Source organism: Musa acuminata, chromosome BXJ1-10 (genome assembly GCF_036884655.1).
Source record: "Musa acuminata AAA Group cultivar baxijiao chromosome BXJ1-10, Cavendish_Baxijiao_AAA, whole genome shotgun sequence".
NCBI classification, from domain to species: domain Eukaryota; kingdom Viridiplantae; phylum Streptophyta; class Magnoliopsida; order Zingiberales; family Musaceae; genus Musa; species Musa acuminata.
This window is the reverse complement of record NC_088336.1, coordinates 17,678,836-17,750,924: the sequence shown is the minus strand read 5'-3', so window position 1 is coordinate 17,750,924 and position 72,089 is coordinate 17,678,836. Positions and strand designations below refer to the sequence as shown.

General features: G+C 38.4%; 4 protein-coding genes, 1 long non-coding RNA gene and 2 pseudogenes across 5 annotated transcripts in view; 4 read left to right on the top strand and 3 right to left on the bottom strand.

The window, feature by feature from the left end:
• LOC135594911 (polygalacturonase-like) overlaps positions 1-1,005 on the top strand; it is a 1,992-nt gene extending 987 nt beyond the window's left edge. The window contains exons 2-4 of the mRNA XM_065085417.1: positions 1-58; positions 132-360; positions 498-1,005. The exon at positions 1-58 is cut by the window's left edge and continues 232 nt beyond it. Of these exons, the coding sequence (XP_064941489.1) occupies positions 1-58; positions 132-360; positions 498-716 (506 nt within the window). The 3' untranslated portion in view covers positions 717-1,005. The remainder of the gene's footprint in view (positions 59-131; positions 361-497) is intronic.
• Positions 1,006-14,849: 13,844 nt separating this feature from the next.
• LOC135595126 (glutamyl-tRNA(Gln) amidotransferase subunit B, chloroplastic/mitochondrial-like) lies at positions 14,850-31,576 on the bottom strand (annotated as a pseudogene).
• Positions 24,474-26,465, top strand: LOC135595275 (polygalacturonase-like). Its single transcript, XM_065085996.1, has 4 exons — positions 24,474-25,148; positions 25,229-25,518; positions 25,592-25,820; positions 25,958-26,465. Exons 1-4 carry the CDS (start codon positions 24,543-24,545, stop codon positions 26,174-26,176), a joined length of 1,344 nt encoding a protein of 447 aa, XP_064942068.1. The 5' UTR covers positions 24,474-24,542; the 3' UTR covers positions 26,177-26,465.
• LOC135595276 (uncharacterized) lies at positions 28,466-29,743 on the bottom strand. The gene is made up of 3 exons (XR_010480320.1): positions 29,543-29,743; positions 29,247-29,444; positions 28,466-28,534 (listed from the first exon to the last, which is right to left on the bottom strand). It is a non-coding gene; the product is annotated as an uncharacterized LOC135595276 (long non-coding RNA).
• A 6,913-nt stretch (positions 31,577-38,489) lies between the features above and the next one.
• On the top strand, positions 38,490-40,293 carry LOC135594910 (polygalacturonase-like). Its single transcript, XM_065085416.1, has 4 exons — positions 38,490-39,041; positions 39,122-39,411; positions 39,485-39,713; positions 39,851-40,293. Exons 1-4 carry the CDS (start codon positions 38,613-38,615, stop codon positions 40,067-40,069), a joined length of 1,167 nt encoding a protein of 388 aa, XP_064941488.1. The 5' UTR covers positions 38,490-38,612; the 3' UTR covers positions 40,070-40,293.
• Positions 40,294-49,243: 8,950 nt separating this feature from the next.
• LOC135595125 (glutamyl-tRNA(Gln) amidotransferase subunit B, chloroplastic/mitochondrial-like) lies at positions 49,244-65,832 on the bottom strand (annotated as a pseudogene).
• A 3,109-nt stretch (positions 65,833-68,941) lies between these two features.
• On the top strand, positions 68,942-70,483 carry LOC135595124 (polygalacturonase-like). The gene is made up of 4 exons (XM_065085648.1): positions 68,942-69,166; positions 69,247-69,536; positions 69,610-69,838; positions 69,976-70,483. Exons 1-4 carry the CDS (start codon positions 68,942-68,944, stop codon positions 70,192-70,194), a joined length of 963 nt encoding a protein of 320 aa, XP_064941720.1. The 3' UTR covers positions 70,195-70,483.
• Positions 70,484-72,089: the final 1,606 nt, after the last annotated feature.

Below are 72,089 nucleotides of genomic sequence, written 5' to 3'. Positions count from 1 at the left end.
CCGGCACCACTAACCTGTGGATCGAACAGGTGGCGTGCGGCCCAGGCCACGGCATAAGGTAAATAAGCACTGCAAGCAGAAACCAGTGTACCATTAGCTGAGACGAAGCTGACCTGATGCGGTGGCCACAGCATCGGGAGCCTGGGGAAGGAGTACGACGAGGAGGGGGTGGAGAACGTGACGGTGAACACGGCGGTGTTCACGGGGACGGAGAATGGGCTGCGGATAAAGACATGGGGGAGGCCGAGCCAGGGGTTCGTGAAGGGGGTGGTGTTCGAGCACGCCGTGATGCAGAACGTCCAAAACCCCATCATCATCGACCAGAACTACTGCCCCGGCGACAGAGGATGCCCCGACCAGGTGAGTTGACCATCGCTATCGCCATCGCCATCGCCATCACCTACCTCTGCATATGTTTCATCAGTTGAAGAAAAAAGGAAATAAGAGAGGAACAACGACGACATGAGTCGTGTTAAGCTAACCGTCTTTCCCCACAGAGTTCCGGCGTCAGGATCAGTGGCGTGACGTACAATGACATTCATGGATCGTCTGCATCGGAAGTGGCGGTCAACTTCGACTGCAGCGCCAGCAACCCCTGCACCGGAATCGGGTTACAGGACATCAAGCTCACCTACGGGAACACGGCGGCGGAATCATCCTGTAAGCACGCCGATGGCACCGCCTCCGGCTTCATCGTGCCGCCAAGTTGTCTATGATGGCGAACTCCGGTTGCAGCATTACCACGCAGCTCATACATAACAGTTGTAGCACTACATGTAGACGACTCAGACACAGATGGCTACTTGGATGACATAATTTAATGCATACATCAATATATATGCTCACTTGTTCACCAAAATTACAATATCTGATGTTAAAGGAAGGCTTCAGATTAAGCAGCACAGAAAATATTCTCCTATAAAAGCAAAAAAAAAAAGGAGGGTACATTAAGCTCGGATTCGGCATCTAATTGTTTCTGAAGCATACTCCTGGATCCACAGTAGAAGAAATCTGAAATTAAGGTTAAACAGTTTTCATTAAACCAATATGAGCTTGCCAAATCATCTTAAGACCTCACCAATTAGCAAGACATTAACATGTAAATTCTAAGAAAATGCATGTTGTAAGACTTCAAAAGGAAAACGTGTTGAGGCAATGCCCGGGGTAAACATCATACTATTGTAAACATAGACCATGAAAATGCATCTGTCGATGCGTTGGTCGTCTAAACATTTACAGCACCAAGGCTTCAAAAGGAAAAAGAAGATTTTGGGCCACCATTTATACTAACAAAATAGATATAAATAGTTGATGGATGTACTCTCACCTATTTGTGGACAAAAAATGAATCAACCTCATTGTTTTTTGTATTCTAATATGTATAAATAGGAGAGGAAACATTTAATGTATTGAAGCATTTTTCTTATCTTCAATAAAGCTTCTTCAGTAATTGTTCTTATCTTCTATTCTTTTCGTCACGAAATTAATGCGAGAAGATGGGCACGACAGATAAATACTAATTCATCAAGCTTTTCATCTTTTGTCAGTTCCCTTCATTTAATTTATCAGCGAGGATTTTGTTCAAAACCGAGGTTAAAACTTTAAAACCGTATTCAAGACAGAGGTTTTCAACCGAGAATTACAGCAATTTGAACAAGAAATCACAAATGATATACAAAGTTTCGCAATGTACACATCTATCTTGTTTTTTAATGTTTCAGCAATGCTAGTATTTTAGCAGTTATTTTTCAAATCAAAAAGTTGTTTCGTGTATAATCACAAATCGTAAGTTATCACTTGTTATTTAACAAAAAAAAAAAAAAAACTCTTAAACAGAGTTGAAGACGTACATGTCAGAAGTTGATGTAAAAGGAGACGGTTGCATGCATTAATCGAGCTAATACATGGATTTCAAAAGTATCCCTTTAAACCAATATTTATAAGGCCTATCACATGTCCAGACACACGTCTCATTGCATGTGGAACACAGTTTTTTACTTGAAATAATTGTTAGAACATGCCTAGCACTCATCCTCGTCTACTACTACATAAGAAGCAAAAAAATCTAAAATGGAAACAATTAAAGGTCTACTACAGACAATTGAAAATAAAAACAAATTGTGTAACTGCTTACAATAAAAAAAAAAAGCATTAACAAGCGCTATCTGTTCAGAATTACTAGAACTCAAATGTGTAAAGCAACTTTACCACATCTAATAGTTTCGGTGCTTAAAATCCTGAAGAGACTAAGAAATAATAGACTTAGTTATCATTTGGTTGATAACCAGATGCATATGCACGGACTACATCATCTCTCTTTAATATTGAGAAGAACAAAGATTTCCAAAATCATATAAGCTCCTTAGTTGGATTGTGTGGCATACACAAAAACTACACGTGCTAAGTGCATCACTTGTTTCAGTGACTCACTATTTAAGGCATGAAAATATGTCAAAATATACAGAAAAGATCACTTGTTTCAGTGACTCACTATTTAAGGCATGAAAATATGTAAAAATATGCAGAAAAGAAGCTTAGAAGTTAACTGGAATTGTTCGCATCAGTAAATTATCTAATGTTATCATGCATCTGAACAGAAGTGTAAAAGGCATGAAAATATGTCAAAATATGCAAAAAAGAAGCTTAGAAGTTAACTGGAATTGTTCGCATCAGTAAATTATCTAATGTTATCATGCATCTGAACAGAAATGTAAAAGGCATGAAAATATGTCAAAATATGCAGAAAAGAAGCTTAGAAGTTAACTAGAATTGTTCGCATCAGTAAATTATCTAATGTTATCATGCATCTGAACAGAAGTGTAAAAGGCATGAAAATATGTCAAAATATGCAAAAAAGAAGCTTAGAAGTTAACTGGAATTGTTCCCATCAGTAAATTATCTAATGTTATCATGCATCTGAACAGAAATGTAAAAGGCATGAAAATATGTCAAAATATGCAGAAAAGAAGCTTAGAAGTTAACTAGAATTATTCGCATCAGTAAATTATCTAATGTTATCATGCATCTGAACAGAAGTGTAAAAGGCATGAAAATATGTCAAAAAAGAAGCTTAGAAGTTAACTGGAATTGTTCGCATCAGTAAATTATCTAATGTTATCATGCATCTGAACAGAAATATAAAAGGCATGAAAATATGTCAAAATATGCAGAAAAGAAGCTTAGAAGTTAACTGGAATTGTTCGCATCAGTAAATTATCTAATGTTATCATGCATCTGAACAGAAGTGTAAAAGGCATGAAAATATGTCAAAATATGCAGAAAAGAAGCTTAGAAGTTAACTAGAATTGTTCGCATTAGTAAATTATCTAATGTTATCATGCATCTGAACAGAAGTGTAAAAGGCATGAAAATATGTCAAAATATGCAGAAAAGAAGCTTAGAAGTTAACTGGAATTGTTCGCATCAGTAAACCAATATGAGCTTGCCAAATCATCGTAAGACCTCACCAATTAGTAAGACATTAACATGTAAATTCTAAGAAAATGCATGTCGTAAGACTTCAAAAGGAAAACGTGTTGAGGCAATGCCCGGAGTAAACATCAGACTATTGTAAACATAGACCATGAAAATGCATCCGTCGATGCGTTGGTCGTCTAAACATTTACAGCGCTGAGGCTTCAAAAGGAAAAAGAAGATTTTGGGCCACCATTTATACTAACAAAATAGATATAAATAGTTGATGGATGTACTCTCACCTATTTGTGGACAAAAAATGAATCAACCTCATTGCTTTTTATATTCTAATCTGTATAAATAGGAGACGGAAAATGTTAATGTATTGAAGAATTTTTCATTTCTTCAATAAAGCTTCTTCACTTCTTCAATAAAGCTTCTTCAGTAATTATTTTTATTTTCTATTCTTTTCATCACTTGTGTCACGAAACTAATGCGAGAAGACGGGCACGACAGACAAATACTAATTCATCAAGCTTTTCAACTTTTGTCAGTTCCCTCCATTTAATTTATCAGCGAGGATTTTGTTCAAAACCAATATATTTGCCTTGCCCTTGGACTCCTTCATTACCTGGAGAACCAGAGTTTAAAACTTTAAAACCATATTCAAGACAGAGGTTTTCAACCGAGAATTACAGCAATTTGAACAAGAAAACACAAATGATATACAAAGTTTCGCAAGGTACACATCTATCTTGTTTTTTTAATGTTTCAGCAGTGCTAGTACTTTAGCAGTTATTTTTCAAATCAAAAAGTTGTTTCGAGTATAATCACAAATCGTAAGTTATCACTTGTTATTTAACAAAAAAAAAAACTCTTAAACAGAGTTGAAGACGTACATGTCAGAAGTTGATGTAAAAGGAGACGGCTGCATGCATTAATCGAGCTAATACATGGATTTCAAAAGTATCCCTTTAAACCAATATTTATAAGGCCTATCACATGTCCAGACACAGTCTCATTGCATGTGGAACACATTTTTTGACTTGAAATAATTGTTAGAACATGCCTAGCACTCATCCTCGTCTACTACTACATATGAAGCAAAAAAATCTAAAATGGAAACAATTAAAGGTCTACTACAGACAATTGAAAATAAAAACAAATTGTGTAACTGCTTACAATAAAAAAACAAAAGCATTAACAAGCGCTATTTGTTCAGAATTACTAGAACTCAAATGTGTAAAGCAACTTTACCACATCTAATAGTTTCGTTGTTTAAAATCCTGAAGAGACTAAGAAATACTAGACTTAGTTATCATTTGGTTGATAACCAGATGCATATGCACGGACTACATCATCTCTCTTTAATATTGAGAAGAACAATGATTTCCAAAATCATATAAGCTCCTTAGTTGGATTGTGGGGCATACACAAAAACTACATGTGCTAAGTGCATCACTTGTTTCAGTGACTCACTATTTAAGGCATGAAAATATGTCAAAATATGCAGAAAAGAAGTTTAGATTTTATGTAAGTTAACTGGAATTGTTCGCATCAGTAAATTATCTAATGTTATCATGCATCTAAACAGAAATGTAAAATATACTTGTCTGAACTAAATCATTCTCTTCTATCAATGACTTTACCGTTCCACCTTTTGATAAAAGTTCAAAAAGTATCTCACTAAAACTAATGAAAAAAAGGGGTAAAATGAGACATCACTAAACTTTTGTGATGCACACAATGTGTTATTTGAACTCCATGTATGGATGTTTTAGAATGTGACACATGAATGCATACATAGAAACAACACTAGCATCCTTTCCTATAAAAGCCACCACAGTAAGACCATAAATAAATAAATTGCAGTCATGTTGGTTTGGTTGTAGTTTGTGAGTTATTTGGTAGGAGGATATATGAGAGAGCTACTCAGTGTGATCAACAGATATAAAGCCAAACGACTTTATCATATATAAGTTATTTATCAATATAATGACTTTTATGATATTATCATGTTCTTAGAAAATTTATCAGAAAGAGCATTTAACCCAATTAAAAATGTGATATCACATAAGATTTAAGGTCAAAGCACAAGGCAAAAGAGAAATAACCAACGATTGATTGTTTCTCCGAAAAGAAACATAGTATGCTTAATTAAAGTCAGATTCCCAGCGAGAATGCCAACAAGTAAAAATTAGCTTAACACACCAGGTAGTGAAAATGTGACAATAAAGAAAATATAATAATTAAAAAATAAAAGGGTGTTCACAAAGATTAAGAGAAGCAGACAAAGATAGGAAAGAGAAGCCCAATCCTAATATAAGTCAGGATGGGAAAGACCTTCAAATTGCACTCCTAATAAAATTAGGAAAGAAGAGGACAGATTTACATTGTAACGACTCTTAGTGATACTTATAGCATTTTTCCTGTAATTTTTGGAATAATTTTATCATTTTAGTAATTATTTTATGAAGTATTTGTGATCTTATTATAAGCCCAACTAGCGTCCAGTGGTCTTCCTATTGCATGATATAGGTTAGACAAAACATTTTGCTAACAGTACATATATTTTATAGGGTTTCAATATCACAAGCCATTTTAGTAACCTATACATATGTTAGCATGTAAGCAGCACATATAAATTGTTATGTTTCTCTGTTTATCTTTCTTTATTACAGTATATTAATTTTGTTTAGAAAAATTTTCTAGTGTAACCCTGTAACTTCATGAAATATCTTATATACCCATGTAAAATTGCATATATTATATATATCCCTACAAAGTCAAAAACCGTGTTACTGTACCACTACCCTTGAATTACTCAGTTAGTGTGAGACTTAAAAGAGTGTTAAGGCTAGATTAATGCTGGTGAAAGAGTAGGTAACCAGTATTAAACTAACAGGAGTTAAATTGGCAAAAAAATTGCATCTGCATGGTCAAATGTTGACATGTTGCAAGGTTACAACTACTTTTATCTACCGATGAAAGAGAAGAAAAACCCCGATCAACACTAGATGACAAGGACTCGGTGTTTTATTTATATGAAAGACTAACAGTAGACCATGTGGATTATGAAATAAGCAAATAGTACCTTTGTTCCAAAATTTGATTGTCCTACTGGACGAACAGAAATATTTACATCACAACGAAGTGAACCTTCCTGCATATTTCCATTGCTTATTCCAAGATACCTAACCAGCCTCTGTATCTCTGCAGCATATTCTGCAGCCTCAAGTCAACTCCTCATATCGGGCTCAGAGATAATCTCTAGTAAAGGCACCCCTGCCCTATTCAGATCCACCTGCCAAAAAAGCACCACAAAGCATTTGATATCACCATGCATATATCATGTTAGCAAACTACAAATAGTTCCAATTATAACAAGAGAAATTGACCTGGGAATTGTTAGGCTGGCAGCCCACAAATTCAGTCCATAGTGGGCTTGGGCAGCCCACAACTCACCCCCTCTTAACCTAACCCTAATTAACATTAGGGGGGGTATGGAGGCTGTGTTTTGGAGGCAGAAAAAGACATAAATAGGGCAGCAACGTGGGAGAAGAGAACAACCATGAGATTTCAAAGAAAATGAGGAAAACAAGGTAGAAAAGGAAGAGAAAGAAAGGGAAGAAGATAAGGACAACGCAGAGAGGCTGTTCTCAATCATCTAGCATTGTTCTATCTCAGGTTAGATCAAATCTATAGTAGACTCTTGCTGTGATTACTTGGGGAGGTTTTAGATATTATGGGCAGTGACATGATCCTTGTATCCCAGTTATTCTCCTGAGATTGTTGCTAGGGTTTAGGGCAAGAGATTGAGATTTGTATATTCATTATTCTCATAGTGGATTATCTCTTGTTTGCCCCGTGGTTTTTACCCTTTACATTGGAGGGGTTTTCCACGTATATCTTGGTGTTCTGTTTGATTATGCTTCCATTTAATTCTGCTGCGTATTATAGTCTTCTAGTATTTGTTCATATACAAAGGTTATTCCTGTTTATATCCCCATAAATTGGTATTAGAGCAGGGAGTTTTGGTGATTTAATTTTTGTATTTGAACATGGAGGCCAGTAATGTTTCTCACATGATTAGTTTGAATAGAAACAATTGGATGATATGGAAACCAAGAATGGAAGATCTCTTATATTTCAAAGATTTGTATGGACCTTTACAGGGGGATAGTGCAAAACCGACAATTATGACAGATGATAAGTGGAAGAGTTTAGATCGAAAAACAATTGGGTTTATTAGACAGTGGCTTGATGATAGTGTCTTTCACTATGTTTCTACTTAATTTCTACATATTCTCTTTGGAAAAACATGGAAAGTCTCTATGAAAGAAAAACAGCTGGCAACAAAGGTTTTTTGATCTGAAAACTTGTGAACCTAAAATATAGAGAGGGTGCTTCTATTGCTGAGCATTTGAATGAAATGCAGAGTATTACTAACCAGTTATCCTCTATGAAAATATCTCTTGATGATGAGTTGCAGGCATTGTTACTTCTCAGTTCATTACCAAAAAGTTAGGAGACACTGGTGGTTTCCCTCAGTAATTCTGCGCCAGATGGTGTTGTCACTATGAGTCAAGTAACAAGCAGTTTGTTGAATGAGGAGTTGAGAAGAAAGACTTCTGCAACATCTCAGAATGATTCACAGACACTTATCTCAGAGAACAGAGGAAGGTCAACGTCTAGAAGTAGTTCACGCATGGGTAGAAGCAAGTCAAGATCAAGAAAATATATTGTTTGCTATAATTGTGGTGAGAAAGGACATTACAAGAACCAATGTAAACAACCTAAGAAGAGCAAGAAAAAGGGAAAAGAAGTGGAGTCTATAGAGTCTAAAGATAATATCATAGCTATAATGCAGGGTGGTGATTATTTGATTTTGTCTCCTTCTGATGATATTTTTTCTTGTGTGTGTCAGGATCTTGAGTGGGTGATTGACACAGGTGCTTCTTATCATGCTACACCACGGAGAGAGTTTTTTGCTACATACAGGTCTGGAAATTTCGGTGTTGTCAAGATGGGCAACTATGACACAACAGACATCATAGGCATGGGTGATATCCATTTAAAGACCAACCTTGACTGCAAGTTGGTCCTTAAGGATGTGAGGCATGTGATTGACTTGAGGCTAAATTTTATTTCAGTTGGAAGACTAGATGACGAAGACTATAAAAGCATATTTCACAAAGGGCAATGGAAGCTCAGTAAGGGTACTCTTGTTATAGCTAGTGGAAAGAAATGTCATACTTTGTACAGGTTGCAGGCTAAAGCTTATGGTGAGCAGTTAAATGCTAAAGAGAAAGACTTTAGTATGGAGTTGTGGCATAGGCGATTGAGACACATGAGCGAGAAGGGGCTGCAAGCACTTTCCAAGAGAGAGGTATTACCAGACCTCAGAGGTATACATCTGAACCCTTGTATTGATTGTTTGGCTGGTAAACAACATAGAGTTTCATTTGCTAGTGCTGCTTTATCTAGAAAAATGCATGTCTTAGACTGTGTTTATACAGATGTATGTGGTCTTTTGAGGACAAAAACTCCTAGTGGATCTGTTGATGTTCTTGGTATAAGTGGTACACTTTATTTTGTCACTTTTAAAGATGATTTTTCCAGAAAAGTTTGGGCCTATGCTTTGAAGACTAAAGATCATTTGATTAATGTCTTCAAAGAGTTTTATGCTAGGGGTGAAAGGGAGACATAAAGGAAATTAAAATGCATAAGATCAGATAATGGTGGTGAGTATACAGGATTGTTTAATGACTATTGCAGGTCACATGGGATCCAACATGAGATGACAGTTCCTGGTATACCTCAGCATAATGCAATTGCAGAGAGGATGAACCGCACCATCATCGAAAAGATCAGATCTATGCTTTCACAGGCCAAGCTACCCAAAAGGTTTTGGGATGAGACTTTGAGGACTGCAGTTGATGTGATCAACTTATCACCATGTACAACCTTAGATGGTGATATTGCAGAGCATGTATGGTCAGGGAAAGATTTTTCCTATAAGCATTTAAGAGTGTTTGGTTATCGTGCATTTGCCCATATTCCAGACAATGAGAGCTCCAAGCTGGATGGTAAGACTAAAGAATGTATTTTTTTTGGCTACTCACATGATCATTTTGGTTACAGGCCTTGGGATCCAGAAAAGCAGAAGGTGTTCAGAAGCAGAGATGTAGTCTTCTTTGAGGATCAAACCTTTGAAGATTTGAAGAAGAAGACACCGGCCAAGACTTCTGTAGAAGGATTAGCAGATTGTGACCCAGTTATTCCTCCAATATATCACGGTGCTGGGGGAGATGTGCAGGAAGATAGTATAGAGCCTGATATTGATCTATCTACAGGACATGTTGAGGAAGAAGAAGTAGGAGAGCAAGTTCCAACAGAACCTCAGTTGAGAAGATCTTCTAGACAACGTCAACCTTCCAGAAGATACTTTACAGATAAGTATGTGATGCTTACTGATATAGGTGAACCATAGAGTTACCAGGAAGTAGTTGAAAGTGAGTAGAAAGAGAAGTGGTTACTTTCTATGCAGGAAGATATGGATGCTCTTTAGAAGAACCACACTTATGATTTGGTGCTGCTACCAAATGGAATGAAGGCCTTGAAGAATAAGTAGGTTTTTAGGTTGAAGACTCAAGAATATTGTTCTCAACCTAAGTACAAAGCTAGATTGATTGTGAAAGGCTTTGGTCAAAAGAAAGGTATTGACTTTAAAGAGATTTTCTCTCTTGTTGTTAAAATTTTTTCTATTCGTGTTGCTCTTGGTATTGCTGCTAGACAGGACTTGGAGGTTGAGCAGTTAGATGTGAAGACAGCTTTCCTTCATGGTGATTTGGAGGAGGAAATTTATATGGAGCAACCAGAAGGCTTCAAAGTCAAAGGTAAAGATAATTTTGTCTGCAAGTTGAAGAAGAGCTTGTATGGGCTAAAGCAAGCTCCAAGACAGTGGTACATAAAGTTTGATTCATTTATGATAGAAAATGGATACAAAAGAACGACTTTAGATCATTATGTATACATCAAATGGTTTGGTGAGGATTTTATTATTCTCTTACTTTATGTTGATGATATGCTTATTCTTGGAAAAAATATGCCTAAAATTGACAGGTTGAAGAAGGAACTGAGTGAGTCTTTTGCAATGAAGGACATGGGGCCAGCAAAGCAAATACTAGGTATGCAGATTTCCCATAACAGGAAAAATAAGAAGATTTGGTTGTCACAGGAGAAATATATCGAGAAGATATTGGAAAGATTCAGTATGAGCAATGCAAAACCAGTTGGTTCTCCTTTTGCAGGTCACTTCAAGTTGTGCTCAGAATAGAGTCCATCGAGTGATGAGGAGAAGGAGAAAATGCAAAAGGTTCCTTATGCTTCAGCAGTTGGAAGTTTAATGTATGCAATGGTATGTACGAGGCCAGACATCGCATATGCAGTGGGTGTTACTAGCAGATTTCTTGCAAATCCAGGCAAAAAGCACTGGGCAGCAGTGAAGTTGATTTTTAGATATCTCAAAGGGAGCTCTAAGGTTTGTTTAAGCTTTGGAGATGGACCACATGTGTTGACAGGTTACACAGATGCAGATATGGCAAGAGATATAGATATGAGAAAGTCTACTTCAGGTTATGTACTTACTTTTGTAGGGGGAGCTGTGTCATGGCAATTCAGGTAGCAAAGGTGTATTGCTCTCTCCACCACATAAGCAGAATATATTGCTGCTACAGAGGTATGCAAAGAAATGTTATGGATGAAATAATTCTTACAAGAATTGGGGCTGAAACAGAAAAATTATATGGTGTATTGTAACAGCCAAAGTGTCATCCATTTGTGTAAGAACCTAATGTTTCATTCCAAGTCAAAGCATATAGATGTCAGATACCACTGGATTCGAAATGTATTTTAAGAGAAGTAGTTGCAACTTCAGAAAATTCACACAGATGATAACAGAGCAGACATGTTAACAAAAACTTTACCAAAAGAAAGACAAGAGATATACCGACAACTGGTCGGCATGGTGTCGCATTGAGGAGTCATGGGACAGCCTCCCTTATGGGCTGAAGGGGGAGGTTGTTAGGCTGGCAGCCCACAAATTCAGCCCATAGCGGGCTTAGGCAGCCCACAGCTCACTCCCTCTTAACCTAACCCTAATTAACATTAGGGGGAGTGTGGAGGCTGCATTTTGGAGGCAGTAAAAGACATAAATAGGGCAGCAACATGGGAGAAGAGAACAACCACGGGATTCCAAAGAAAAGGAGGAAAACAAGGCAGAAAAGAAAGAGAAAGAAAGGGAAGAAGACAAGGACAACACAGAGAGGCTGTTCTCAATCATCTAGCAGTGTTCTATCTCAGATTAGATCAAATCTACAGTAGACTCTTGCTGTGATTACTTAGGGAGGTTTTAGATATTGTGGGCAGTGACGTGATATTTGTATTCCAGTTATTCTCTTGAGATTGTTGCTAGGGTTTAGGGCAAGAGATTGAGATTTGTATATTCATTATTCTCATAGTGGATTATCTCTAGTTTGCCCTGTGGTTTTTACCCTTCACATTGAAGGGGTTTTCCACGTATATCTTGGTGTTCTGTTTGATTGTGCTTCCATTTAATTCCGCTGCGTATCATGGTCTTCTAATATTTGTTCATATACAAAGGTTATTCCTATTTATATCCCCATCAATTGGTATCAGAGCAAGGGGTTTTGGTGATTTAATTTTTGTATTTAAACATGAAGGCCAGTAATGTTTCTCGCATGATTAGTTTGAATGGAAACAATTAGATAATATGGAAACCAAGAATAGAATATCTCTTATATTGCAAAGATTTGTATTGACCTTTGTAGGGGGATAGTGCAAAACCCACAACTATGACAGATGATGAGTGAAAGAGATTAGATCGAAAAATAATTGGGTTTATTAGACAGAGAATAGCTTCAGAAAAATGCCAAGCATCCCTCTATGTTATATATGTGTTTAATATAGAATCGAAGAATAGATTGTGAAAGAGATGAATTTTATTCATTGAGGTAATAAGTGTTTATACAAGTTTTGATAGAGAGATTTTCGTCGATTAATCACTCAAATCACACATCAGTTATTCAAATATACGATTGATCCTTAATTATAGATTGATTGATCCTTAATCACACATCAGTTATTCATTGTGGTAACAAGTATTTATACAAGTTGAGGAGGTTAATTTTGTCTCAGTATATCGACAAGTTCATCAGGGATCAAAGGAGAGAGAGAGAGAGAGAGAGAGAGAGTTCAAATAAGAGAGCAAGAGGATGCGGGTAAAGAAGAATGAGATAGGCTTAATTTAGATTGGCATAGATGAATCGAATTGAACAACCAATTAATGACTCCTACCTACCTTAATGTCATATTTTCGTGTGTGTATTAATAAACACAAATGATTTATCGTGTATATTGAGTCTAGTAGTTGGCTTGGGGTGAGATCAATAAAGTTTTATTGTATATCCAATTTTTTTATTGAGCTGTCAAATAATTTTTTTATTAATTATTATTACTAGGACATCGGAACTACATATATAGTTATAGTGATTATCGTGGTTGAAGTAATTTTCTAAGTTGTTTGGGTTAAGATTATCATCATAATTGGAGAGTTGATAATGTAACGGAGGATGATAGCCCTTTATGTTATATATGTGTTGAATATAGAATTAAAGAATAGATTGTGAAAGAGATGAATTTTATTCATTGAGGTAATAAGTATTTATACAAGTTTTGATAGAGAGATTTTCCTCGATTAATCACCCAAATCACACATAAGTTATTCAAATATACGATTGATCCTTAATTATAGATTGATCGAGGATATAAGGAAGCATGAATGCTATTCAATGTGTGCCTTTATCATGATCTTCTATCATGCCCTCGTAAGATTGAGCTTCTATGAAGGATGTTAATATTTGACCAATGAAATTGAATATCTTATGGGCGAGAGACTTTGTTGAGGGAGTCTACTAATTGAATATCTTGTGGGTGAGAGACTTTTTGGTAGCGCACATGTATCATGATTTATAAAAGAATGAGATGGTAAATGATGATATCATGCAAAATTGTGAATGACAATTAAGCCGAGAAAGGAACATTTCCTATGGTTTACGGAAATGTTACTTCTTTGACTTTTAACTTTTGGTGGCTTGTGACTTTGGGGTATACCGATTAACCAAGGAACAAAAAACCACACTTAGAGTCCAATATTTCCTATGGTTGACGGAAATGTTACTTCTTTGACTTTAACATCTCAAATTAATGCCGCCTTCATCTCCACTCATCTAAATTTGTCACAGTGCATGACGAGGTTTGATGCCTTTCTTATCAACCAGTTCGTGCCACTCAAACTCGATTAGCTCTTCCAACAAGAATGCAGAACCCAATCAGATGACTTGCAAGCTAAACCCGAGTTCAAGAATGGCAGCAGCAGTTGCCATCGAGATCTTGACTGCAGCAACCGAAATGGTCTCACCGTGTTCCTACCTCGGTTGACTTTCAACACCAAGTGCACATGGTATTCTTGGATTTCTTCTCCTTTAACGGATCGAAGAACCCGTTTTCTAGTGCCTACTTGTCTTCTAAAAATGCCAAACCCAAGAATCCAAAAGCAGAAATGCTAATAAAATACAGCATTCTCTCACATGCATGCACCTGAGGGAGTGTTCCCTCGTAAATCTCGGGCTGTGTTTGCTTCGTCCTTCATCCTTCAGCCACCAACACAAACACCTTCACACGAACCCTATAAATATCAGCAGTCCATTCATCAAGCTCTCCAACACCTCCACCGAGTGTATTGGTTTCAGTAGAGGCTGCGGTGCTTTCATGGCTCAGCTCAGGAGCTTCATCGTTCTCCTCCTCGTGGTCGTCTTCGACGACCTTGTGTCGTATGGGGAATCAGCATACAACATTGCCGATTACGGCGCCAAGTCAGATGGCCGGACCGACTCGACCAAGTCGCTGCTCGCTGCATGGGAAGCGGCCTGCGGTGGAATTGTTTTCAAGACATATTTTGAAAACATGTCAAAATATGCAAAAAAGAAGCTTAGAAGTTAACTGGAATTGTTCGCATCAGTAAATTATCTAATGTTATCATGCATCTGAACAGAAAGTGTAAAAGGCATGAAAATATGTCAAAATATGCAAAAAAAGAAGCTTAGAAGTTAACTAGAATTGTTCGCTTCAGTAAATTATCTAATGTTATCATGCATCTGAACAGAAATGTAAAAGGCATGAAAATATGTCAAAATATGCAGAAAAGAAGCTTAGAAGTTAACTGGAATTGTTCGCATCAGTAAATTATCTAATGTTATCATGCATCTGAACAGAAGTGTAAAAGGCATGAAAATATGTCAAATATATGCAGAAAAGAAGTTTAGAAGTTAACTGGAATTGTTCGCATCAGTAAATTATCTAATGTTATCATGCATCTGAACAGAAGTGTAAACTATACTTGCGTGAACTAAATCCTTCTCTTCTATCAATGACTTTACCGTTCCACCTTTTGATAAAAGATCAAAAAGTATCTGCGGACATTGAATCAATAAAACTAATGAAAAAAAGGTGTAAAATGAGACAGCACTAAACTTTTGTGATGCACACAGTGTGTTATTTGAACTCCATGTATGGATGTTTTAGCATGTGACACATGAATGCATACATAGGAACAACACTAGCATCCTTTCCTATAAAAGCCACCACAGTAAGAGCATAAATAAATAAATTGCAGTCTTGTTGGTTTGGTTGTAGTTTGTGAGTTATTTGGTAGGAGGATACATGAGAGAGCTACTCAGTGTGATCAACAGATATAAAGCCAAACGACTTTATGATATATAAGTTATTTATCAATATAATGACTTTTATGATATTATCATGTTCTTAGAAAACTTATCAGAAAGAGCATTTAACCCAATTAAAAATGTGATATCACATAAGATTTAAGGTCAAAGCACAAGGCAAAAGAGAAATAACCAACGATTGATTGTTTCTCCGAAAAGAAACATAGTATGCTTAATTAAAGTCAGATTCCCAGTGAGAATGCCAACAAGTAACAATTAGCTTAACACACCAGGTAGTGAAAATGTGACAATAAAGAAAAAAATTAGGAGACCACAACCATTTTTCTTGATGAGACAAGTAGCTAGTTAGTTATCTTTACATGTCGACAGTTTCCTTTACATCAGATGTGCCATAATAAAAGTATTGAATAAAATGTTCATACCAAGGAAGTGCAAAAGATCACACTTTTACCTCCTTCCCAATCTTCCCACCAATGGTTCCATTTTTTATTGAAGTTATTAACTCAGAAAGCTCTACTGGTGTTAATTTGATTTCATTCATTGAAAGTCATTCATTCTTCAGAAAAGCTGCAATGTCGCCCATAATCCAGTTGGCAGCCAACTTTGCATCAGCACCATTCTCAACAGAAGCATCAAAAAATTCAGCAACCTGAGAAATTTATATGCTCAGTGTGGCCATCTTTTACCAGCTTAACAAAAAATAGCTACTATTTCTAAAGTTACTTACCATTCATAATTGATACTTACATGATTGTCATTGGCAAGAAAGAGAACATCTTGCATGTTGACACCCAATTTTTCATATCGTCTGCGTTTTGCTTCTGGGAGCTCAGGCAAAACTTGTTGAATTTTGTCAACATAGTCTTTTGTCAGAATAACTTCAGGTAGGTCAGGCTCAGGAAAATATATGTACTCTGCTAGTCCTTCCTTTTTCCTCATTGTAAAAGTTTTCTGCAAACAGAAAAAGTCACGATTAAATATAAAAAATTACATGTACAACTGATGGAGATGGAGTTACGTACTAGAAGGAAGATGACAACCTGAGCACCTTCTTCCCATAAACGAGTTTCTTGTACAATTTGATCACTTTGACCTCGGCTATGAAGAAGAACCTGTCTTGAGATCTCATAATCTATGGCCCTATTCATTGCAGAAAATGAATTCATGTTCTTTATTTCAACCTGTGAATGCAACAAGCAAAAGTGTGCTAACCATCAATCTCTGTGATAAAAATTTAAGATCATTTGTGCTATATCAAGCAACAGTTATAACCAAATAGAAGCACTAACAATGGTCAAATAATAAATCTTTAATAAATAAAATAATAAACTGATACACTGTTAATTGACCCTGGAACCCTATGGAGGACTAGTTTAATTCAAGTTTATGCATAACCTGGGCCTAATTGGTCATGGATCAGCCTTCTTGATCATTGAAGGGGCCAACATTTTTGGTTGGTTCAGCATGTTATAGCCCAATAGAGCCTAATAATAATAAAAAAAAAGGACGTTTACAGAGATTAGAAGAAGCAGACAAAGATAGGAAAGAGAAGCCCAATCCTAGTATAAGTAAGGATGGGAAAGACCTTCAAATTGCACTCCTAAAAAAATTTGGAAAGAAGAAGGCAGATTTACATTGTAACGAATCTTGGTGATACTTATAGTATTTTTCCTGTAATTTTTGGAATAATTTTATCATTTTAGTAGTTATTTTAGGAAGTATTTGCGATCTTATTATAAGCCCAACTAGCGTCCAGTGGTCTTCCTATGGCATGATATAGGTTAGACAAAACATTTTACTAACAGTACATATATTTTAGAGGGTTTCAAAATCACTTTTCATGGGATTTCATGGAATAATGAGGGTTCAAAAATAAATATCACAAGCCATTTTAGCAACCTATACATATGTTAGATTATAAGCATATATAAATTGTTGTGTTTCTCTGTTTATCTTTCTTTATTACAGTATATTAATTTTGTTTAGAAAAATTTTCTAGTGTAACCCTGTAACTTCATGAAATATCCAATATACCAATGTAAAATTGCATATATTATATATATCCCTACAAAGTCAAAAACCATGTTACTGTACCACTGCCCTTGAATTACTCGGTCAGTGTGAGACTTAAAAGAGTGTTAAGGCTGGATTAATGCTGCTGAAAGAGTAGGTAACCAGTATTAAACTAACAGGAGTTAAATTGGGGAAAAAAAATGCTCCTGCATGGTGAAATGTTGACCTGTTGCAAGGTTACAACTACTTTTATCTACCGATGAAAGAGAAGAAAAACCCCGGTCAACACTAGATGACAAGGACTCTGTGTTTTATTTATATGAAAGACTAACAGTAGACCATGTGGATTATGAAATAAGCAAATAGTACCTTTGTTCCAAAATTTGATTGTCCTACTAGACGGACAAAAATATTTACATCACAACGAAGTGAACCTTCTTGCATATTTCCAATGCTTATTCCAAGATACCTAACCAGCCTCTCTATCTCTGCAGCATATTCTGCAACCGCAAGTCCACTCCTTATATCGGGCTCAGAGACAATCTCCAGTAAAGGCACCCCTGCCCTATTCAGATCCACCTGCCAAAACAGCCCCACAAAGCATTTGATATCACCATGCATATATCATGTTAGCAAACTACAAATACATCCAAGTATAACAAGAGAAACTGACCTGGGAATTGTTAGGCTGGCAGCCCACAAATTAAGTCCATAGTGGGCTTGGGCAGCCCACAGCTCACCCCCTCTTAACCTAACCCTAACTAACATTAGGGGGGTTATGGAGGCTGTGTTTTGGAGGCAGAAAAAGACATAAATAGGGCAGCAACGTGGGAGAAGAGAACAACCATGAGATTTCAAAGAAAATGAGGAAAACAAGGTAGAAAAGGAAGAGAAAGAAAGGGAAAAAGACAAGGACAACGCAGAGAGGTTGTTCTCAATCATCTAGCAGTGTTCTATCTCAGGTTAGGTCAAATCTATAGTAGACTCTTGCTGTGATTACTTGGGGAGGTTTTAGATATTGTGGGCAGTGACTTGATCCTTGTATCCCAGTTATTCTCTTGAGATTGTTGCTAGGGTTTAGGGCAAGAGATTGAGATATGTATATTCATTATTCTCATAGTGGATTATCTCTTGTTTGCCCCGTGGTTTTTACCCTTCACATTGGAGGGGCTTTCCACGTATATCTTGGTGTTCTGTTTGATTATGCTTCCATTTAATTCCGCTGCGTATTATAGTCTTCTAGTATTTGTTCATATACAAAGATTATTCCTGTTTATATCCCCATCAATTGGTATCAGAGCAGGGGGTTTTGGTGATTTAATTTTTATATTTGAACATGGAGGCCAGTAATGTTTCTCGTATGATTAGTTTGAATGGAAACAATTTGATGATATGGAAACCAAGAATGGAAGATCTCTTGTATTTCAAAGATTTGTATGGACCTTTACAAGGGGATCGTCCAAAACCGGCAACTATGACAGATGATGAGTGGGAGAGGTTAGATCGAAAAACAATCGGGTTTATTAGACAGTGGCTTGATGATAGTGTCTTTCATTATGTTTCTACTGAAATTTCTACATATTTTATGGAAAAAGTTGGAAAGTCTCTATGAAAGAAAAACAACTGGCAACAAAGCTTTCTTGATCTGAAAACTTGTGAACCTAAAATATAGAGAGGGTGCTTCTATTGCTGAGCATTTGAATGAAATGCAGAGTATTACTAACCAGTTATCCTCTATGAAAATATCTCTTGATGATGAGTTGCAGGCATTGTTACTTCTCAGTTCATTACCAGAAAGTTGGGAGACACTGGTGGTTTCTCTCAGTAATTCTGCGCCAGATGGTGTTGTCACTATGAGTCAAGTAACAAGCAGTTTGTTGAATGAGGAGTTGAGAAGAAAGACTTCGGCAACATCTCAGAATGATTCACAGACACTTATCTCAGAGAACAGAGGAAGGTCAAAGTCTAGAAGTAGTTCACGCATGGGTAGAAGCAAGTCAAGATCAAGAAAAGATATTGTTTGCTATAATTGTGGTGAGAAAGGACATTACAAGAACCAATGTAAACAACCTAAGAAGAGCAAGAAAAAGGGAAAAGAAGTGGAGTCTATAGAGTCTAAAGATAATATCATAGCTATAATGCAGGGTGGTGATTATTTGATTTTGTCTCCTTCTGATGATATTTTTTCTTGTGTGTGTCAGGATCTTGAGTGGGTGATTGACACAGGTGCTTCTTATCATGCTACACCACGGAGAGAGTTTTTTGCTACATACAGGTCTGAAAAATTTCGGTGTTGTCAAGATGGGCAACTATGGCACAACAGACATCATAGGCATGGGTGATATCCATTTAATGACCAACCTTGACTGCAAGTTGGTGCTTAAGGATGTGAGGCATGTGATTGACTTGAGGCTGAATTTTATTTCAGATGGAAGACTAGATGATGAAGACTATGAAAGCTGATTTCACAAAGGGTAATGGAAGCTCAGTAAGGGTTCTCTTGTTATAGCTAGTGGAAAGAAATGTCACAAAGGGCTTTGAGGACTGCAGTTGATGTGATCAACTTATCAACATGTACATCCCAAGATGGTGATATTGCAGAGTATGTATGGTCAGGGAAAGATGTTTCCTACAAGCATTTAAAAGTGTTTGGTTATCGCGCATTTGCACATATTCCAAACAATGAGAGGTCCAAGCTGGATGGTAAGACTAAAGAATGTATTTTTCTTGGCTACTCACATGATCATTTTGGTTACAGGCTTTGGGATCCAGAAAAGCAGAAGGTGTTCAAAAGAAGAGATGTAGTCTTCTTTGAGGATCAAACCTTTGAAGATTTGAAGAGGAAGACATCGGCCAAGACTTTTGCAAAGGATTAGCAGATTGTGACCCAGTTATTCCTCCAATATATCACGGTGATGGGGGAGATGTGCAAGAAGATAGTGTAGAGCTTGATATTGATATACCTACAGGACATGTTGAGCAAGAAGAAGTAGGAGAGCAAGTTCCAACAGAACTTTAGTTTAGAAGATCTTCTAGACAATGTCAACCTTCCAGAAGATACTCTACAGATAAGTATGTGATGCTTACTGATGCAGGTGAACCAGAGAATTACCAGGAAGCAGTTGAAAGTTAGAAGAAAGAGAAGTGGTTACTTGCTATGCAGGAAGAGATGGATGCTCTTCAGAAGAACCACACTTATGATTTGGTGCTGCTACCAAATGGAATGAAGGCCTTAAAGAACAAGTGGGTTTTTAGATTGAAGACTCAAGAATATTGTTCTCAACCGAAGTACAAAGCTAGATTGATTGTGAAAGACTTTGGTCAAAAGAAAGGTATTGACTTTAAAGAGATTTTCTCTCCTGTTGTTAAAATGTCTTCTATTCGTGTTGCTCTTGGTATTGCTACTAGACAGGACTTGGAGGTTGAGCAGTTAGATGTGAAGACAGCTTTCCTTCATGGTGATTTGGAGGAGGAAATTTATATGGAGCAACCAGAAGGCTTCAAAGTCAAAGGTAAAGATAATTTTGTCTGCAAGTTGAAGAAGAGCTTGTATGGGCTAAAGCAAGCTCCAAGACAGTGGTACAGAAAGTTTGATTCATTTATGATAGAAAATGGATACAAAAGAACGACTTTAGATCATTGTGTATACACCAAATGGTTTGGTGAGGATTTTATTATTCTCTTACTTTATGTTGATGATATGCTTATTCTTGGGAAAAATATGTCTAAAATTGACAGGTTGAAGAAGGAACTGAGTGAGTCTTTTGCAATGAAGGACATGGGGCCAGCAAAGCAAATACTAGGTATGCAGATTTCCCGTAATAGGAAAAATAAAAAGATTTGGTTGTCACAGGAGAAATACATCGAGAAGATATTGGAAAGATTCAATATGAGCAATGCAAAACCAGTTGGTTCTCCTCTTGCAGGTCACTTCAAGTTGTGCTCAGAATAGAGTCCATCGAGTAATGTGGAGGAGGAGAAAATGCAAAAGGTTCCTTATGCTTCAGCAGTTGAAAATTTAATGTATGCAATGATATGTACGAGGTCAGACATCGCATATGCAGTGGGTGTTACTAGCAGATTTCTTGCAAATCCAGGCAAAGAGCACTGGGCAGCAGTGAAATTGATTTTTAGATATCTCAAAGGGAGCTCTAAGGTTTGTTTAAGCTTTGGAGATGTACCACATGTGTTGACAGGTTACACAGATGCAGTTATGGCAAGAGATATAGATACGAGAAAGTCTACTTCAGGTTATGTACTTACTTTTGTAGGGGGAGCTGTGTCATGGCAATCCAGGTTGCAAAGGTGTGTTGCTCTCTCCACCACAAAAGCAGAATATATTGCTGCTATAGAGGTATGCAAAGAAATGTTATGGATGACAGAATTCTTACAAGAATTGGGGCTGAAACAGAAAAATTATGTGGTGCATTGTGACAGCCAGAGTGTCATCCATTTGTGTAAGAACCCAATGTTTCATTCCAAGTCAAAGCATATAGATGTCAGATACCATTGGATTCGAAATATATTTGAAGAGAAGCAGTTGCAGCTTCAAAAAATTCACACAGATGATAACGGAGCAGACATGTTGACAAAAACTTTACCAAAAGAAGGACAGGAGATATGCCAACAACTGGTCAGCATGACGTCACATTGAGGAGTCATGGGACATCCTCCCTTATGGGCTGAAGGGGGAGGTTGTTAGGCTGGCAGCCCACAAATTCAGCCCATAGTGGGCTTGGGTAGCCCACAGCTCACTCCCTCTTAACCTAACCCTAATTAACATTAGGGGGAGTGTGGAGGCTGCATTTTGGAGGCAGAAAAAGAAATAAATAGGGCAGCAACGTGGGAGAAGAGAACAACCACGGGATTCCAAAAAAAAGGAGGAAAACAAGGCAGAAAAGGAAGAGAAAGAAAGGGAAGAAGACAAGGACAACACAGAGAGGCTGTTCTCAATCATCTAGCAGTGTTCTATCTCAGATTAGATCAAATCTACAGTAGACTCTTGCTGTGATTACTTAGGGAGGTTTTAGATATTGTGGGCAGTGACGTGATATTTGTATTCCAGTTATTTTCTTGAGATTGTTGCTAGGGTTTAGGGCAAGAGATTGAGATTTGTATATTCATTATTCTCATAGTGGATTATCTCTAGTTTGCCCTGTGGTTTTTACCCTTCACATTGAAGGGGTTTTCCACGTATATCTTGGTGTTCTGTTTGATTGTGCTTCCATTTAATTCCGCTGCGTATTATGGTCTTCTAATATTTGTTCATATACAAAGGTTATTCCTATTTATATCCCCATCAATTGGTATCAGAGCAAGGGGTTTTGGTGATTTAATTTTTGTATTTGAACATGGAGGCCAGTAATGTTTCTCGCATGATTAGTTTGAATGGAAACAATTAGATAATATGGAAATCAAGAATATAATATCTTTTATATTACAAAGATTTGTATTGACCTTTGTAGGGGGATAGTGCAAAACCCACAACTATGACAGATGATGAGTGAAAGAGGTTAGATCGAAAAATAATTGGGTTTATTAGACAGAGAATAGCTTCAGAAAAATGCCAAGCATCCCTCTATGTTATATATGTGTTTAATATAGAATCGAAGAATAGATTGTGAAAGAGATGAATTTTATTCATTGAGGTAATAAGTGTTTATACAAGTTTTGATAGAGAGATTTTCGTCGATTAATCACTCAAATCACACATCAGTTATTCAAATATACGATTGATCCTTAATTATAGATTGATTGATCCTTAATCACACATCAGTTATTCATTGTGGTAACAAGTATTTATACAAGTTGAGGAGGTTAATTTTATCTCAGTATATCGATAAGTTCATCAGGGATCAAAGGAGAGAGAGAGAGAGAGAGAGAGAGAGAGAGTTCAAATAAGAGAGCAAGAGGATGCGGGTAAAGAAGAATGAGATAGGCTTGATTTAGATTGGCATAGATGAATCGAATTGAACAACCAATTAATGACTCCTACCTACCTTAATGTCATATTTTCGTGTGTGTATTAATAAACACAAATGATTTATCGTGTATATTGAGTCTGGTAGTTGGCTTGGGGTGAGATCAATAAAGGTTTATTGTATATCCAATTTTTTTATTGAGTTGTCAAATAATTTTTTTATTAATTATTATTACTAGGACATCGGAACTACATATATAGTTATAGTGATTATCGTGGTTGAAGTAATTTTCTAAGTTGTTTTGGTTAAGATTATCATCATAATTGGAGAGTTGATAATGTAACGGAGGATGATAGCCCTTTATGTTATATATGTGTTGAATATAGAATTAAAGAATAGATTGTGAAAGAGATGAATTTTATTCATTGAGGTAATAAGTATTTATACAAGTTTTTATAGAGAGATTTTCCTCGATTAATCACCCAAATCACACATAAGTTATTCAAATATACGATTGATCCTTAATTATAGATTGATCGAGGATATAAGGAAGCATGAATGCTATTCAATGTGTGCCTTTATCATGATCTTCTATCATGCCCTCGTAAGATTGAGCTTCTATGAAGGATGTTAATATTTGACCAATGAAATTGAATATCTTATGGGCGAGAGACTTTGTTGAGGGAGTCTACTAATTGAATATCTTGTGGGTGAGAGACTTTTTGGTAGCGCACATGTATCATGATTTATAAAAGAATGAGATGGTAAATGATGATATCATGCAAAATTGTGAATGACAATTAAGCCGAGAAAGGAACATTTCCTATGGTTTACGGAAATGTTACTTCTTTGACTTTAACATTTGGTGGCTTGTGACTTTGGGGTATACCGATTAACCAAGGAACAAAAAACCACACTTAGAGTCCAATATTTCCTATGGTTGACGGAAATGTTACTTCTTTGACTTTAACATCTCAAATTAATGCCGCCTTCATCTCCACTCATCTAAATTTGTCACAGTGCATGACGAGGTTTGATGCCTTTCTTATCAACCAGTTCGTGCCACTCAAACTCGATTAGCTCTTCCAACAAGAATGCAGAACCCAATCAGATGACTTGCAAGCTAAACCCGAGTTCAAGAATGGCAGCAGCAGTTGCCATCGAGATCTTGATTGCAGCAACCGAAATGGTCTCACCGTGTTCCTACCTCGGTTGACTTTCAACACCAAGTGCACATGGTATTCTTGGATTTCTTCTCCTTTGACGGATCGAAGAACCCGTTTTCTAGTGCCTACTTGTCTTCTAAAAATGCCAAACCCAAGAATCCAAAAGCAGAAATGCTAATAAAATACAGCATTCTCTCACATGCATGCACCTGAGGGAGTGTTCCCTCGTAAATCTCGGGCTGTGTTTGCTTCGTCCTTCATCCTTCAGCCACCAACACAAACACCTTCACACGAACCCTATAAATATCAGCAGTCCATTCATCAAGCTCTCCAACACCTCCACCGAGTGTATTGGTTTCAGTAGAGGCTGCGGTGCTTTCATGGCTCAGCTCAGGAGCTTCATCGTTCTCCTCCTCGTGGTCGTCTTCGACGACCTTGTGTCGTATGGGGAAGCAGCATACAACATTGCCGATTACGGCGCCAAGTCAGATGGCCGGACCGACTCGACCAAGTCGCTGCTCGCTGCATGGGAAGCGGCCTGCGGCTCGGCGGGGTCGGCCACCATGTACGTGCCGGCCGGGGACTTCTTGGTCGGCCAAGCCACCTTCGCTGGCCCATGCAGCAGCAGCAAGATCACCGTCCAGATCGACGGGACGCTCGTCTCGCCGTCCGATCTCGGCGGGGCTGGCGACTGGCTCGTGTTCCACCACGTCGAGGGCGTGTCGGTGTACGGCGGGACCGTCGACGGCCGCGGATCCTCCCTCTGGGCCTGCAAGGCCGTCGGACGTAGCTGCGCCGCCGGAGCCTCGGTGAGCTAATCATGTTACACTCGCAATCTACTTCGAATGATAAATGATAAAGATGAATCGATCGTCTTCTGCCTATGCAGTCGCTAACGTTCAGGAACTCGAAGGACATCACGATCAGCGGGCTGACATCGACGGACAGCGAGCTATACCACATCGTGATCGACGGCTGCGATGGCGTGACAGTGCAGAACGTCAAGATCACGGCACCGGGGAACAGCCCCAACACCGACGGCATCCACGTCCAAGGGTCGAGCCACGTGACGATTACCGGGGCCAGCATCAAGACCGGCGACGACTGCATCTCCGTCGGGCCCGGCACCACTAACCTGTGGATCGAACAGGTGGCGTGCGGCCCAGGCCACGGCATAAGGTAAATAAGCACTGCAAGCAGAAACCAGTGTACCATTAGCTGAGACGAAGCTGACCTGATGCGGTGGCCACAGCATCGGGAGCCTGGGGAAGGAGTACGACGAGGAGGGGGTGGAGAACGTGACGGTGAACACGGCGGTGTTCACGGGGACGGAGAATGGGCTGCGGATAAAGACATGGGGGAGGCCGAGCCAGGGGTTCGTGAAGGGGGTGGTGTTCGAGCACGCCGTGATGCAGAACGTCCAAAACCCCATCATCATCGACCAGAACTACTGCCCCGGCGACAGAGGATGCCCCGACCAGGTGAGTTGACCATCGCTATCGCCATCGCCATCGCCATCACCTACCTCTGCATATGTTTCATCAGTTGAAGAAAAAAGGAAATAAGAGAGGAACAACGACGACATGAGTCGTGTTAAGCTAACCGTCTTTCCCCACAGAGTTCCGGCGTCAGGATCAGTGGCGTGACGTACAATGACATTCATGGATCGTCTGCATCGGAAGTGGCGGTCAACTTCGACTGCAGCGCCAGCAACCCCTGCACCGGAATCGGGTTACAGGACATCAAGCTCACCTACGGGAACACGGCGGCGGAATCATCCTGTAAGCACGCCGATGGCACCGCCTCCGGCTTCGTCGTGCCGCCAAGTTGTCTATGATGGCGAACTCCGGTTGCAGCATTACCACGCAGCTCATACATAACAGTTGTAGCACTACATGTAGACGACTCAGACACAGATGGCTACTTGGATGACATAATTTAATGCATACATCAATATATATGCTCACTTGTTCACCAAAATTACAATATCTGATGTTAAAGGAAGGCTTCAGATTAAGCAGCACAGAAAATATTCTCCTATAAAAGCAAAAAAAAAAAGGAGGGTACATTAAGCTCGGATTCGGCATCTAATTGTTTCTGAAGCATACTCCTGGATCCACAGTAGAAGAAATCTGAAATTAAGGTTAAACAGTTTGCATTAAACCAATATGAGCTTGCCAAATCATCGTAAGACCTCACCAATTAGCAAGACATTAACATGTAAATTCTAAGAAAATGCATGTCGTAAGACTTCAAAAGGAAAACGTGTTGAGGCAATGCCCGGAGTAAACATCAGACTATTGTAAACATAGACCATGAAAATGCATCCGTCGATTAGTTGGTCGTCTAAACATTTACACTATAATAACGCGTTGAGGCTTCAAAAGGAAAAAGAAAATTTTGGGCCACCATTTATAATAACAAAATAGATATAAATAGTTGATGGATAAAGAAAATTTTGGGCCACCATTTATACTAACAAAATAGATATAAATAGTTGATGGATGTACTCTCACCTATTTGTGGACAAAAAATGAATCAACCTCATTACTTTTTGTATTCTAATCTGTATAAATAGGAGACGGAAAATGTTAATGCATTGAAGCATTTTTCATTTCTTCAATAAAGCTTCTTCAGTAATTGTTCTTATCTTCTATTCTTTTCATCACTTGTGTCACGAAACGAAACTAATGCGAGAAGATGGGCACGACAGATAAATACTAATTCATCAAGCTTTTCAATTTTTGTCAGTTCCCTTAATTTAATTTATCAGCGAGGATTTTGTTCAAAACCGAGGTTAAAACTTTAAAACCATATTCAAGACAGTGGTTTTCAACCGAGAATTACAGTAATTTGAACCAGAAATCACAAATGATATACAAAGTTTCGCAAGGTACACATCTATCTTGTTTTTTTAATGTTTCAGCAGTGCTAGTACTTTAGCAGTTATTTTTCAAATCAAAAAGTTGTTTCGAGTATAATCACAAATCGTAAGTTATCACTTGTTATTTAACAAAAAAAAAAACTCTTAAACAGAGTTGAAGACGTACATGTCAGAAGTTGATGTAAAAGGAGACGGCTGCATGCATTAATCGAGCTAATACATGGATTTCAAAAGTATCCCTTTAAACCAATATTTATAAGGCCTATCACATGTCCAGACACAGTCTCATTGCATGTGGAACGCATTTTTTGACTTGAAATAATTGTTAGAACATGCCTAGCACTCATCCTCGTCTACTACTACATATGAAGCAAAAAAATCTAAAATGGAAACAATTAAAGGTCTACTACAGACAATTGAAAATAAAAACAAATTGTGTAACTGCTTACAATAACAAGCGCTATTTGTTCAGAATTACTAGAACTCAAATGTGTAAAGCAACTTTACCACATCTAATAGTTTCGTTGTTTAAAATCCTGAAGAGACTAAGAAATACTAGACTTAGTTATCATTTGGTTGATAACCAGATGCATATGCACGGACTACATCATCTCTCTTTAATATTGAGAAGAACAATGATTTCCAAAATCATATAAGCTCCTTAGTTGGATTGTGGGGCATACACAAAAACTACATGTGCTAAGTGCATCACTTGTTTCAGTGACTCACTATTTAAGGAATGAAAATATGTCAAAATATGTAGAAAAGATCACTTGTTTCAGTGACTCACTATTTAAGGCATGAAAATATGTCAAAATATGTAGAAAAGAAGCTTAGAAGTTAACTGGAATTGTTCGCATCAGTAAATTATCTAATGTTATCATGCATCTGAACAGAAGTGTAAAAGGCATGAAAATATGTCAAAATATGCAGAAAAGAAGCTTAGAAGTTAACTGGAATTGTTCGCATCAGTAAATTATCTAATGTTATCATGCATCTGAATAGAAATGTAAAAGACATGAAAATATGTCAAAACATGCATAAAAGAAGCTTAGAAGTTAACTGGAATTGTTCGCATCAGTAAATTATCTAATGTTATCATGCATTTGAACAGAAGTGTAAAAGGCATGAAAATATGTCAAAATATGCAGAAAAAAAGCTTAGAAGTTAACTGGAATTGTTCGCATCAGTAAATTATCTAATGTTATCATGCATCTGAACAGAAGTGTAAACTATACTTGCCTGAACTAAATCCTTCTCTTCTATCAATGACTTTACCGTTCCACCTTTTGAAAAAAGCTCAAAAAGTATCTGCGGACATTGAATCAATAAAACTAATGAAAAAAAGGGGTAAAATGAGACATCACTAAACTTTTGTGATGCACACAATGTGTTATTTGAACTCCATGTATGGATGTTTTAGCATGTGACACATGAATGCATACATCGGAACAACACTAGCATCCTTTCCTATAAAAGCCACCACAGTAAGAGCATAAATAAATAAATTGCAGTCTTGTTGGTTTGGTTGTAGTTTGTGAGTTATTTGGTAGGAGGATATATGAGAGAGCTACTCAGTGTGATCAACAGATATAAAGCCAAACGACTTTATCATATATAAGTTATTTATCAATATAATGACTTTTCTGATATTATCATGTTCTTAGAAAACTTATCAGAAAGCATTTAACCCAATTAAAAATGTGATATCACATAAGATTTAAGGTCAAAGCACAAGGCAAAAGAGAAATAACAAACGATTGATTGTTTCTCCGAAAAGAAACATAGTATGCTTAATTAAAGTCAGATTCTTAGTGAGAATGCCAACAAGTAACAATTAGCTTAACACACCAGGTAGTGAAAATGTGACAATAAAGAAAAAAATTAGGAGACCACAACCATTTTTCTTGATGAGACAAGTAGCTAGTTAGTTATCGACAGTTTCATTTACATCAGATGTGCCATAATAAAAGTATTGAATAAAATGTTCATACCAAGGAAGTGCAAAAGATCACACTTTTACCTCCTTCCCAATCTTCCCACTAATGGTTCCATTTTTTATTGAAGTTATTAACTCAGAAAGCTCTACTGGTGTTAATTTGATTTCATTCATTGAAAGTCATTCATTCTTCAGAAAAGCTGCAATGTCGCCCATAATCCAGTTGGCAGCCAACTTTGCATCAGCACCATTCTCAACAGAAGCATCAAAAAATTCAGCAACCTGAGAAATTTATATGCTCAGTGTGGCCATCTTTTACCAGCTTAACAAAAAATAGCTAATATTTCTATAGTTACTTACCATTCATAATTGATACTTACATGATTGTCATTGGCAAGAAAGAGAACATCTTGCATGTTGAGACCCAATTTTTCATATCGTCTGCGTTTTGCTTCTGGGAGCTCAGGCAAAACTTGTTGAATTTTGTCAACATAGTCTTTTGTCAGAATAACTTCAGGTAGGTCAGGCTCAGGAAAATATCTGTAATCTGCTAGTCCTTCCTTTTTCCTCATTGTAAAAGTTTTCTGCAAACAGAAAAAGTCACGTTTAAATATAAAAAATTACATGTACAACTGATGGAGATGGAGTTATGTACTAGAAGGAAGATGACAACCTGAGCACCTTCTTCCCATAAACGAGTTTCTTGTACAATTTGATCACTTTGACCTTGGCTATGAAGAAGAACCTGTCTTGAGATCTCATAATCTATGGCCCTATTCATTGCAGAAAATGAATTCATGTTCTTTATTTCAACCTGTGAATGCAACAAGCAAAAGTGTGCTAACCATCAATCTCTGTGATAAAAATTTAAGATCATTTGTGCTATATCAAGCAACAGTTATAACCAAATAGAAGCACGGTCAAATAATACATCTTTAATAAATAAAATAATAAATTGATACACTGTTAATTGACCCTGGAACCCTATCGAGGACCAGTTTAAATCAAGTTTATGCATAACCTGAGCTTAATTGGCCATGGATCAGCCTTCTTGATGGGCCAACATTTTTGATTGGTTCAGCATGTTACAGCCCAATAGAGCCTAATAATTAAAAAAAAGGGCATTCATAAAGATTCAGAGAAGCAGACAAAGATAGGAAAGAGAAGTCCAATCCTAGTACAAGTCAGGATGGGAAAGACCTTCAAATTGCACTCCTAATAAAATTAGGAAAGAAGAGGGCATATTTACATTGTAACGACTCTTAGTGATACTTATAGCATTTTTCCTGTAATTTTTGGAATAATTTTGTCATTTTATTAATTATTTTAGGAAGTATTTGCGATCTTATTATAAGCCCAACTAACGTCCAGTGGTCTTCCTATGGCATGATATAGGTTAGACAAAACATTTTGCTAACATTACATATATTTTAGAGGGTTTCAATATCACAAGCCATTTTAGTAACCTATACATATGTTAGCATGGAAGCACATATACATTGTTATGTTTCTCTGTTTATCTTTCTTTATTACAGTATATTAATTTTGTTTAGAAAAATTTTCTAGTGTAACCCTGTAACTTTATGAAATATCCTATATACCCATGTAAAATTGCATGTATTATATATATCCCTACAAAGTCAAAAACCATGTTACTGTACCACTGCCCTTGAATTACTCAATCAGTGTGAGGCTTAAAAGAGTGTTAAGACTGGATTAATGCTGGTGAAAGAGTAGATAACCAGTATTAAACTAACAGGAGTTAAATTGGCAAAAAAAAATGCTTCTGCATGGTGAAATGTTGACCTATTGCAAGGTTACAACTACTTTTATCTACCGATGAAAGAGAAGAAAAACCCCGGTCAACACTAGATGACAAGGACTCTGTGTTTTATTTATATGAAAGACTAATAGTAGACCATGTGGATTATGAAATAAGCAAATAGCACCTTTGTTCCAAAATTTGATTGTCCTATTGGACGGACAAAAATATTTACAACACAACGAAGTGAACCTTCCTGCATATTTCCAATGCTTATTCCAAGATACCTAACCAGCCTCTCTATCTCTGCAGCATATTCTGCAGCCTCAAGTCCACTCCTCATATCGGGCTCAGAGAAAATCTCCAGTAAAGCCACCCATGCCCTATTCAGATCCACCTGCCAAAACAGCCCCACAAAGCATTTGATATCACCATGCAAATATCATGTTAGCAAACTACAAATAGTTCCAAGTATAACGAGAGAAACTGACATGGGAATAACTCCCCGTTTCTGAGTGAATTAGTTTTCCTGCAACTTCTTCCATATGAACTCTAGTTATCCCAAACCTTCTATGACCACCACCAAACTCAACTGGAAGATCCAAATCAATGAACCCTTTAATTGCTATCGGGATGTCAAATTATGATATTTGGTATCCTTTAGGGAGAATCTTGGAGGTCATGGACAATCTGTAGTTGAGTGCAAGGCTAAGTTTCATAGCAAATTCAATGACCTTGTAGTTCAAAAGTAGTAGAGTACCAGGATGTCCCATGCAGACAGGACAAACAGTAGTGTTTGGTTATGATCCATAGAGGTAAGGGCAGCTGCAGAATGCTTTGGTAAGGGTTAATAGTTGCACATGGGTATCTATACCAATAATAGTTTCATATCCATGAATTTTTTGTTCTACACTTGTTTTAGTTGTCGTTTGTGATGGGGATATAAACATGAATAACCTTTGTATATGAACAAATACTAGAAGACCATAATACACAGCAGAATTAAATGGAAGCACAATCAAACAGAACACCAAGATATACGTGGAAAACCCCTCCAATGTGAAGGGTAAAAACCACAAGACAAACTAGAGATAATCCACTATGAGAATAATGAATATACAATCTCAATCTCTTGCCCTAAACCCTAGCAACAATCTCAAGAGAACAACTGGGATACAAGGATAACGTCACTGCCCACAATATCTAAAACCTCCCCAAGTAATCATAGCAAGAGTCTACTGTAGATTTGATCTAACCTAAGATAGAACACTACTAGATGATTGAGAACAGCCTCTCTGCGTTGTCCTTGTCCTCTTCCCTTTCTTTCTTTCCTTTTCTGCCTTATTTTCCTCCTTTTCTTTGGAATCTCATGGCTGTTTCCTTCTCCCATGTTGCTGCCCTATTTATGCCTTTTTCGGACTCCAAAATGCAGCCACCACAACCCCCCTAATGTTAATTAGGGTTAGGTTAAGAGGGGGTGAGCTGTGGGCTGCCCAAGCCCACTATGGGCTGAATTTGTGGGCTGCCAGCCCAACAACCTCTCCCTTCAGCCCATAAGGGAGGCTGTCCCATGACTCCTCAATGTGAAGCCATGCCGACCAGCTTTCGGCATATCTCCTGTCTTTCTTTTGATAAAGTTTTTGTCAACATGTCTGCTCCGTTTTCATCTGTGTGAATTTTTTGAAACTGCAACTGCTTCTCTTCAAATACATTTCGAATCCAGTGGTATCTGACATCTATATGCTTTGACTTAGAATGAAACATTGGGTTCTTACACAAATGGATGGCACTCTGGTTGTCACAATGCACCACATAATTTTTCTGTTTCAGCCCCAAATTTTGTAAGAATTCTTTCATCCATAACATTTCTTTGTATACATCTGTAGCAGCAATATATTCTGTTTCTATGGTGGAGAGAGCAATACACCTTTGCAACTTGGATTGCCATGACACAGCTCCCCCTACAAAAGTAAGTACATAACCTGAAGTAGACTTTCTCGTATCTATATCTCTTGCCATATCTGCATCTGTGTAACCTGTCAACACATGTGGTCCATCTCCAAAGCTTAAACAAACCTTAGAGCTCCCTTTGAGATATCTAAAAATCCACTTCACTACTGCCCAGTGCTCTTTGCTTGGATTTGCAAGAAATCTGCTAGTAACACCCACTGCATATGCGATGTCTGGCCTCGTACATACCATTGCATACATTAAACTTCCAACTGCTGAAGCATAAGGAACCTTTTGCATTTTATCCTTCTCCTCATCACTCGATGGACTCTATTCTGAGCACAACTTGAAGTGACCTGTAAGAGGAGAACCAACTGGTTTTGCATTGCTCATACTGAATCTTTCCAATATCTTCTCGATATATTTCTCCTATGACAACCAAATCTTCTTATTTTTCCTATTACGGGAAATATGCATACCTAGTATTTGCTTTGCTGGCCTCATGTCTTTCATTGCAAAAGACTCACTCAGTTTCTTCTTCAACCTGTCAATTTTAGACATATATTTCCCAAGAATAAGCATATCATCAACATAAAGTAAGAGAATAATAAAATCCTCACCAAACCATTTGATGTATACACAATAATCTAAAGCCATTTTTTGTATCTATTTTCTATCATAAATAAATCAAACTTTCTGTACCACTGTCTTGGAGCTTGCTTTAGCCCATACAAACTCTTCTTCAACTTGCAGACAAAATTATCTTTACCTTTGACTTTGAAGCCTTCTGGTTGCTCCATATAAATTTCCTCCTCCAAATCACCATGAAGGAAAGTTGTCTTCACATCTAACTGCTCAACCTCCAAGTCCTGTCTAGCAGCAATACCAAAAGCAACACGAATAGAAGACATTTTAACAACAGGAGAGAAAATCTCTTCAAAGTCAATACCTTTCTTTTGACCAAAGCCTTTCACAATCAATCTAACTTTGTACTTCGGTTGAGAACAATATTCTTGAGTCTTCAACCTAAAAACCCACTTGTTCTTCAAGGCCTTCATTCCATTTGGTAGCAGCACCAAATCATAAGTGTGGTTCTTTTGAAGAGCATCCATCTCTTCCTGCATAGCAAGTAACCATTTCTCTTTCTGCTCACTTTCAACTGCTTCCTGGTAACTCTTTGGTTCACCTGCATCAGTAAGCATCACATACTCATCTGTAGAGTATCTTCTGGAAGGTTAACGTTGTCTAGAAGATCTTCTCAACTGAGGTTTTGTTGGAACTTGCTCTCCTACTTCTTCTTGCTCAACATGTCCTGTAGGTAGATCAATATCAGGCTCTACACTATCTTCCTGTACATCTCCCCCATCATCGTGATATACTAGAGGAATAACTGGGTCACAATCTGCTAATCCTTCTGCAAAAGTCTTGGCCGGTGTCTTTTTCTTCAAATCTTCAAAGGTTTGATCCTCAAAGAAGACTACATCTCTGCTTCTAAACACCTTCTGCTTTTCTGGATCCCAAAGCCTGTAACCAAAATGATCATGTGAGTAGCCAAGAAAAATACATTCTTTAGTCTTACCATCCAGCTTGGACCTCTCATTGTCTGGAATATGTGCAAATGCGCGATAACCAAACACTCTTAAATGCTTGTAGGAAACATCTTTCCCTGACCATACATGCTCTGCAATATCACCATCTAGGGCTGTACATGGTGATAAGTTGATCACATCAACTGTAGTCCTCAAAGCCTCATCCCAGAACCTTTTGGGTAGCTTGGCCTGTGAAAGCATACATCTGATCTTTTCTATGATGGTGCGGTTCATCCTCTCTGCAATTGCATTATGCTGAGGTGTACCAGGAACTGTCATCTCATGTTGGATCTCATGTGACCTGCAATAGTCATTAAACAATCCTGTATACTCACTACCATTATCTGATCTTATGCATTTCAATTTCCTTTATGTCTCCCTTTGAACCCTGGTATAAAACTCTTTGAAGACATTAATCACATGATCTTTAGTCTTCAAAGCATAGGCCCAAACTTTTCTGAAAAAATCATCTATAAAAGTGACAAAATAAAGTGCACCACTTATACCAAGAATATTAGCAGATCCACTATGAGTTTTTGTTCTCAAAGGACCACATACATCTGTATAAACACAGTCTAAGGCATGCATTTTTCTAGACAAAGCAGCACTAACAAATGAAACTCTATGTTGTTTACCTGCTAAACAATCATTACAAGGTTTCAGATGTATACTTCTGAAGTCTGGTAATACCTCTCTCTTAGAAAGAGCTTGCAGCCCCTTCTCGCTCATGTGTCCCAGTCGCCTATGCCACAACTCCATGCTGAAGTCTTTTTCTGTAGCATTTAACTGCTCACCATAAGCTTTAGCTTGCAACCTGTACAAAGTATGACATTTCTTTCCATTAGTTATAACAAGAGAACCCTTACTGATCTTCCATTGCCCTTTGTGAAATCTGCTATCATAGTCTACATCATCTATCCTTCCAACTGAAATTAGATTCAGCCTCAAGTCAACCACATGCCTCACATCTTTAAGCACCAACTTGCAGCCAAGGTTGGTCTTTAAATGGATATCACCCATGCCTATGATGTCTGCTGTACCATAGTTGCCCTTCTTGACAACACCAAAGTTTCCAGACCTATATGTAGCAAAAAACTCTCTCCGTAGTGTAGCATGATAAGAAGCACCTGTGTCAATCACCCACTCAAGATCCTGACACACACAAGAAAAAATATCATCAGAAGGAGATAAAATCAAATAATCACCAGCCTGCATTGTAGTTGTGATATTATCTTTTGAATCTATAGACTCCACTTCTTTTCCCTTTTTCTTGCTCTTCTTAGGTTCCTTACATTGGTTCTTGTAATGTCCTTTCTCACCACAATTATAGCAAAAATATCTTTTCTTAATCTTGACTTGCTTCTATCCATGCGTGAACTGCTTCTAGACTTTGACCTTCCTCTGTTCTATGATATAAGTGCCTGTGAATCATTCTGAGATGTAGCCAAACTCTTTCTTCTCAACAAACTGCTTGTTACTTGACTCATAGTGACAATACCATCTGGCGCAGAATTACTGAGGGAAACCACCAGTGTCTCCCAACTTTCTGGTAATGAACTGAGAAGTAACAATGCCCGCAACTCATCATCAAGAGACATTTTCATAGAGGATAACTGATTAGTAATATTTTGCATTTCATTCAAATGTTCAACAATAGAAGCACCTTCTCTATATTTTAGGTTCACAAGTTTTCTGACCAAAAAAGTTTTGTTGCAAGCTGTTTTTCTTTTATAGAGACTTTCCAACTTTTTCCAAAAAGAATATGCAGAAATTTCAGTAGAAACATGGTGAAAGACACAATCATCAAGCCATTTCGAATAAATCTAATTGTTTTTCGATCTAACCTCTTCCACTCATTATCTGTCATAGTTGTGGGTTTTGCACTATCCCCCTACAAAGGTCCATACAAATCTTTACAGTACAAGAGATCTTCCATTCTTGGTTTCCATATCATCCAATTATTTCCATTCAAACTAATCATGCAAGAAACATTACTGGCCTAATGTTCAAATACAAAAATTAAATCACCAAAACCCCTTTTTGCTCTGATACCAGTTGATAGGGATATAAACAAGAATAACCTTTGTATATGAACAAATACTAGAAGACCATAATACGCAGCGGAATTAAATGTAAGCACAATCAAACAGAACACCAAGATATACGTGGAAAACCCCTCCAATGTGAAGGGTAAAAACCACGGGGCAAACTAGAGATAATCCACTATAAGAATAATGAATATACAAATCTCAATCTCTTGCCCTAAACTCTAGCAATAATCTCAAGAGAACAACTGGGATACAAAGATCACGTCACTGCCCACAATATCTAAAACCTCCCCAAGTAATCACAGCAAGAGTCTATTGTAGATTTGATCTAACCTGAGATAGAACACTGCTAGATGATTTAGAACAGCCTCTCTGCGTTGTCCTTGTCGTCTTCCCTTTCTTTCTCTTCCTTTTCTGTCTTGTTTTCCTCCTTTTCTTTGGAATCCCGTGGCTGTTTCCTTCTCCCACGTTGCTACCCTATTTATGCCTCCAAAACGCAGGCACCACACCCCCCTAACGTTAATTAGGGTTAGGTTAAGAGGGGGTGAGCTGTGAGCTGCCCAAGGCCACTATGGGTTGAATTTGTGGGCTGCCAGCCCAACAGCTTGAACTGATGCCTCTTTCAAAGTGCTAGTGGTGCTCTATGCTTGGGCATTGATGCGAGTTTTGAAGCTTACAATGTGCGAAAAAGAGCACTACTGGTCCTGATGAACAAAGCTAATTGGTTAAGGAAAATATGGTTGGTTCTAATTCCTCCATGATATATCAAAGCCATCATCACCCCTTGATCGACAGATATATTTAGCCCACCACCAACAAAAAGCTTCAAGCAAGCATCCCACCTAAAGAAAGCAAGAAAAATCTGAGAAAATTCTAAGCAAGAGAATAGCTTCAGAAAAATGCCAAGCATCCCTCTATGTTATATATGTGTTTAATATAGAATTGAAGAATAGATCGTGAAAGAGATGAATTTTATTCATTGAGGTAATAAGTATTTATACAAGTTTTGATAGAGAGATTTCCCTCGATTAATCACCCAAATCACACATCAGTTATTCAAATATACGATTGATCCTTAATTATAGATTGATCGAGGATATAAGGAAGCATGAATGCTATTCAATGTGTGCCTTTATCATGATCTTCTATTATGTTCTTGTAAGATTGAGCTTCTACGAAGGATGTTAATATTGGACCAATGAAATTGAATATCTTATGGGCGAGAGACTTTGTTGAGGAAGTCTACTAATTGAATATCTTGTGGGCGAGAGACTTTTTGATAGCACACATGTATCATGATTTATAAAAGAATGAGATGGTAAATGATGATATCATGCAAAATTGTGAATGACAATTAAGCCAAGAAAGGAACATTTCATATGGTTTACGAGAAATGTTACTTCTTTGACTTTAACATTTGGTGGCTTGTGACTTTGGGGTATACCGATTAACCAAGGAACAAAAAACCACACTAAGAGGCCAATATTTCCTATGGTTGACGGAAATGTTACTTCTTTGACTTTAACATCTCAAATTAATGCCGCCTTCATCTCCACTCATCTAAATTTGTCACAGTGCATGACGAGGTTTGATGCCTTTCTTATCAACCAGTTCGTGCCACTCAAACTCGATTAGCTCTTCCAACAAGAATGCAGAACCCAATCAGATGACTTGCAAGCTAAACCCGAGTTCAAGAATGGCAGCAGCAGTTGCCATCGAGATCTTGATTGCAGCAACCGAAATGGTCTCACCGTGTTCCTACCTCGGTTGACTTTCAACACCAAGTGCACATGGTATTCTTGGATTTCTTCTCCTTTGACGGATCGAAGAACCCGTTTTCTAGTGCCTACTTGTCTTCTAAAAATGCCAAACCCAAGAATCCAAAAGCAGAAATGCTAATAAAATACAGCATTCTCTCACATGCATGCACCTGAGGGAGTGTGCCCTCGTAAATCTCGGGCTGTGTTTGCTTCGTCCTTCATCCTTCAGCCACCAACACAAACACCTTCACACGAACCCTATAAATATCAGCAGTCCATTCATCAAGCTCTCCAACACCTCCACCGAGTGTATTGGTTTCAGTAGAGGCTGCGGTGCTTTCATGGCTCAGCTCAGGAGCTTCATCGTTCTCCTCCTCGTGGTCGTCTTCGACGACCTTGTGTCGTATGGGGAAGCAGCATACAACATTGCCGATTACGGCGCCAAGTCAGATGGCCGGACCGACTCGACCAAGTCGCTGCTCGCTGCATGGGAAGCGGCCTGCGGCTCGGCGGGGTCGGCCACCATGTACGTGCCGGCCGGGGACTTCTTGGTCGGCCAAGCCACCTTCGCTGGCCCATGCAGCAGCAGCAAGATCACCGTCCAGATCGACGGGACGCTCGTCTCGCCGTCCTATCTCGGCGGGGCTGGCGACTGGCTCGTGTTCCACCACGTCGAGGGCGTGTCGGTGTACGGCGGGACCGTCGACGGCCGCGGATCCTCCCTCTGGGCCTGCAAGGCCGCCGGACGTAGCTGCGCCGCCGGAGCCTCGGTGAGCTAATCATGTTACACTCGCAATCTACTTCGAATGATAAATGATAAAGATGAATCGATCGTCTTCTGCCTATGCAGTCGCTAACGTTCAGGAACTCGAAGGACATCACGATCAGCGGGCTGACATCGACGGACAGCGAGCTATACTACATCGTGATCGACGGCTGCGATGGCGTGACAGTGCAGAACGTCAAGATCACGGCACCGGGGAACAGCCCCAACACCGACGGCATCCACGTCCAAGGGTCGAGCCACGTGACGATTACCGGGGCCAGCATCAAGACCGGCGACGACTGCATCTCCGTCGGGCCCGGCACCACTAACCTGTGGATCGAACAGGTGGCGTGCGGCCCAGGCCACGGCATAAGGTAAATAAGCACTGCAAGCAGAAACCAGTGTACCATTAGCTGAGACGAAGCTGACCTGATGCGGTGGCCACAGCATCGGGAGCCTGGGGAAGGAGTACGACGAGGAGGGGGTGGAGAACGTGACGGTGAACACGGCGGTGTTCACGGGGACGGAGAATGGGCTGCGGATAAAGACATGGGGGAGGCCGAGCCAGGGGTTCGTGAAGGGGGTGGTGTTCGAGCACGCCGTGATGCAGAACGTCCAAAACCCCATCATCATCGACCAGAACTACTGCCCCGGCGACAGAGGATGCCCCGACCAGGTGAGTTGACCATCGCTATCGCCATCGCCATCGCCATCACATACCTCTGCATATGTTTCATCAGTTGAAGAAAAAAGGAAATAAGAGAGGAACAACGACGACATGAGTCGTGTTAAGCTAACCGTCTTTCCCCACAGAGTTCCGGCGTCAGGATCAGTGGCGTGACGTACAATGACATTCATGGATCGTCTGCATCGGAAGTGGCGGTCAACTTCGACTGCAGCGCCAGCAACCCCTGCACCGGAATCGGGTTACAGGACATCAAGCTCACCTACGGGAACACGGCGGCGGAATCATCCTGTAAGCACGCCGATGGCACCGCCTCCGGCTTCGTCGTGCCGCCAAGTTGTCTATGATGGCGAACTCCGGTTGCAGCATTACCACGCAGCTCATACATAACAGTTGTAGCACTACATGTAGACGACTCAGACACAGATGGCTACTTGGATGACATAATTTAATGCATACATCAATATATATGCTCACTTGTTCACCAAAATTACAATATCTGATGTTAAAGGAAGGCTTCAGATTAAGCAGCACAGAAAATATTCTCCTATAAAAGCAAAAAAAGCAAAAAAAAAAGGAGGGTACATTAAGCTCGGATTCGGCATCTAATTGTTTCTGAAGCATACTCCTGGATCCACAGTACAAGAAATCTGAAATTAAGGTTAAACAGTTTGCATTAAACCAATATGAGCTTGCCAAATCATCGTAAGACCTCACCAATTAGCAAGACATTAACATGTAAATTCTAAGAAAATGCATGTCGTAAGACTTCAAAAGGAAAACGTGTTGAGGCAATGTTCGGAGTAAACATCAGACTATTGTAAACATAGACCATGAAAATGCATCCGTCGATGCGTTGGTCGTCTAAACATTTACAACGCTGAGGCTTCAAAAGGAAAAAGAAGATTTTGGGCCACCATTTATACTAACAAAATAGATATAAATAGTTGATGGATGTACTCTCACCTATTTGTGGACAAAAAATGAATCAACCTCATTACTTTTTGTATTCTAATCTGTATAAATAGGAGACGGAAAATGTTAATGTATTGAAGCATTTTTCATTTCTTCAATAAAGCTTCTTTAGTAATTGTTCTTATCTTCTATTCTTTTCATCACTTGTGTCACGAAACGAAACTAATGCGAGAAGATGGGCACGACAGATAAATACTAATTCATCAAGCTTTTCAACTTTTATCGGTTCCCTTAATTTAATTTATCAGCGAGGATTTTGTTCAAAACCGAGGTTAAAACTTTAAAACCATATTCAAGACAGAGGTTTTCAACCGAGAATTACAGCAATTTGAACAAGAAAATACAAATGATATACAAAGTTTCGCAAGGTACACATCTATCTTGTTTTTTTAATGTTTCAGCAGTGCTAGTACTTTAGCAGTTATTTTTCAAATCAAAAAGTTGTTTCGAGTATAATCACAAATCGTAAGTTATCACTTGTTATTTAACAAAAAAAAAACTCTTAAACAGAGTTGAAGACGTACATGTCAGAAGTTGATGTAAAAGGAGACGGCTGCATGCATTAATCGAGCTAATACATGGATTTCAAAAGTATCCCTTTAAACCAATATTTATAACGCCTATCACATGTCCAGACACAGTCTCATTGCATGTGGAACACATTTTTTGACTTGAAATAATTGTTAGAACATGCCTAGCACTCATCCTCGTCTACTACTACATATGAAGCAAAAAAATCTAAAATGGAAACAATTAAAGGTCTACTACAGACAATTGAAAATAAAAACAAATTGTGTAACTGCTTACAATAAAAAAACAAAAGCATTAACAAGCGCTATTTGTTCAGAATTACTAGAACTCAAATGTGTAAAGCAACTTTACCACATCTAATAGTTTCGGTGTTTAAAATCCTGAAGAGACTAAGAAATACTAGACTTAGTTATCATTTGGTTGATAACCAGATGCATATGCACGGACTACATCACCTCTCTTTAATATTGAGAAGAACAATGATTTCCAAAATCATATAAGCTCCTTAGTTGGATTGTGGGGCATACACAAAAACTACATGTGCTAAGTGCATCACTTGTTTCAGTGACTCACTATTTAAGGAATGAAAATATGTCAAAATATGTAGAAAAGATCACTTGTTTCAGTGACTCACTATTTAAGGCATGAAAATATGTCAAAATATGCAGAAAAGAAGCTTAGAAGTTAACTGGAATTGTTCGCTTTCATTTAATTCCGCTGCGTATTATAGTCTTCTAGTATTTGTTCATATACAAAGGTTATTCCTATTTATATCCCCATCAATTGGTATAAGAGTAGGGGGTTTTGGTGATTTAATTTTTGTATTTGAACATGGAGGCCAGTAATGTTTCTCGCATGATTAGTTTGAATAGAAACAATTGGATGATATGAAAACCAAGAATGAAAGATCTCTTGTATTGCAAAGATTTGTATTGACCTTTGCAGGGGGGTAGTGCAAAACCTACAACTATGACAGATAATGAGTGGAAGCGGTTAGATCGAAAAACAATTGGGTTTATTAGATAGTGGCTTGATGATAGTGTCTTTCCTCACTATGTTTCTATTGAAATTTCTACATATTCTCTTTGGAAAAAGTTGGAAAGTCTCTATGAAAGAAAAACAGCTGGTAAAAAAGCTTTTTTGATCTGAAAACTTGTGAACCTAAAATATAAAGAGGGCGCTTCTATTGCTGAGCATTTGAATGAAATGCAGAGTATTAATAACCAGTTATCCTCTATGAAAATATCTCTTGATGATGAGTTGCAGGCATTGTTACTTCTCAGTTCATTACCAGAAAGTTGGGAGACACTGGTGGTTTCCCTCAGTAATTCTGCGCCAGATGGTATTGTCACTATGAGTCATGTAACAAGCAGTTTGTTGAATGAGGAGTTGAGAAGAAAGAGTTCAGCAATATCTCAGAATGATTCACAGGCACTTATCTCAGAGAACAGAGGAAGGTCAAAGTCTAGAAGTAGTTCACGCATGGGTAGAAGCAAGTCAAGATCAAGAAAAGATATTGTTTGCTATAATTGTGGTGAGAAAGAACATTACAAGAATCAATGTAAACAACCTAAGAAGAGCAAGAAAAAGAGAAAAGAAGTGGAGTCTATAGAGTCTAAAGATAATATCATAGCTATAATGCAGGGTGGTGATTATTTGATTTTGTCTCCTTCTGATGATATTTTTTCTTGTGTGTGTCAGGATCTTGAGTGGGTGATCGACACATGTGCTTCTTATCATGCTACACCACGGAGGGAGTTTTTTGCTACATACAGGCCTGGAAATTTCGGTTTTGTCAAGATGGGCAACTATGACACAACAGATATCATAGGCATGGGTGATATCCATTTAAAGACCAACCTTGACTGTAAGTTGGTGCTTAAGGATGTGAGGCATGTGATTAACTTGAGGCTGAATTTTATTTCAGTTGGAAGACTAGATGATGAAGACTATGAAAGCAGATTTCACAAAGGGCAATGGAAGCTCAGTAAGGGTTCTCTTGTTATAGCTAGTGGAAAAAAATGTCATACTTTGTACAGGTTACAGACTAAAGCTTATGGTGAGCAGTTAAATGCTACAGAGAAAGACTTCAGTATGGAGTTGTGGCATAGGCGATTGAGACACATGAGCGAGAAGAGGCTGCAAGCTCTTTCCAAGATAGAGGTATTACCAAACCTCAGAGGTATACATCTGAACCCTTGTATTGATTGTTTGGCTGGTAAACAACATAGAGTTTCATTTGGTAGTGCTGCTTTATCTAGAAAAATGCATGCCTTACCCGTGTTTATACAGATGTATGTGGTCCTTTGAGGACAAAAACTTATAGTGGATCTGTTGATGTTCTTGGTATAAGTGGTGCACTTTATTTTGTCACTTTTATAGATGATTTTTCCAGAAAAGTTTGGGCCTATGCTTTGAAGACTAAAGATCATGTGATTAATGTCTTCAAAGAGTTTTATGCCAGGGTTGAAAGGGAGACAGAAAGAAAATTGAAATGCATAAGATCAGATAATGGTGGTGAGTATACAGGATTGTTTAATAACTATTGCAGGTCACATGGGATCCAACATGAGATGACAGTTCCTAGTACACCTCAGCATAATGCAATTGCAGAGAGAATGAACCGCACCATCATGGAAAAGATCAGATGTATGCTTTCACAGGCCAAGCTACCCAAAAGGTTTTGGGATGAGGCTTTGAGGAATACAGTTGATGTGATCAACTTATCACCATGTACAGCCCTAGATGGTGATATTGCAGAGTATGTATGGTCAGGGAAAGATGTTTCTTGCAAGCATTTAAGAGTGTTTGGTTGTCGCGCATTTGCACATATTCCAGACAATGAGAGGTCCAAGCTAGATGGTAAGACTAAAGAATGTATTTTTCTTGGCTACTCATATGATCATTTTGGTTATAGGCTTTGAGATCCAGAAAAGCAGAAGGTGTTCAGAAGCAGAGATGTAGTCTTCTTTGAGGATCAAACCTTTGAAGATTTGAAGAAGAATACACCGGCCAAGACTTCTGCAAAGGATTAGCAGATTGTGACCTAGTTATTCCTCCAGTATATCACGGTGATGGGGGAGATGTGCAGGAAGATAGTGTAGAGCCTGATATTAATCTACCTACAGGATATGTTGAGCAAGAAGAAGTAGGAGAGCAAGTTCTAATAGAACCTCAGTTGAGAAGATCTTCTAGACAACGTCAACATTCCAGAAGATACTCTACAGATGAGTATGTGATGCTTACTGATGCAGGTGAACCAGAGAGTTACCAGGAAGCAGTTGAAAGTGAGAAGAAAGAGAAGTGGTTATTTGCTATGCAGGAAGAGATGAATGCTCTTCAGAAGAACCACACTTATGATTTGGTGCTGCTACCAAATGGAATGAAGGCCTTAAAAAACAAGTGGGTTTTTAGGTTGAAGACTCAAGAATATTGTTCTCAACTGAAGTTCAAAGCTTGATTGATTGTGAAAGGCTTCGGTCAAAAGAAAGGTATTGGCTTTGAAGAGATTTTCTCTCCTGTTGTTAAAATGTCTTCTATTCGTATTGCTCTTGGTATTGCTGCTAAACAGGACTTGGAGGTTGAGCAGTTAGATGTGAAGACAGCTTTCCTTCATGGTGATTTGGAGGAGTAAATTTATATGGAGCAACCAGAAGGCTTCAAAGTCAAAGGTAAAGATAATTTTGTCTGCAAGTTGAAGAAGAGCTTATATGGGCTAAAGCAAGCTCCAAGACAGTGGTACAGAAAGTTTGATTCATTTATGATAGAAAATGGATATAAAAGAATGGCTTTAGATCATTGTGTATACATCAAATAGTTTGGTGAGGATTTTATTATTCTCTTACTTTATGTTGATGATATGCTTATTCTTGGGAAATATATGTCTAAAATTGACAGGTTGAGGAAGGAACTGAGTGAGTCTTTTACAATTAAGGACATGGGGCCAGCAAAGCAAATACTAGGTATGCAGATTTCTCGTAACAGGAAAAATAAGAAGATTTGGTTGTCACAGGAGAAATACATCGAGAAAATATTGGAAAGATTCAGCATGAGCAATGCAAAATCAGTTGGTTCTCCTCTTGTAGGTCACTTCAAGTTATGCTCTGAATAGAGTCCATCGAGTGATGAGGAGAAGGAGAAAATGCAAAGGTTCCTTATGCTTCAGCAGTTGGAAGTTTAATGTATCCAATGGTATGTACGAGGCCAGACATCGCATATGCGGTGGGTGTTACTAGCAGATTTCTTGCAAATCCAGGCAAAGAGCATTGAGCAACAGTGAAGTGGATTTTTAGATATCTCAAAGGGATCTCTAAGGTTTGTTTAAGATTTGGAGATGGACCAAATGTGTTGACAGGTTACACAGATGCAGATATAGCAAGAGATATAGATACGAGAAAGTCTACTTCAGGTTATGTACTTACTTTTGTAGGGGGAGCTGTGTCATGGCAATCCAGGTTGCAAAGGTGTATTGCTCTCTCTACCACAGAAGCAGAATATATTGCTGCTATAGAGGTATGCAAAGAAATGTTATGGATGAAAGAATTCTTACAAGAATTGGGGCTGAAACAGGAAAATTATGTGGTGCATTGTGACAGCTAGAGTGTCATCCATTTGTGTAAGAACCCAATGTTTCATTCAAAGTCAAAGCATATAGATGTCAGATACTACTGGATTCGAAATGTATTTGAAGAGAAGCAGTAGCAGCTTCAGAAAATTCACACAGATGACAACGGAGCAGACATGTCGACAAAAACTTTACCAAAAGAAAGATAGGAGATATGCCGACAACTGGTCAGCATGACGTCACATTGAGGAGTCATGGGACAGCCTCCATTATGGGTTGAAGGGGGAGGTTGTTAGGCTGGTAGCCCACAAATTCAGCCCATAGTGGGCTTGGGCAGCCCACAGCTCACTCCCTCTTAACCTAACCCTAATTAACATTAGGGGGAGTGTGGAGGCTACATTTTGGAGGCAGAAAAAGACATAAATAGGGCAGCAACGTGGGAGAAAAGAACAACCATAGGATTCCAAAGAAAAGCAGGAAAACAAGGAAGAAAAGGAAGAGAAAGAAAGGGAAGAAGACAAGGACAACGCAGAGAGGCTGTTCACAATCATCTAACAGTGTTCTGTCTCAGGTTAGATCAAATCTACAGTAGACTCTTGCTGTGATTACTTGGGGAGGTTTTAGATATTGTGGGCAGTGACGTGATCCTTGTATCCCAATTATTCTCTTGAGATTGTTGCTAGGGTTTAGGGCAAGAGATTGAGATTTGTATATTCATTATTTTCATAGTGGATTATCTCTAGTTTGCCCCATGGTTTTTACCCTTCACATTGGAGAGGTTTTTCACGCATATCTTGGTATTCTGTTTCCATTTAATTCCGCTGCGTATTATGGTCTTCTAGTATTTGTTCATATATAAAGGTTATTCCTGTTTATATCCCCATCAATTGGTATCAGAGCAAGGGGTTTTGGTGATTTAATTTTTGTATTTGAACATGGAGGCCAGTAATGTTTCTCGCATGATTAGTTTGAATGGAAACAATTGGATGATATAGAAACCAAGAATGGAAGATCTCTTGTATTGCAAAGATTTGTATTGACCTTTGCAGGGGGATAGTGCAAAACCCACAACCATGACAGATGATGAGTGGAAGAGGTTAGATCGAAAAATAATTGGGTTTATTAGACAGAGAATAGCTTCAGAAAAATGCCAAGCATCCCTCTATGTTATATATGTGTTTAATATAGAATCGAAGAATAGATTGTCAAAGAGATGAATTTTATTCATTGAGGTAATAAGTATTTATACAAGTTTTGATAGAGAGATTTCCCTCGATTAATCACCCAAATCACACATCAGTTATCCAAATATACGATTGATCCTTAATTATAGATTGATCGAGGATATAAGGAAGCATGAATGCTATTCAATGTGTGCCTTTATCATGATCTTCTATCATGCTCTCGTAAGATTGAGCTTCTATGAAGAATGTTAATATTGGACCAATGAAATTGAATATCTTATGGGCGAGAGACTTTGTTGAGAAAGTCTACTAATTGAATATCTTGTAGGCGAGAGACTTTTTGATAGCACACATGTATCATGATTGCAGGCATTGTTACTTCTCAGTTCATTACCAGAAAGTTGAGAGACACTGGTGGTTTCCCTCAGTAATTCTGCGCCAGATGGTGTTGTCACTATAAGTCAAGTAACAAGCAGTTTGTTGAATGAGGAGTTGAGAAGAAAGAGTTCGGCAACATCTCAGAATGATTCACAGACACTTATCTCAGAGAACATAAGAAGGTCAAAGTCTAGAAGTAGTTCACGCATGGGTAGAAGCAAGTCAAGATCAAGAAAAGATATTGTTTGCTATAATTGTGGTGAGAAAGGACATTACAAGAACCAATGTAAACAACCTAAGAAGAGCAAGAAAAAGAGAAAAGAAGTGGAGTCTATAGAGTCTAAAGATAATATTATAGCTATAATGCAGGGTGGTGATTATTTGATTTTGTCTCCTCCTGATGATATTTTTTCTTGTGTGTGTCAGGATCTTGAGTGGGTGATTGACACAGGTGCTTCTTATCATGCTACACCACGGAGGGAGTTTTTGCTACATACAGGTCTGAAAATTTCGGTGTTGTCAAGATGGGCAACTATTGCACAACAGACATCATAGGCATGGGTGATATCCATTTAAAAACCAACCTTGACTGCAAGTTGGTGCTTAAGGATGTGAGGAATGTGATTGACTTGAGGCTGAATTTTATTTCAGTTGGAAGACTAGATGATGAAGACTGTGAAAGCAGATTTCACAAAGGGCAATGGAAGCTCAGTAAAGGTTCTCTTGTTATAGCTAGCGGAAAGAAATGTCATACTTTGTACAAGTTGCAGGCTAAAGCTTATGATGAGTAGTTAAATGCTACAGAGAAAGACTTCAGTATGGAGTTGTGGCATAGGCGATTGAGACACATGAGCGAGAAGGGGCTGCAAGCTCTTTCCAAGAGAGAGGTATTACCAGACCTCAGAGGTATACATCTGAACCCTTGTATTGATTGTTTGGCTGGTAAACAACATAGAGTTTCATTTGCTAGTACTGCTTTATCTAGAAAATTGCATGTCTTCGACCGTGTTTATACAGATGTATGTGGTCCTTTGAGGACAAAAACTCCTAGTGAATCTGTTGATGTTCTTGGTATAAGTGGTGCACTTTATTTTGTCACTTTTATAGATGATTTTTCCAGAAAAGTTTGGGCATATGCTTTGAAGACTAAAGATCATGTGATTAATGTCTTCAAAGAGTTTTATGCCAGGGTTGAAAGGGAGGCAGAAAGGAAATTGAAATGCATAAGATCAGATAATGGTGGTGAGTATACAGGATTGTTTAATGACTATTGCAGGTCACATGGGATCCAACATGAGATGACAGTTCCTGGTACACCTCAGCATAATGCAATTGCAGAGAGGATGAACCGCACCATCATGGAAAAGATTAGATGTATGCTTTCACAGGCCAAGCTACCCAAAAGGTTTTGGGATGAGGCTTTGAAGACTACAGTTGATGTGATCAACTTATCACTATGTACAGCCCAAGATGGTGATATTGCAGAGCATGTATGGTCAGAGAAAGATGTTTCCTACAAGCATTTAAGAGTGTTTGGTTGTCGCGCATTTGCACATATTCCAGATAATGAGAGGTCCAAGCTGGATGGTAAGACTAAAGAATGTATTTTTCTTGGCTACTCATATGATCATTTTGGTTACAAGCTTTAGGATCCAGAAAAGCAGAAGGTGTTCAGAAACAGAGATGTAGTCTTCTTTGGGGATCAAACCTTTGAAGATTTGAAGAAGAAGACACCGGCCAAGACTTCTGCAAAAGATTAACAAATTATGACCCATTTATTCCTCCAGTATATCACGGTGATGGGGGAGATGTGCAGGAAGATAGTGTAGAGCCTGATATTGATCTACCTACAGGACATGTTGAGCAAGAAGAAGTAGGAGAGCAAGTTCCAACAGAACCTCAGTTGAGAAGATCTTCTAGACAATGTCAACCTTCCAGAAGATACTCTATAGATAAGTATGTGATGCTTACTGATGCAGGTGAACCAGAGAGTTACCTGGAAGCAGTTGAAAGTGAGAAGAAAGAGAAGTAGTTACTTGCTATGCAGGAAGAGATGGATGCTCTTCAGAAGAACCACACTTATGATTTGGTGCTGCTACCAAATGGAATGAAGGCCTTAAAGAACAAGTGGGTTTTTAGGTTGAAGACTCAAGAATATTCTTCTCAACCGAAGTACAAAGCTAGATTGATTGTGAAAGGCTTTGGTCAAAAGAAATGTATTGATTTTGAAGAGATTTTCTCTCTTGTTGTTAAAATGTCTTCTATTCGTGTTGCTCTTGGTATTGTTGCTAGACAGGACTTGGAGGTTGAGCTGTTAGATGTGAAGACAGCTTTCCTTCATGGTGATTTGGAGGAGAAAATTTATATGGAGCAACCAGAAGGCTTCAAAGTCAAAGGTAAAGATAATTTTGTCTACAAGTTGAAGAAGAGCTTGTACGGGCTAAAGCAAGCTCCAAGACAGTGGTACATAAAGTTTGATTCATTTATGATAGAAAATGGATACAAAAGAACGGCTTTAGATCATTGTGTATACATCAAATAGTTTGGTGAGGATTTTATTATTCTCTTACTTTATGTTGATGATATGCTTATTCTTGGGAAAAATATGTCTAAAATTGACAAGTTGAAGAAGGAACTAAGTGAGTCTTTTGCAATGAAGGACATAGGACCAGCAAAGCAAATACTAGGTATGCAAATTTCCCATAACAGGAAAAATAAGAAGATTTGGTTGTCACAGGAGAAATACATCGAGAAGATATTGGAAAGATTCAGTATGAGCAATGCAAAACCAATTGGTTCTCCTCTTGCAGGTCACTTCAAGTTGCTCAGAATAGAGTCCATCGAGTGATGAGGAGAAGGAGAAAATGCAAGAGGTTCCTTATGCTTCAGCAGTTGAAAGTTTAATGTATGCAATGGTATGTACGAGGCCAAACATCGCATATGCAGTGGGTGTTACTAGCAGATTTCTTGCAAATCCAGGCAAAGAGCACTGGGCAACAGTGAAGTTGATTTTTAGATATCTCAAAGGGAGCTCTAAGGTTTGTTTAAGCTTTGGAGATGTACCACATGTGTTGACAGGTTACACAGATGCAGATATGGCAAGAGATATAGATACGAGAAAGTCTACTTCAGGTTATGTACTTACTTTTGTAGGGGGAGCTGTGTCATGGCAATCCAGGTTGCAAAGGTGTATTGCTCTCTCCACCACAGAAGCAGAATATATTGCTGCTATAGAGGTATGCAAAGAAATGTTATGGATGAAAGAATTCTTACAAGAATTGGGGCTGAAACAGGAAAATTATGTGGTGCATTATGACAGCCAGAGTGTCATCCATTTGTGTAAGAACCCAATGTTTCATTCCAAGTCAAAGCATGTCAGACACCACTGGATTCGAAATGTATTTGAAGAGAAGCAGTTGCAGCTTCAGAAAATTCACATAGATGACAACGGAGCAGACATGTTGACAAAAACTTTACCAAAAGAAAGACAGGAGATATGCCGACATCTGGTCGGCATTGCGTCACATTGAGGAGTCATGGGACAGCCTCCCTTATGGGCTGAAGGGGGAGGTTGTTAGGCTGGCAGCCCGCAAATTCAATCGATAGTGGGCTTGGGCAGCCCACAGCTCACTCCCTCTTAACCTAACCCTAATTAACATTAGGGGGAGTGTGGAGGCTGCATTTTGGAGGCAGAAAAAGACATAAATAGGGCAGCATCGTGGGAGAAGAGAACAACCATGGGATTCCAAAGAAAAGGAGGAAAACAAGGCAGAAAAGGAAGAGAAAGAAAGGGAAGAAGACAAGGACAACACAGAGAGGCTGTTCTCAATCATCTAGCAGTGTTCTATCTCAGGTTAGATCAAATCTATAGTAGACTTTTGCTGTGATTACTTAGGGAGGTTTTAGATATTGTGGGCAGTGACATGATCCTTATATCCCAGTTATTCTCTTGAGATTGTTGCTAGGGTTTAGGGCAAGAGATTGAGATTTGTATATTCATTATTTTCATAGTGGATTATCTCTAGTTTGCCCTGTGGTTTTTACCCTTCACAATGGAGGGGTTTTTCACGTATATCTTGGTATTCTGTTTGATTGTGCTTCCATTTAATTCCGCTGCGTATTATGGTCTTCTAGTATTTGTTCATATACAAAGGTTATTCCTGTTTATATCCGCATCAATTGGTATCAGAGTAAGGGGTTTTGGTTATTTAATTTTTGTATTTGAACATGGAGGCCAGTAATGTTTCTCGCATGATTAGTTTGAATGGAAACAATTGGATGATATGAAAACCAAGAATGGAAGATCTCTTGTATTGTAAAGATTTGTATTGACCTTTGCAGGGGATAGTGCAAAACCCACAACTATGACAAATGATGAGTGGAAGAGGTTAGATCGAAAAATAATTGGGTTTATTAGACAGAGAATAGCTTCAGAAAAATGCCAAGCATCCCTCTATGTTATATATGTGTTTAATATAGAATCGAAGAATAGATTGTCAAAGAGATGAATTTTATTCATTGAGGTAATAAGTATTTATACAAGTTTTGATAGAGAGATTTCCCTCGATTAATCACCCAAATCACACATCAGTTATCCAAATATACGATTGATCCTTAATTATAGATTGATCGAGGATATAAGGAAGCATGAATGCTATTCAATGTGTGTCTTTATCATGATCTTCTATCATGCTCTCGTAAGATTGAGCTTCTATGAAGAATGTTAATATTGGACTAATGAAATTGAATATCTTATGGGCGAGAGACTTTGTTGAGGGAGTCTACTAATTGAATATCTTGTGGGTGATAGACTTTTTGGTAGCGCACATGTATCATGATTTATAAAAGAATGAGATGGTAAATGATGATATCATGCAAAATTGTGAATGACAATTAAGCCGAGAAAGGAACATTTCCTATGGTTTACGGAAATGTTACTTCTTTGACTTTAACATTTGGTGGCTTGCGACTTTGGGGTATACCGATTAACCAAGGAACAAAAAACCACACTTAGAGTCCAATATTTCCTATAGTTGACGGAAATGTTACTTCTTTGACTTTAACATCTCAAATTAATGCCGCCTTCATCTCCGCTTTTAGCTCCACTCATCCCTCTAAATTTAATGCCGACATTGAATCAATAAAACTAATGAAAAAAAGGGGTAAAATGAGACAGCACTAAACTTTTGTGATGCACACAGTGTGTTATTTGAACTCCATGTATGGATGTTTTAGCATGTGACACATGAATGCATACATAGGAACAACACTAGCACCCTTTCCTATAAAAGCCACCACAGTAAGACCATAAATAAATAAATTGCAGTCATGTTGGTTTGGTTGTAGTTTGTGAGTTATTTGGTAGGAGGATATATGAGAGAGCTACTCAGTGTGATCAACGGATATAAAGCCAAACGACTTTATCATATATAAGTTATTTATCAATATAATGACTTTTATGATATTATCATGTTCTTAGAAAACTTACCAGAAAGAGCATTTAACCCAATTAAAAATGTGATATCACATAAGATTTAAGGTCAAAGCACAAGGCAAAAGAGAAATAACCAACGATTGATTGTTTCTCCGAAAAGAAACATAGTATGCTTAATTAAAGTCAGATTCCCAGTGAGAATGCCAACAAGTAACAATTAGCTTAACACACCAGGTAGTGAAAATGTGACAATAAAGAAAAAAATTAGGAGACCACAACCATTTTTCTTGATGAGACAAGTAGCTAGTTAGTTATCGACAGTTTCATTTACATCAGATGTGCCATAATAAAAGTATTGAATAAAATGTTCATACCAAGGAAGTGCAAAAGATCACACTTTTACCTCCTTCCCAATCTTCCCACTAATGGTTCCATTTTTTATTGAAGTTATTAACTCAGAAAGCTCTACTGGTGTTAATTTGATTTTATTCATTGAAAGTCATTCATTCTTCAGAAAAGCTGCAATGTCGCCCATAATCCAGTTGGCAGCCAACTTTGCATCAGCACCATTCTCAACAGAAGCATCAAAAAATTCAGCAACCTGAGAAATTTATATGCTCAGTGTGGCCATCTTTTACCAGCTTAACAAAAAATAGCTACTATTTCTAAAGTTACTTACCATTCATAATTGATACGTACATGATTGTCATTGGCAAGAAAGAGAACATCTTGCATGTTGAGACCCAATTTTTCATATCGTCTGCGTTTTGCTTCTGGGAGCTCAGGCAAAACTTGTTGAATTTTGTCAACATAGTCTTTTGTCAGAATAACTTCTGGTAGGTCAAGCTCACGAAAATATCTGTAATCTGCTAGTCCTTCCTTTTTCCTCATTGTAAAAGTTTTCTGCAAACAGAAAAAGTCACGATTAAATATAAAAAATTACATGTACGACTGATGGAGATGGAGTTACGTACTAGAAGGAAGATGACAACCTGAGCACCTTCTTCCCATAAACGAGTTTCTTGTACAATTTGATCACTTTGACCTCGGCTATGAAGAAGAACCTGTCTTGAGATCTCATAATCTATGGCCCTATTCATTGCAGAAAATGAATTCATGTTCTTTATTTCAACCTGTGAATGCAACAAGCAAAAGTGTGCTAACCATCAATCTCTGTGATAAAAATTTAAGATCATTAGTGCTATATCAAGCAACCGTTATAACCAAATAGAAGCACGGTCAAATAATACATCTTTAATAAATAAAATAATAAATTGATACATTATTAATTGACCCTGGAACCCTATCGAGGACCAGTTTAAATCAAGTTTATGCATAACCTGAGCCTAATTGGCCATAGATCAGCCTTCTTGATCATTGAAGGGGCCAACATTTTTGGTTGGTCCAGCATGTTACAGCCCAATAGAGCCTAATAATTAAAAAAAAAAGGGTGTTTACACATATTAGAAGAAGTAGACAAAGATAGGAAAGTGAAGCCCAATCCTAATATAAGTCAGGATGGGAAAGACTTTCAAATTGCACTCCTAATAAAATTAGGAAAGAAGGAGGCAGATTTACATTGTAACGACTCTTGGTGATACTTATAGCATTTTTCCTGTAATTTTTGGAATAATTTTGTCATTTTAGTAGTTATTTTAGGAAGTATTTGCGATCTTATTATAAGCCCAACTAGCGTCCAGTGGTCTTCGTGAGATTTCATGGGGTTTCAAAAATAAATATCACAAGCCATTTTAGCAACCTATACATATGTTAGCTTGTAAGCAAATATAAATTGTTTTGTTTCTCTGTTTATCTTTCTTTATTATAGTATATTAATTTTGTTTAGAAAAATTTTCTAGTGTAACCCGGTAACTTCATGAAATATCCTATATACCTATGTAAAATTGCATATATTATATATATCCCTACAATGTCAAAAACCATGTTATTGTACCACTGCCCTTGAATTACTCGGTCAGTGTGAGACTTAAAAGAGTGTTAAGGCTGGATTAATGCTGGTGAAAGAGTAGGTAACCTGTATTAAACTAACAGGAGTTAAATTGGGAAAAAAAAATGCTTCTGCATGGTGAAATGTTGACCTGTTGCAAGGTTACAACTACTTTTATCTACCGATGAAAGAGAAGAAAAACCCCGGTCAACACTAGATGACAATGACTTTGTGTTTTATTTATATGAAAGACTAACAGTAGACCATGTGGATTATGAAATAAGCAAATAGTACCTTTGTTCCAAAATTTGATTGTCCTACTGGACGGACAAAAATATTTACATCAAAACGAAGTGAACCTTCTTGCATATTTCCAATGCTTATTCCAAGATACCTAACCAGCCTCTCTATCTCTGCAGCATATTCTATAGCCTCAAGTCTACTCCTCATATCGGGTTCAGAGACAATCTCCAGTAAAGGCACCCCTGCCCTATTCAGATCCACCTGCCAAAATAGCCCCACAAAGCATTTGATATCACCATGCAAATATCATGTTAGGAAACTACAAATAGTTCCAAGTATAACGAGAGAAACTGACATGGGAATAACTCCCCGTTTCTGAGTAAATTAGTTTTCCTGCATCTTCTTCCATATGAACTCTAGTTATCCCAAACCTTCTATGACCACCACCAAACTCAACTGGAAGATCCAAATCAATGAACCCTTTAATTGCTATCAGGATGTCAAATTGTGATATTTGGTATCCTTTAGGGAGATCTTGGTAAAAGTATTACTTTCTGTCAAACTTGGAGGTCATGGACAATCTGTAGTTGAGTGCAAGGCCAAGCTTCACAACAAATTCAATGACCTTGGAGTTCAAAACTGGTAGAGTACCAGGATGTCCCATGCAGACAGGACAAACAGTAGCGTTTGGTTATGATCCATAGGGGTAAGGGCAGCTGCAGAATACTTTGATAAGGGTTGATAGTTGCACATGGGTCTCTATACCAATAATAGTTTCATATCCAAGAATTTTTTGTTCTACACTTGTTTTAGTTGTCGCTTGTGATGGAGATATAAACAGGAATAACCTTTGTATATGAACAAATACTAGAAGACCATAATACGCAGCGGAATTAAATAGAAGCACAATCAAACAGAACACTAAGATATACGTGGAAAACCCCTCCAATGTGAAGGGTAAAAACCACGGGGCAAACTAGAGATAATCCACTATGAGAATAATGAATATACAAATCTCAATCTCTTGCCCTAAACCCTAGCAACAATCTTAAGAGAACAACTAGGATACAAGGATCACGTCACTGCTCACAATATCTAAAACCTCCCCAAGTAATCACAGCAAGAGTCTACTGTAGATTTGATCTAACCTGAGATAGAACACTACTAGATGATTGAGAACAACCTCTTTGCGTTGTCCTTGTCTTCTTCCCTTTCTTTCTCTTCCTTTTCTGCCCTGTTTTCCTCCTTTTCTTTGGAATCTCGTGGCTATTTCCTTCTCCCACGTTGCTGCCCTATTTATACCTTTTTCTGTCTCCAAAACGCAGCCACCACACCCCCCCCTAATGTTAATTATGGTTAGGTTAAGAGGGGGTGAGCTGTGGGCTGCCCAAGTCCACTATGGGCTGAATTTGTGGGCTGCCAGCCCAACAACCTCCCCCTTCAGCCCATAAGGGAGGCTGTCCCATGACTCCTCAATGTGAAGCCATGCCGACCAGCTATCGGCATATCTCCTGTCTTTCTTTTGGTAAAGTTTTTGTCAACATATCTACTCCGGTTTCATCTGTGTGAATTTTCTGAAGCTACAACTGCTTCTCTTCAAATACATTTCGAATCCAGTAGTATCTGACATCTATATGCTTTGACTTGGAATGAAACATTGGGTTCTTACACAAATGGATGGCAGTCTGGCTATCACAATGCACCACATAATTTTCTTGTTTCAGCCCCAATTCTTGTAAGAATTCTTTCATCCATAACATTTCTTTGCATACCTCTGTAGCAGCAATATATTATGCTTCTGTGGTGGAGAGAGCAATACACTTTGTAACCTGGATTGCCATTGTTAGGATCGGAGCGGCACTAAGAGGAGGGGGGGGTGAATTAGTGCAGCGGATTAAAACTTTGGTTTTAGAAAATCTTTCGTACGATAAAAATAATGTTTCGTTTGAAACCATTTCAATTGCGTTGAAAGCGTACGTAATAAGATGAGGGCAGTGAACTTAGCAAAGTAAAGGTTTGCAGAAAGATAAATGCATAAACATAAACGCAAACCGGAGATTACGCCGATTTTAAAGTGGTTCGGTCAAATGACCTACATCCACTTGCGAGGCCCCTCTTCGATGAGGCTCCCACCTTCAACTAGCAAATCTCTTGAAAGGGAAGGGTAAATACCCCTCTTACAACTCTTTACAAGCGGTTCACTCTCTTACAAATTTTCAGCAAGAAAGAAGGAGGTGAACACTAGCAAAATGAAAACAAGATTAGCTAGGACTTTTCTAAGACCTTTCTCTCAAACACTTGCTACTCAAAAAGTTATCTTCTCAGTTGAGACTTGAGGGGTATTTATAGGCCTCAAGAGGATTCAAATTTGGGCGTCAAAAATTTGAATTCTCTTATGTTCCAGATGCTGGCGGTGCCACCGCCCAACGCTCGGGTGCTGGGCAGTGCAACCACCCATCCCAGGAGGTGTCACCGCCCAGCCTAGGCGGTGCCACCGCTTAGGCCAATTCAGCTCACTGGTTGGGCTCCAAACTTAGCCCAAACCAGTCCGAACTCGGGCCCAATTGGCCCCTACTTGGATTATAAGATTAACACCTAATCCTAACCCTAATTAACATGCTAACTACAAATTTAAAGACATTTTCTAAGCTATTATAAAGTCCGTAAGTTAAGACTTTTTTCGGCGAGCTTCCGGCGAACTTCCGACGGTTTTCCGATAAACTCTCGGAAACCATTCTGCGGACTCCCGGCAAGCTCCTAGACTTCACGATTTGATCTTGACGAGTTCCAACGAGCTTCTTCGGCAAGCTCCGATCTTTCTCGGCGAGCTCCGCGAACTTCCAACGAACCTTCCGGCGAGCTTCCGAAAAATCCTTCGGCAAGCTCCCTACTCATTCTCGACTAGTCCCGGCAGCATTCCCGACGAACCTTCGGACTTCCGTCGAACTCTCGAACTCCCAACGAATCCTTCGCGCTTGACTCCAGCACTTTGTTTCGCTTTATGTCTTCATCGTTATCGTAGTTAATCCTGCACACACAAACCAAAACTCTACTCCGATCTAGACAATTATTACAACGCGAATTGACATTCTGTTGCCCGGCACGTCATTGGTTGGTGCTTCGTCCGATTCTTTGGTGCATCGTCCTCTCTTGCGGCTGGTTGCCCAATTTGCGGTTGACCTCCGCAACCCCGATATCCTTGGCGCAATTTCGCTCTCCTTGGCCCAATGCCCGATGTCCGAAGCATTCAGCCATCCAATATCATGACGTGATCTCTTCCGGCGCAACGTCAATTCCTCCTGCGTCAACTGTCTAATCCTGATCGAGTAGACCTGCATCACTTAAAATGCAATTTAAATTATAAACACATATCAAGTGGTTTCATCATCAAAATACGAGATTCAACAATCTCCCCCTTTTTGATGATGACAACCACTTGATGACGGAGTTAACCTTAACTCCCGAAGTTTAAACAAACTCCCCCTATCAATATGCCATATTGATAGAACCTTGAATTCAAACTGAATTCAAGTCATTGCAATATTCATCATGAATACTTGCAACACATCATCATGAACATATGCATAAACTTATGCATATCATGTCATCAACATACTTCTCCCCCTTAGTCATCAACAAAAAGGAGAAGTACAACTATTCTTTGTGTTTGTAATATAAGTTCAACTCATTGCATGAAAAACATAATATTAAGTTTTATCATCATGCTGTTTTGAAGCTAGAAAATTTAGCAAGTAATGCATCATGCTTAGGACATTCAAGCTATCAAGTTTTAGATATGTAAGTTTTACAGCATAGAAGATAGCACTTTTGGTAATGTTCAAGATAGTAAGTTCTACATCATGCAAGCTAGCAATATTGAGATGTTCAAGAAAGCAACTCTTGCTTCTTGAAATATGCAAATTTGTCAAGTTTTGTTAGATGTGCAAGTTAGCATTTTTGCCTCTTAAGATAGGAAAGATAGCACATTTGCTTCTTTTGAGATAGCAACTTTTTGCTTCTCTTTAGACTACAAGCTAGCAATTTTTACGATATGTAAGTTTCACAATATACAAGCTAGCAAAAATTTCGAAAGCAAATGCAAGATAGCTTTCTTGTGTAAGCTCATAATTCTTGCTTCCTATTGCAATGTGCAAGTTGCAAGTTTTGCTTCTTGAGATAGGCAAGATAGCACTTTTGCAATTTTTGTTTCTTAAGATAGGCAAGCTTGTGATGTTCAAAATAACAAGCTCTATCTTCTAGAAGTGCCATTTTTGCTTTCTTTGCAAAGTGTAAGCTAGCAAAATGTTTGAAAAAGTGATCAAGTTTTGCAACATACAAGCTAGCAAAAATGCCAAACTAGCAAGAGATAATGTTTTACATGAGGCAAGCAAACAATTTGGCAAATGTTACATTTGCATCTTCTCTTTTGAGAAGTGCAATTTTTGCTTTCATTTTGAATTGTGCAAGCTAGTTAGTTTGCCTCTTTTCATGATGTCCACACTAGAAATTCTTGCTCCCCCTTTGTCATTGTCAAAAAGAAGGGAAGACCCTTATATCAATTTTCATATTATGACAAAGGTAAGTATCATTCTTATTTGTGCATCATTATATATTCAAATTAAAACATACACAATTTCAATAACCTTATTTTTCATGCACGATACCGAAAAATAAATCAATCATCATTAATAAGCATATCATACATGATACTCAAACATTAAAATTTTCAAGCATTTATCAACATGTTGATCATGATACCAAACATTCATCATTTAAAGCATTTCAATCATTGTTTCAATCATCACTATAACTCATCATGCACAAAATGTAAAATCATCTAACATGATACAAACATTTATTTTCAAAATGTTTATCACTATTTTCATGTATGATAATAAAGTATTCATGATGCATATATCATCACAATACAAAGCAATTGCATGCATAATTTCAAATTATAAATATTTCAAATCATGAAGATATTAACTTGTCAAATTTCATCCGATCATTCATGATTATAACTTTTCATTTGTATACATCAAAATAATATCAAGAGTATTTCATGCATAATTTTAATCACCACATAAGGAATATCAAGAAGAAAGTAATTGGGTGATGCGATAAACATTTCATGAATACAAGGAATTGTATAAAAATCATATCATGAAAGATTAGAACATATGAATACCAAAAGGCATGATTTCTTTTTGAAAAACCTACTCATAAATAATCAAAAGAAAATCTTAGGAGATCGATTAATGAAAAAATCTTGATTCATAATAAATCTTAATTTGTAAATATCACGGAATCAAGATTATGATTTTGAATAAAACTCATTCAAATTCAAATCATCCAAATCATCAAAATCTCAACATTTCTTTCGAGAGATTCAAAATGGCATAGATAGTTTTATTGGTCTCTTAGGTAGAAATCAATAAGATAGAGGATTACATTTCATTTTTATAAATTTCTATTCATGTGATTTACTTCTTATGAGCATGCCTTAGTCTTTATATGCCAAATCAATATAAGCATTAAAGTTCAAGATGTAAAGGCAAAATCTTATAAGACAACTCATTTATAAAATATTCATCATGTTTATTTTCATGAGATTCATAAGATTGGTAAAATAAATTCATTAATCTCAATAGAATAGAAAATTCATTTCCATTTCATACAATTGATTTCATGTGAGAGTGTTCAAGTCTTTTTGTGAAAACATTGTATCATCATTTAAAGTCAAAACATAAGTTTCGTCGTAAAGCCGTCAAGACCAAACACATCAAAAATAAAACATCATGATATCACATCTATCATCAAAAGACTATCAAGAAATTCATACATAGATGTACATGCACTATGTCATCTTAATATGTCATGAGAATGTCATCTTAATTCGTCATAAAAATGATTAAACCAAAAATATGTTAATCCAAAATGAGAGCATCAAATCAACATTTACTTCAAAAACTCATGCATGACATAAAATCATCAAAATACACATGCATGGATTAATCCTAAGCATTATCACATATCATATAACTATAATCCATAATGTTGCATACATCATTCAACATTTCAAAACATAACATGCATGAAACCTTAGCAATATACTTTTCATTGATCAAATTTTTAATTTTTTTAAAGATGCTAAAAAAGAAAAACATGATATAATTTTTTTTATTTCCTATTCCTACTATCTAAATTAAGAACTCATGAAAAACTTCAAGTAATTTCAAAATAATTCAAGAGAGTTGAGTTACTTACCTTGTAGTCGAAGCCCGTCAAAGCCCAATTCGCCGTTTCACCTTTGGAAGTTCTTGATTCATCCTTGGGTGCCTTCCTTTTCTTTGGCCTCTTCCTCCATTCAAGTTCATTGTTTATTTTAGATTTTTGTTTAATGAACTTATTAAGAGTTGGTGTTCGAAGTTCAAGTTCATCATTGTCCTCATCACTTGAGTCATCGCTCAAGTGGTATTCATTTGTCCGAGGTTCCAAATCCTTCCTGTTCTTTGGAAGGTGGTTCAAGTGTTCATTGTGTTCATTATGTGCATTGCGCACCATTTCTATTGTCATTAATGAGCCGATAAGTTCTTCAAGTGGAAAAATATTTAAATCTTTTGTTTCTTGTATTGCCATTACTTTTGATTCCCAAGCTTTAGAAAGTGATCATAAAACTTTACTAACAAGTTCAAAATTCGAGAAACATTTGCCAAGAGCTTGTAAACCATTGACGACATCCGTGAAACGGGTGTACATGTCAACAATGGTTTCGCTCGGCTTCATTTGAAAAAGCTTGAAATCATGCATTAAAATTTGAAAAAGCTTGAAACAATGGTGCCTTCGTGTGTGATTTCAAGAGTGTGCCATATGTCGAAAGCCGTTTCGCATAAAGAAACCCGATTGAGCTCATTTTTGTCCAAAGCGCAAAATAAGGCATTCATAGCCTTTGCGTTTAAAGAAAACATCTTCTTCTCCAAATCATTCCATTGGTTCATTGGAAGAGAAGACATTTCAAATCCATTTTCGACTATGTGCCATAAATTCAAATCCAAAGAAAGTAAGAAAACTCTCATTCGAGTTTTCCAATAAGTGTAGTACGTCCCATTGAAAATGGGAGGACAAATGAGAGAGTGACCCTCTTGAAAGCCGTAAAGAGCCATTTCTATTTGGGTGTTAAACCAAGGTAGAAAAACGTGGCTCTGATACCAATTGTTAGGATCGGAGCGGCACTAAGAGGGGGGGGTGAATTAGTGCAGCGGATTAAAACTTTGGTTTTAGAAAATCTTTCGTACGATAAAAATAATGTTTCGTTTGAAACCGTTTCAATTGCGTTGAAAGCGTACGTAATAAGATGAGGGTAGTGAACTTAGCAAAGTAAAGGTTTGCAGAAAGATAAATGCATAAACATAAACGCAAACCGGAGATTACGTCGATTTTAAAGTGGTTCGGTCAAATGACCTACATCCACTTGCGAGGCCCCTCTTCGATGAGGCTCCCACCTTCAACTAGCAAATCTCTTGAAAGGGAAGGGTAAATACCCCTCTTACAACTCTTTACAAGCGGTTCACTCTCTTACAAATTTTCAGCAAGAAAGAAGGAGGTGAACACTAGCAAAATGAAAACAAGATTAGCTAGGACTTTTCTAAGACCTTTCTCTCAAACACTTGCTGCTCAAAAAGTTGTCTTCTTAGCTGAGACTTGAGGGGTATTTATAGACCTCAAGAGGATTCAAATTTGGGCTCCAAAAATTTGAATTCTCTTATGTTCCCGATGCTGGTGGTGCCACCGCCCAGCGCTCGGGTGCTGGGCGGTGCAACCACCCATCCCAGGAGGTGTCACCGCCCAGCTCTCGGGTGCTGGGCGGTGCCACCGCCCAGCCTAGGTGGTGCCACCGCCTAGGCCAATTCAGCTCACTGGTTGGGCTCCAAACTTAGCCCAAACCAGTCCGAACTCGGGCCCAATTGGCCCCTACTTGGATTATAAGATTAAGACCTAATCCTAACCCTAATTAATGTGCTAACTACAAATTTAAAGACATTTTCTAAGCTATTACAAAGTCTGTAAGTCAAGACTTTTTCCAGCGAGCTTCCGGCAAACTTCCAACGGTTTTCCGATAAACTCTCGGAAACCATTCTGCGGACTCCCGGCAAGCTCCTAGACTTCACGATTTGATCTTGACGAGTTCCAACGAGCTTCTTCGGCAAGCTCCGATCTTTCTCGGCAAGCTCCGCGAACTTCCAACGAACCTTCCGGCGAGCTTCCGAAAAATCCTTCGGCAAGCTCCCTACTCATTCTCGACTAGTCCCGGCAGCATTCCCGACGAAACTTCAGACTTCCGTCGAACTCTCGAACTCCCAATGAATCCTTCGTGCTTGACTCCAGCACTTTGTTTCGCTTTATGTCTTCATCGTTATCGTAGTTAATCCTGCACACACAAACCAAAACTCTACTCCGATCTAGACAATTATTACAACGCGAATTGACATTCTGTTGCCCGGCACGTCATTGGTTGGTGCTTCGTCCGATTCTTCGGTGCATCGTCCTCTCTTGCGGCTGGTTGCCCAATCGGCGGTTGACCTCCGCAACCCCGATATCCTTGGTGCAATTTCGCTCCCCTTAGCCCGATGCCCGACGTCCGAAGCATTCAACCATCCAATATCATGACATGATCTCTTCCGGCGCAACGTCAATTCCTCCTGCGTCAACTGTCTAATCCTGATCGAGTAGACCTGCATCACTTAAAATGCAGTTTAAATTATAAACACATATCAAGTGGTTTCATCATCAAAATACGAGATTCAACAGCCATGACACAGCTCCCCCTACAAAAGTAAGCACATATCCTGAAGTAGACTTTCTCGTATCTATATCTCTTGCCATATCTGCATCTGTGTAACCTGTCAACACATGTGGTCCACCTCCAAAGCTTAAACAAACCTTAGAGCTCCCTCCGAGATATCTAAAAATCCACTTCACTACTGCCCAGTGCTCTTTGCCTGGATTTGCAAGAAATCTGCTAGTAACACCAACTGCATATGCGATGTCTGGCCTCGTACATACCATTGTATACATTAAACTTCCAACTGCTGAAGCATAAGGAACCTTTTGAATTTTCTCCTTCTCCTCATCACTTGAGGGACTCTGTTCTGAGCATAACTTGAAGTGACCAGCAAGAGGAGAACCAACTGGCTTTGCATTGCTCATACTGAATCTTTCCAATATCTTCTCGATGTATTTCTCCTGTGACAACTAAATCTTCTTCTTTTGACCAAAGCCTTTCACAACCAATCTAGCTTTGTACTTTGGTTGAGAACAATATTCTTGAGTCTTCATCCTGCAAACCCACTTGTTCTTCAAGGCCTTCATTCTATTTGGTAGCAGCACCAAATCATAAGTGTGGTTCTTCTGAAGAGCATCCATCTCTTCCTGCATAGCAACTAACAACTTCTTTTTCTGCTCACTTTCAATTGCTTCCTGATAACTCTCTGGTTCACCTGCATCAGTAAGCATCACATACTCATCTGTAGAGTATCATCTGGAAGGTTGACGTTGTCGAGAAGATCTTCTCAACTGAGGTTCTACAGGAAGTTGCTCTCTAACTTCTTCTTGCTCAACATGTCCTGCAGGTAGATCAACGTCAGGCTCTACACTATCTTCCTGCACATCTCCCTCATCACCGTGATATACTAGAGGAATATACTGCAGGTAGATCAACGTCAGGCTCTTCTTCTTCAAATCTTCAAAGGTTTGATCCTCAAAGAAGACTACATCTCTACTTCTGAATACCTTCTGCTTTTATGGATCCCAAAGCCTGTAACCAAAATGATGATGTGAGTAACCAAGAAAAATACATTCTTTAGTCTTACCATCCAGCTTGGACCTCTCATTATCTGGAACATGTGCAAATGCACGACAACCAAACACTCTCAAATACTTGTAGGAAACATCTTTCCCTAACCATACATGCTCTGCAACATCACCATCTAAGGTTGTACATGGTGATAAGTTGATCACATCAACTGCAGCCCTCAAAGCCTCATCCCAAAACCTTTTGGGTAGCTTGGCCTGTGAAAGCATACATATGATCTTTTCCATGATGGTGCGGTTCATCCTCTCTGCAATTGCATTATGCTAAGGTGTACCAGGAACTGTCATCTCATGTTAGATCCCATGTGACCTGCAATAGTCATTAAACAATCCTGTATACTCACCACCATTATCTGATCTTATGCATTTCAATTTCCTTTCTGTCTCCCTTTCAACCCTGCATGAAACTTTTTGAAGACATTAATCACCTGATCTTTAGTCTTCAAAGCATAGGCCCAAACTTTCCTGGAAAAATCATCTATAAAAGTGACAAAATAAAGTGCACCACTTATACCAAGAACAACAGATCCACCATGAGTTTTTGGCCTCAAAGGACCATATACATTTGTATAAACACGGTCTAAGTCGTGTATTTTTCTAGACAAAGCAGCACTAGCAAATGAAACTCTATGTTGTTTACCTGATAAACAATCAATACAAGGGTTCAGATGTATACCTCTGAGGTCTGGTAATACCTCTCTCTTAGAAAGAGCTTGCAGCCCCTTCTCGCTCATGTGTCTTAGTCGCCTATGCCACAACTCAATGCTGAAGTCTTTTTCTGTAGCATTTAACTGCTCACCATAAGCTTTAGCCTACAACCTGTACAAAGTATAACATTTCTTTCAATTAGCTATAACAAAAGAACCCTTACCGATCTTCCATTGCCCTTTGTGAAATCTGCTATCATAGTCTTCATCATCTATCCTTCCAACTGAAATTAGATTCAGCCTCAAGTCAACCACATGCCTCACATCTTTAAACATGAACTTGCAGCCAAATATCACCCATGCCTATGATGTCTGCTGTGCCATAGTTGCCCATCTTGACAACACCAAAGTTTCCAGACCTATATGTAGCAAAAAACTCTCTCCGTGGTGTAGAATGATAAGAAGCACCTGTGTCAATCACTCATTCAAGATCCTGACACACACAAGAAAAAATATTATCAGAAGGAGATAAAATCAAATAATCACCACCCTGCATTGTAGCTGTGATATTATCTTTTGACTCTATAGACTCCGCTTCTTTTCCCTTTTTCTTGCTCTTCTTAGGTTGCTTACAATGGTTCTTGTAATGTCCTTTCTCACCACAATTATAGCAAACAATATCTTTTCTTGATCTTGACTTGCTTCTACCCATGCGTGAACTGCTTCTAGACTTTGAGATAAGTGCCTGTGAATCATTCTGAGATGTTGCCGAACTCTTTCTTCTCAACTCCTCATTCAACAAACTGCTTGTTACTTGACTCATAGTGATAACACCGTCTGGCGCAGAATTACTGAGGGAAACCATCAGTGTCTCCCAACTTTTTAGTAATGAACTGAGAAGTAACAATGCTTGCAACTCATCATAAAGAGACATTTTCATAGAGGATAACTGATTAGTAATACTTTGCATTTCATTTAAATGTTCAGCAATAGAAACACCTTCTCTATATTTTAGGTTCACAAGTTTTCTGATAAAAAAAGCTTTGTTGCCAGCTGTTTTTCTTTCATAGAGACTTTCCAACTTTTTCCAAAAAGAATATGTAGAAATTTCAGTAGAAACATGGTAAAAGACACTATCATCAAGCTATTATCGAATAAATCCAATTATTTTTCGATCTAACCTCTTCCACTCATCATCTGTCATAGTTGTGGGTTTTGCACTAGCCCCCCTGTAAAGGTCCATACAAATCTTTGCAATACAAGAGATCTTGCATTCTTAGTTTCCATATCATCCAATTGTTTCCATTCAAACTAATCATGCGAGAAACATTACTGGCCTCCATATTCAAATACAAAAATTAAATCACCAAAACCCCTTTTTGCTCTGATACCAGTTGATGGGGATATAAACAGGAATAACCTTTGTATATGAACAAATACTAGAAGACCATAATACGCAACGGAATTAAATGGAAGCACAATCAAACAGAACACCATGATATACGTGGAAACCCCTCCAATGTGAAGGGTAAAAATCACGGGGCAAACTAGAGATAATCCACTATGAGAATAATGAATATACAAATCTCAATCTCTTGCCCTAAACCCTAGCAACAATCTTAAGAGAACAACTGGGATACAAGGATCACGTCAATGCCCACAATATCTAAAACATCCCCAAGTAATCACAGCAAGAGTCTACTGTAAATTTGATCTAACCTGAGATAGAACACTGCTAGATGATTGAGAACAGCCTCTCTGCGTTGTCCTTGTCTTCTTCCCTTTCTTTCTCTTTCTTTTCTGCCTTGTTTTCCTCATTTTCTTTAAAATCCCATGGCTATTTCCTTCTCCCACCTTGCTGCCCTAGTTATGTCTTTTTCTGCCTCCAAAACGTAGCCACCACACCCCCTAATATTAATTAGGGTTAGGTTAAGAGGGGTGAGCTAGGGGCTGCCCAAGGCCACTATGGGCTGAATTTGTGGGCTGTCAGCCCAACAGCTTGAACCGATGCCTCTTTCAGAATGCTAGTAGTGCTCTCTGCTTGGGCATTGATGCGAGTCTTTGAAGCTTACAATGTGCGAAAAAGAGCACTACTGGTCCTGATGAACAAAGCTGATTGGTTGAGGAAAATATGGTTGGTTCTAATTCCTCCATGATATATCAAAGCCATCATCACCCCTTGATCGCCGGATATATTTAGCCCACCACCAACAAAAAGCTTCAAGCAAGCATCTCACCTAAAGAAAGCAAGAAAAATATGAGAAAATTCTAAGCAAGAGAATAGCTTCAGAAAAATGCCAAGCATCCTATATATGTGTTTAAAATAGAATTGAAGAATAGATTATGAAAGAGATGAATTTTATTCATTGTGGTAACAAGTATTTATACAAGTTGAGGAGGTTAATTTTGTCTCAGTATATCGACAAGTTCATCAGGGATCAAAGGAGAGAGAGAGAGAGAGAGAGAGAGTTCAAATAAGAGAGCAAGAGGATGCGGGTAAAGAAGAATGAGATAGGCTTGATTTAGATTGGCATAGATGAATCGAATTGAACAACCAATTAATGACTCCTACCTACCTTAATGTCATATTTTCGTGTGTATTAATAAACACAAATGATTTATCGTGTATATTGAGTCTAGTAGTTGGCTTGGGGTGAGATCAATAAAGTTTTATTGTATATCCAATTTTTTTATTGAGCTGTCAAATAATTTTTTTATTAATTATTATTACTAGGACATCGGAACTACATATATAGTTATAGTGATTATTGTGGTTGAAGTAATTTTCTAAGTTGTTTGGGTTAAGATTATCATCATAATTGGAGAGTTGATAATGTAACGGAGGATGATAGCCCTTTATGTTATATATGTGTTTAATATAGAATTAAAGAATAGATTGTGAAAGAGATGAATTTTATTCATTGAGGTAATAAGTATTTATACAAGTTTTGATAGAAAGATTTTCCTCGATTAATCACCCAAATCACACATCAGTTATTCAAATATACGATTGATCCTTAATTATAGATTGATCGAGGATATAAGGAAGCATGAATGCTATTCAATGTGTGTCTTTATCATGATCTTCTATCATGCCCTCGTAAGATTGAGCTTCTATGAAGGATGTTAATATTTGACCAATGAAATTGAATATCTTATGGGCGAGAGACTTTGTTGAGGGAGTCTACTAATTGAATATCTTGTGGGTGAGAGACTTTTTGGTAGCGCACATGTATCATGATTTATAAAAGAATGAGATGGTAAATGATGATATCATGCAAAATTGTGAATGACAATTAAGCCGAGAAAGGAACATTTCCTATGGTTTACGGAAATGTTACTTCTTTGACTTTAACATTTGGTGGCTTGTGACTTTGGGGTATACCGATTAACCAAGGAACAAAAAACCACACTTAGAGTCCAATATTTCCTATGGTTGACGGAAATGTTGGTCGGCCAAGCCAACTTCGCTGGCCCATGCAGCAGCAGCAAGATCACCGTCCAGATCGACGGGACGCTCGTCTCGCCGTCCGATCTCGGCGGGGCTGGCGACTGGCTCGTGTTCCACCACGTCGAGGGCGTGTCGGTGTACGGCGGGACCGTCGACGGCCGCGGATCCTCCCTCTGGGCCTGCAAGGCCGCCGGACGTAGCTGCGCCGCCGGAGCCTCGGTGAGCTAATCATGTTACACTCGCAATCTACTTCGAATGATAAATGATAAAGATGAATCGATCGTCTTCTGCCTATGCAGTCGCTAACGTTCAGGAACTCGAAGGACATCACGATCAGCGGGCTGACATCGACGGACAGCGAGCTATACCACATCGTGATCGACGGCTGCGATGGCGTGACAGTGCAGAACGTCAAGATCACGGCACCGGGGAACAGCCCCAACACCGACGGCATCCACGTCCAAGGGTCGAGCCACGTGACGATTACCGGGGCCAGCATCAAGACCGGCGACGACTGCATCTCCGTCGGGCCCGGCACCACTAACCTGTGGATCGAACAGGTGGCGTGCGGCCCAGGCCACGGCATAAGGTAAATGAGCACTGCAAGCAGAAACCAGTGTACCATTAGCTGAGACGAAGCTGACCTGATGCGGTGGCCACAGCATCGGGAGCCTGGGGAAGGAGTACGACGAGGAGGGGGTGGAGAACGTGACGGTGAACACGGCGGTGTTCACGGGGACGGAGAATGGGCTGCGGATAAAGACATGGGGGAGGCCGAGCCAGGGGTTCGTGAAGGGGGTGGTGTTCGAGCACGCCGTGATGCAGAACGTCCAAAACCCCATCATCATCGACCAGAACTACTGCCCCGGCGACAGAGGATGCCCCGACCAGGTGAGTTGACCATCGCTATCGCCATCGCCATCGCCATCACCTACCTCTGCATATGTTTCATCAGTTGAAGAAAAAAGGAAATAAGAGAGGAACAACGACGACATGAGTCGTGTTAAGCTAACCATCTTTCCCCACAGAGTTCCGGCGTCAGGATCAGTGGCGTGACGTACAATGACATTCATGGATCGTCTGCATCGGAAGTGGCGGTCAACTTCGACTGCAGCGCCAGCAACCCCTGCACCGGAATCGGGTTACAGGACATCAAGCTCACCTACGGGAACACGGCGGCGGAATCATCCTGTAAGCACGCCGATGGCACCGCCTCCGGCTTCGTCGTGCCGCCAAGTTGTCTATGATGGCGAACTCCGGTTGCAGCATTACCACGCAGCTCATACATAACAGTTGTAGCACTACATGTAGACGACTCAGACACAGATGGCTACTTGGATGACATAATTTAATGCATACATCAATATATATGCTCACTTGTTCACCAAAATTACAATATCTGATGTTAAAGGAAGGCTTCAGATTAAGCAGCACAGAAAATATTCTCCTATAAAAGCAAAAAAAAAAAGGAGGGTACATTAAGCTCGGATTCGGCATCTAATTGTTTCTGAAGCATACTCCTGGATCCACAGTAGAAGAAATCTGAAATTAAGGTTAAACAGTTTTCATTAAACCAATATGAGCTTGCCAAATCATCGTAAGACCTCACCAATTAGCAAGACATTAACATGTAAATTCTAAGAAAATGCATGTTGTAAGACTTCAAAAGGAAAACGTGTTGAGGCAATGCCCGGGGTAAATATAGACCATGAAAATGCATCTGTCGATGCGTTGGTCGTCTAAACATTTACAGCGCTGAGGCTTCAAAAGGAAAAAGAAGATTTTGGGCCACCATTTATACTAACAAAATAGATATAAATAGTTGATGGATGTACTCTCACCTATTTGTGGACAAAAAATGAATCAACCTCATTGCTTTTTGTATTCTAATCTGTATAAATAGGAGAGGAAATATTTAATGTATTGAAGCATTTTTCATTTCTTCAATAAAGCTTCTTCACTTCTTCAATAAAGCTTCTTCAGTAATTATTTTTATTTTCTATTCTTTTCATCACTTGTGTCACGAAACTAATGCGAGAAGATGGGCACGACAGACAAATACTAATTCATCAAGCTTTTCAACTTTTGTCAGTTCCCTCCATTTAATTTATCAGCGAGGATTTTGTTCAAAACCAATAGATTTGCCTTGCCCTTGGACTCCTTCATTACCTGGAGAACCAGAGTTTAAAACTTTAAAACCATATTCAAAGACAGAGGTTTTCAACCGAGAATTACAGTAATTTGAACAAGAAAATACAAATGATATACAAAGTTTCGCAAGGTACACATCTATCTTGTTTTTTTAATGTTTCAGCAGTGCTAGTACTTTAGCAGTTATTTTTCAAATCAAAAAGTTGTTTCGAGTATAATCACAAATCGTAAGTTATCACTTGTTATTTAACAAAAAAAAAAACTCTTAAACAGAGTTGAAGACGTACATGTCAGAAGTTGATGTAAAAGGAGACGGCTGCATGCATTAATCGAGCTAATACATGGATTTCAAAAGTATCCCTTTAAACCAATATTTATAACGCCTATCACATGTCCAGACACAGTCTCATTGCATGTGGAACACATTTTTTGACTTGAAATAATTGTTAGAACATGCCTAGCACTCATCCTCGTCTACTACTACATATGAAGCAAAAAAATCTAAAATGGAAACAATTAAAGGTCTACTACAGACAATTGAAAATAAAAACAAATTGTGTAACTGCTTACAATAAAAAAACAAAAGCATTAACAAGCGCTATTTGTTCAGAATTACTAGAACTCAAATGTGTAAAGCAACTTTACCACATCTAATAGTTTCGGTGTTTAAAATCCTGAAGAGACTAAGAAATACTGGACTTAGTTATCATTTGGTTGATAACCAGATGCATATGCACGGACTACATCATCTCTCTTTAATATTGAGAAGAACAATGATTTCCAAAATCATATAAGCTCCTTAGTTGGATTGTGGGGCATACACAAAAACTACATGTGCTAAGTGCATCACTTGTTTCAGTGACTCACTATTTAAGGAATGAAAATATGTCAAAATATGTAGAAAAGATCACTTGTTTCAGTGACTCACTATTTAAGGCATGAAAATATGTCAAAATATGCATAAAAGAAGCTTAGAAGTTAACTGAAATTA

Bases quoted from the DNA above. Each gene is read 5' to 3' on its own strand.
- LOC135595275 (XM_065085996.1), top strand. From the start codon at position 24,543: ATGCACCTGAGGGAGTGTTCCCTCGTAAATCTCGGGCTGTGTTTGCTT. The intron at 25,149-25,228 runs GTGAGCTAATCA...CTGCCTATGCAG, and splicing joins GCTGCGCCGCCGGAGCCTCG to TCGCTAACGTTCAGGAACTC. The intron at 25,519-25,591 runs GTAAATAAGCAC...CGGTGGCCACAG, and splicing joins GGCCCAGGCCACGGCATAAG to CATCGGGAGCCTGGGGAAGG.
- LOC135594910 (XM_065085416.1), top strand. From the start codon at position 38,613: ATGGCTCAGCTCAGGAGCTTCATCGTTCTCCTCCTCGTGGTCGTCTTC. The intron at 39,042-39,121 runs GTGAGCTAATCA...CTGCCTATGCAG, and splicing joins GCTGCGCCGCCGGAGCCTCG to TCGCTAACGTTCAGGAACTC. The intron at 39,714-39,850 runs GTGAGTTGACCA...CTTTCCCCACAG, and splicing joins ACAGAGGATGCCCCGACCAG to AGTTCCGGCGTCAGGATCAG.
- LOC135595124 (XM_065085648.1), top strand. From the start codon at position 68,942: ATGTTGGTCGGCCAAGCCAACTTCGCTGGCCCATGCAGCAGCAGCAAG. The intron at 69,537-69,609 runs GTAAATGAGCAC...CGGTGGCCACAG, and splicing joins GGCCCAGGCCACGGCATAAG to CATCGGGAGCCTGGGGAAGG. The intron at 69,839-69,975 runs GTGAGTTGACCA...CTTTCCCCACAG, and splicing joins ACAGAGGATGCCCCGACCAG to AGTTCCGGCGTCAGGATCAG.